Source organism: Phascolarctos cinereus, unplaced genomic scaffold, assembly GCF_003287225.1.
Source record: "Phascolarctos cinereus isolate Bilbo 61053 unplaced genomic scaffold, phaCin_HiC Scaffold_4;HRSCAF=312, whole genome shotgun sequence".
Lineage (NCBI taxonomy): Eukaryota > Metazoa > Chordata > Mammalia > Diprotodontia > Phascolarctidae > Phascolarctos > Phascolarctos cinereus.
In genome coordinates this window covers 271,031,437-271,103,525 of record NW_027555847.1, presented here as the reverse complement: position 1 = coordinate 271,103,525, position 72,089 = coordinate 271,031,437, and the positions used below count along the sequence as shown (strand labels likewise).

The 72,089-nt window shown below is 37.7% G+C and overlaps 3 protein-coding genes and 2 pseudogenes across 3 annotated transcripts in view; 4 read left to right on the top strand and 1 right to left on the bottom strand.

Annotated features, from left to right (window-relative positions):
- Positions 1-330, bottom strand: part of LOC110199251 (interferon tau-2-like) — a 552-nt gene extending 222 nt beyond the window's left edge. The window contains exon 1 of the mRNA XM_020974010.1: positions 1-330. This exon is cut by the window's left edge and continues 222 nt beyond it. Within this exon, the coding sequence (XP_020829669.1) occupies positions 1-330 (330 nt within the window).
- Positions 331-17,839: 17,509 nt separating this feature from the next.
- LOC110199248 (interferon tau-2-like) lies at positions 17,840-18,390 on the top strand (annotated as a pseudogene).
- Positions 18,391-45,277: 26,887 nt separating this feature from the next.
- LOC110199218 (interferon beta-like) lies at positions 45,278-46,173 on the top strand. The gene has a single exon (XM_020973955.2). The coding sequence runs from the start codon at positions 45,607-45,609 to the stop codon at positions 46,171-46,173; it is 567 nt and encodes a 188-aa protein (XP_020829614.1). The 5' UTR covers positions 45,278-45,606.
- Positions 46,174-53,817: 7,644 nt separating this feature from the next.
- LOC110199250 (interferon tau-2-like) lies at positions 53,818-54,369 on the top strand. Its single transcript, XM_020974009.1, has one exon. The coding sequence runs from the start codon at positions 53,818-53,820 to the stop codon at positions 54,367-54,369; it is 552 nt and encodes a 183-aa protein (XP_020829668.1).
- A 16,895-nt stretch (positions 54,370-71,264) lies between these two features.
- On the top strand, positions 71,265-71,826 carry LOC110199215 (interferon beta-like; annotated as a pseudogene).
- The last annotated feature ends 263 nt before the right edge of the window (positions 71,827-72,089 follow it).

Genomic DNA, 72,089 nt, shown 5'->3' with positions numbered 1-72,089 from the left:
CTGATCCAGTCCACTGAGCAGCTGTGTGAGCTGGGTCTGATTCCAAGTGGCAGGAGCGGCGTTCAGACTGAAGATGGTGAAGATCTGCTGGAGCATCTCATGAACGATGACTGTGGCATTTTCCCTCTGGAGCTGGCTGCCTTTCATGGCTTCTTTTGGGAAGTTGAAGTTGGTCGCATCCTTCCAACATGGCACCAGGGGAAATGTGCTCATTTGGTGCAGAAGTGAGAAGTCTTCCAGAAGGCCCTGAGTCAGGTCACAGCCCAGGGAGCAGAGGGTGCTGGAGCAGAGCAGCACCAGGGCAACTGGCAAAAAGGTCCTGGAGGTCATGGTGATGCTGAGGATGGTTTGGGTTTGGCTGAGCTGGGAGACCAGTGAGCCTTTGTCTCAGCTTCTTGGGTTATGTGGCCTCTAAGCCACTCTCTCTTAAATAGTGCTGAGAGTCATTTTCATTTCTTAGCATGGGATTTCCTTTCACTTTCTGCTTTCTTTTAGAACATGTCATTGCAATCCTTCCTTTGGAATACTTGCAGAAAGGTAACTAAATTTACCATTAGGAAGAATTGAAAGTTCTTTGTGTTTAGGGGCCCTGTTTTGTTGGTCTTTTTATCTCACTCAACACTTACGATCTTGTGTTGTATGTAAGTTATATGGATATTTGCTTTTTCTCCATACACTCCATCTCCTGTCTTTTGCATAGGCTGTCTCCTATGTCTGGCATGCTCTCCCTTCTCACCTCTGTCCCTTTGGATCCTTATCTCTCTTGCCTAGGATCAACACAGTTAGTAAGATCAGATTTGAACTCAGGTCTTCCTGACTCCAAGCTTGTGCTATATCTACTGTACCACCGAAGTGCCTCTGGGTTTAAATCCTGCCCCAGACATTTACAAGTTGTACAACCCTGGGAAAGCCTCAGTTTCTTCATCTGTAAGATGGGGATAATAAAAGCATGTATCTCACAGGATTGTTGCAAACATCAAATGAGATAATAATTGTAAAATGCTTTGCAAACCATAAAGAAGTACTATATAAATTCTAGCTACTGATGAAAAAAAAAAGATTCAAACAAGCTGTTATCAGGATTCAAAGGAGACAACTCTAACCAAGTCTGTGCTGTAAGGGAGGAAAGCAAAGCAAGGAAGACATCATAAGGGAAATGGAACTTGAGCGAGGCCTTGAAAGATGGGTAAGATCTCAACAAGCCATAAATCTCTTGAATCTGATTTTTGTTGAATTTAACTTAAGAATATTGTAAGATAGGAAATGAGAAGAGATTTCTAATGTGTCTTTAAGTTCATTGATTTTATAATGCTGTGATTCAAGCCCGTTACCTAAAAGAAAACCAAGTTTGCCCCTAAATCAGGAATACGTGAATGCACCTTTACTGAGTCCCAAACAGCATCTAATGAGAAGAGACTGGGCTCCAGGCTTTCTTTTCTTCTCTAGGCATATTAAGTCAGCCCCATAGATTTCCTCTTGAAACTCACTAACATTTGGGTCCCCTCATGCTGTTGGACACAATGAAGCACCCTAGCACAGTACTATGCTGTCTTAGGGTAGTTAGGCAGTACGGTGAATAGAGTGCTGTAAAGGAGTCAGAAAAACTTGCTCTTAAACCTGGGTGTGTGATCTTGGGCACATCATTTAATCTTTGTTTGCCTCAGTTTCCTCATCTGTAAAATGGAAGTAATAATAACACCTACCTCACAGGACTGTTATGAGGATCAAAAGAGATAATATTTATAAAGGGTTTAAATGCAGTACCTGGCACATAGCAGGTGCTATATACATGCTAGCTATTTATTATTTATTATTCTTATTTTGAAGTGTTCTTAGGTTGTGGCTAAGCCTGGATGTTTTCTTTTCAATTGGCTCTCTGCTGCTTGTGCAGGCTCACAGACTTGACATCACGCTCTGAAATCTTGGCTTCAGTCAGCAGTCTCAGCTGTGAGCTCACTGTTCTGAGCCACACTCAGCTGCATTTCCTTCACTTGGCAAAAAGGGAAACCACTTCCTCCATTTCCGTTTTCATCATGTTGAATACACAGTTTCCTTTTCTTTTATTACATCACTTTTTACACTCAAAGAATTCTGGTATCTTGGAAACTTCAAACTGAAACTTGACTTCTTAAATGTTTCAAAATTATTCATGTGGAAAACCTCAAGAGCAGACAGAAATTTCATCTTTGAGTAGCAGACACAGTTTATTGAAGGCCACACATTAAATGAATTTCTTTAATATAAAATCATTGCTTACATTTCAATTCTATTAGCTATTTTTTTAACTGTGAAAGAATTACTAATTTTGTCTAATTGTTTTGCCTTGGATATGATATCGTTGTGAGTACTCTCTAGCTTCCACTTTCCCAGAGGAAATCAGACAAATTGACCGCTCAGGGTTCTAGGGGTGGCTCTGAGAGGTTGAAATGTGTCTGTCCTCTAATGCTATCTCCTTAAGCCCCCATCCTACTGTGTTCCCCACAGTGTTATCTGCAAATGATTAGCAGCTCCGGTTCTTTTTACCCAATTAACATCAGTTAACATTTACAAATGGCTATATACTGCCCCTAAACAATATTTTCTTCAATTTTTTGCAGTCCTTACCTGAACTCAACGTTGCATTAAAATCATTGAGTTGTGAATCATATGTTGGCTTAATTTGGAGAATCTTGTCAATATCTTCATAGAACTTGCATAATTCTTTAATCTTTACAATAAACATTGGTGGACAGGCTGTGATAATCTTCATGGAATGTTCTTTGCTTGTGTTTTTCAGAAGCATTGTAAGGGAAGCCAAGTTACTCAGTGGCACAGTGGATAAAGAGCTGGTTTTGGAATCAGAAAGAACTGATTTCAAATCCAGATTCACACACTTTCTAGCCATGTGACCCTGAGTAAGTCACTTCACCTTTGTCTACTTCAGTTTCCTCAACTGTAAAATGAGGGTAATAATAGCACCCACCTCAGAATTGTTGTGAGGATCAAAGTGGATAATAATTTGTAAAGTGCTTATCACAGTACTTGGCACATAGTAGGCACTTAATAAATGCTTATTCCCTTCCATGACTTGAGGTTTAGGTTCAGGTGCATGGATTAAAAATAAATCCTTTATTTGTTCTTTGGAGAAGAGCCTGAGAACCATTATTTCATTGGACTGCAATTTCTTTGTCTCTTGAATTTATTTGTGGCAATGTCAGTAGTGAAACATTTTAGTCTCTCCTGGAGTGTACCAACTAATTAGTCTTTGGAAAGACATCCCATATGTAGAATGGAAGCCATTAAATTAATGTTTATAGATTACACAGAAAATGGTAGGAAACTTACCACCTTTGTGCCGTTTTACATCACTCTACGACCTGGACTAGGGAAACAGGTGGGGACTGGACAAGGCTGAGAGCCAACTGGTATTTTAATCTGTTTCATAGGTTGCCATGGGCAAGAATATTCATCATCTATTTGATAGTCTGCTGATGACAAGCTTTTCCATGCTAAACTGGATAGGTCCTTGGGCAATAGATGTATCTGTCACTAAAAGTTCTTCTAGTCTGATCAAACTTGGACTCTGGTCATGTAGACTTCAGGCACCCTTGGTCACCCTTACACCACAATTATACATTCAAGTAGGACTTTTGTAAATATCTAGGTAATAATATTTTCATGCAAAATAGCATAAAATAAAAGAAATTGTCATTCTGTAACAACTAGACAAATATGCAAACCAAATTGAAGCTATCAGCTATGCCAATTCCATTTTATAATTTCTTTATAAATGTAAATGACAATAAATATCCTTGTCTTAAGCCTGTCTCCACTCCAGTCCTTACACCACAAATCTGCCAAAGAGATATTTCTAAAGTACAAGTCTATCTGTGTTACTCCTCTGCTTAAAAAGCTGCAGGGATCCACTATCCCCTCTCAGACCAAATGCCTCCGTTTGGCATTTTAAAGCCCTTCATAATTTGACTCCAGCCTACATTTCTGGGCTCATCACACATTACTCACATTCAAGCACTCCTCATACATGGCATTCCATCTCCTTTTCCCATGTCTCTATACAGGCCGTGGCTGCTCAAGCCTCTTCCTGCCCAACAATTACTTTGCATGTAGCTTTTACTTTTAGGTGTATATTGTGTTTCTCTTGATAAACTCCTTCAAAGCATTGGCTATTTTATAATTGTCTTTGTGCCCTCCCTCAACCTAACATAACACGTGCCATATAAGTATAGATTGATTAATTCAGACTTGTATTCACTCTATTAAGGATGACTAGATGTGAATGCTACATCTGTTACCACAGACAGATTACTTATCTCTTTGAGCTTTAGTTTCTTCATGTGTGTAATGGGAATAATAATCATAGTGACTACCTCTCAGTAAGGATCAAATGATATAATGCATATAAAGTGCTTTGCAAACTTTAAAACACCATACAAGGGGGCAGTTAGGTGGCACAGTGGATAGAGCACTGGCCCTGGATTCCGGAGGACCTGAGTTCAAATCCGGGCTCAGACACATAACATTTACTAGCTGTGTGACCCTGGGCAAGTCTCTTAACCCCCATTGCCCAACCAAAAAAAGAGAGAGAGAGAGAGAGAGATTAAGAAAAAATAAAACACTACACAAATTTTATCATCACCATCATCATCATCATCATCATCATCTTATGTTCAATGGAGTTAATATAGAAACAGCTCCAGAACAAGTTATTCTCCTGTTGTTCTTTAATGTGTAATTTTTGGTAGAGTCATATGCAGGTAGATAAAATGATTAATAAGTAATCTTAGTCTTAGAGGAGAAATGATAAAATATTTGTTTAACTGTTTGTTCATTTTGGGACAAAGGGAGAGTCAATGTGGAAGGTTTGGGAAGTGGCATATATCGGAAAGGGACTGTGATGTAAAGAACAAAAGCCATGAATTAAATTTTAAAAGCTGCTTATTGAATTGAATGTAGTTCAGGTAAGCTTAATGACTAATGAGTCCTTTTCAGCAGCATTGTTTTATACTATAGGAAGTAAAGAATTTTCCAGCTGGATAGAACTTCAATATCATTGGCCATTCTCCTTATAGCACAGATGAGGAAACTGAAGTCTAGAGGAGCAAAATGGCATTTGAAGTCACATAAGTAATTAGTGGCAGAGTTAAGATTAGAACCTTGATTTCTTAATTCCTACTTCAGTGCTATTTTCATCAGAGCCAGAACTATAGCAGGACCATCAGAGCTTTGTCCCAGAGGAGAACATTTAGAGGGAACTACATCACCACCCAAATTCACTGGCCACCTTCTTCAATCTCTTGCTTAGCTCTACTACCAGCAGTGGTCTCCCTCATACACACTGCATCTCCCTATGACCAGTAAACTGAGAAAGCTCAGACAGCTCCATCTAAAGCTTCCTCCCACTCCCATGCTGAGTTCCTTCCCCATTCACTTTTTCCCTTTACAGAGTGCACTGACCTTGTTCAGGTTTGTGGTTCTTCCCGCTAGGGCAGGGACATTTGCAAGATGCCAACAACTTCATCTGGAGCTTTCTTTTGCCTCTCCTGGCCCCACCACAACCCATTTCCTATGAAGAGAAGGTAGGAAAGGTTATAGAATCCCTAGACCATATCACCTTGACTTCTGGATCATACAAGGAGAATAGTAACAACAGGCAGCCACCAAAGAAGTCACTTCCCTAGGAAGAAGCTGATATCAGCATCATTGTCACCATCCATTATCATCTTGCAAGTTGAAGACAGTATTGGCAACAGTTGAAAGATATGCTGTTAACAGTGCTGGATTTCAGATTTAGAGTCAAGACTTCAGTTTGAATTCCTGCTTTTACACTTATGTCTCAGAAACTATTGACAGCTCACTTCACCTCTCTAAACTATGTTTTCATTAACTAGCATATTCATTTCATTCATTTTCATTAACTACCACAATCTCTTAACTCATAAAGTGTTGCTTTATAAAACATCCCTGATAGGTTTGTTTAAATACTTTTTCTCCCTCTGGGCAGGGAAGAGGACACATTAACTACTTCCTTTGGGGACAGCTTAGCATTGTCAATTAAATTGTGAGAAAACTTTCAGATCAATATTGAACCGGTCTCCCTCTAACTTATACCTAGTAGACCCAATTCTTCTCTCTGAAGCTAAGCAGAATAAGTCTAAACCTTCCAACTACAGCCTTCAAAATTTTAAGATGATAGTCATGGCATCCATTATCTTCTCCAAGAGAAAGAACCCCAGTGCCTCCAATCTTTCCTCAAGAAATTGAATTTCATTTCTTTATCCAGGTCACCCCTCCATTAGACACATCTCAAAGTCATTGTGATCTTCAGAGTGATGCCCCAGAAAATGTCAAATAATCCAGATCCCATCTGCATTAAGTGCCTACTATGTGCAAGGCACTGAGCTAGGTACTGGGGTTACAAATACAAAGGCATCACAGTGCCTTCCCTCAAGGAGCTTACATTCTGCTGAAGGGGTAGAGAGAATAAAACACAATCACTGATAAGTGAATACAAGATACCTACAGGTGTAATCTATGTCTGTGGGTGAATTTTAAGGTGCTTATATACCCTGGTTCATCCTGGGGACCTCTCACCCCAAAGACAAGGATCAAGTTTTCTCTCTCTCTAGCTCTGTTCCACCCTAGAATAACTCACAAGGAAATCTCTAAAACAAAGCTCAAATCTCCCTAAAACGTGGTGAATAGCATCCTTCTAGAAAATATGTTCAGTGTATGATATATCTATCATGTATAAGACAAATGTTTATTTTTCTGCAGCCAAAAATGTACAGTAAGATACTAAAAACTCAAAATTTAGGCATGAACAAATACGGCATCGAAAATATTTCAAAGAACCCATTTCACTCAGTATATTTTACCTGAAGGGTAAAGAGAATCTTGAGGGACTGCTGAATAGGTATTATGCATTCACTTCTGAGTCATATAGTCTAAGCAATTTATAAGGTTCTGATCTCCTAACTAGCTAGAGAAAGGCTTTCTTGAATCTTTTGGTTATCTTTCAGATGACTCTACTAGTGATCGTTTCTTCCAGGAAGTGTGCAACTGATAAAATCTTCCTCCCTCTGATTAGCAGAGATGAGAATCTTGAACTCAAGAACCCTTCACCCATAATATAGCTGCCAAGGCTAGAAATGTCCAATTCTCAAGATCACTAATCACCGACCTATACTCGAGTTCGAAAACAGCAAGGTGGCCAAGGACTAAGTCTCACCACGCAAGCATATCTCCCACTGCCTTGTGCACATGTAGCAAGCTTCTGTTTTGCAGCGCAAGGGCTGGGATCAAGGAGAAAAGAAATCTCCTCTTCCTTTGCTAGAAGTCCAAGAAAAAGTACCAGAAGAGTCCCAAAAAATAAAGGCGGATTATTTCTCCTCAGTTACTTTTCTAAACTTCAGAGAGGTGTAGTTTTTTTCACAAGAGTCTATGCTCGCTGACACTTGGTCACTGTACTTTGAGACAGGCTCTCCCCTCCCCTCCAGCAACTGGGGACTAATCAGAAGCTCCATTTATGCCAGTAAGGGATCAGATATCATTTTTTTTTTGCCACATTGGAGGGGCCCCACTTTAGCAAATCAGTAGTTTCTCCTGATGATCTCTGGTATAGGAAATTAATAAAAAATGGTGAGGTTGAGGGAAAGGGTGGCACTAACAACTGAGGGAGGGGAGCAAATCAACAGAAGGGACAGAGCACAGTAGGTCTACAACCATACTTTTCCTGGATGCTCTATTTCTATTAATGCAGATTTATGATACATTTCTTAATTTTATAGCCATCTTGCACTATTGATGAATATTCATGTTCCTGATGATTATAATATTTAGAGCCGGAGGAAACCTCAAAGATCACCTACTCAGCCTGCCTCATCTTATTAATGAGGAAACAAGAATCAGAGAGGTAGAGTGACCTGCTCCAAGTAAGAGACAAGATTTGAACTGAAGTCCTCAAATTTGTGACTTATTCTACTAACATGTCATGCTGCTGGTCAGCTTCAATTTTTTTCATAAGTATGGCCATTAAACCAGGTTTCCTGTGCTTGTGACTGGTTTTGTGAATCTCAAATAAGGATTTTAAATTCATCTCTATTAAGTTTCATATTGTTAGCTTGGGGTCATTGCTCCAACCAACTGATATTTTTGTGGATACTGATTGCATTTTCCAACTTAACAGCTATCTCTTCTAGCCATGTATTGATAAGGATTTGAAGTAGAGGGCTAGAGTAGATTACTCCTTCTACCTTAGTAGACATGAAATTGTCAACAAAGCAAGTTAAGAATTTTTCAGATGCTCTATTCTTAACAGAGACTTCCAGCAGGTTGATACAATAGTTGAAGATGGACATTGCTACTATATCTTGCCTCTGTGCTCATTTTGTGTTTTGTATTATGAAAGCATTATCTATATCCTCCATCTGTTTTATTAGTCTATGGTGTTAAGCCTCAGTGTCTCCATTAGGGCATGCTTCTCTCTTACATATGGGGCTTTTAAAGATACACTCAGGGTGTTGGAATAGAATTTCAGAATTATCAGCACAGATAGACTTAACTCTAAACCTCACAAACCACCAATGGGGTTGGTATAAAATACTGTCACAACATGTGAACTACCAAAGGAAGGCAAATACAGACAAAATAAAATCCTCTCCTTATTGTCTGCTTGCTGGTCAGAGGACCAGAAAATAATCACAGAGATACACCTAAATCAGAACTTTTCTCTAAAAAGGCAGGTCATCAAATTTTTCCTCCTGAGCCCTAGAGGCTTGACTCTTACTCTGCTAACAACTATAATTATCTAGTTGTGCTTGGTTACAACAAAGTAACTGCAGCATAATTATCCACCAGGAACCACTCTCTCTTTTCTAAACACCTGTGTTGCCATAGTCATCACAGTCGAGTCAAATAATAGCATGAATATTAACAGTATATTTCATCTAGTCCCCACAGACTGGGCTTCTCCAGTTACAGTGTGAATACCTAGGGACAGAGGACCAGCCAGCCCATTTAGATAGGCATCTCTAAGCTGAACTCTATACTGAGATTATCACCATCAAGTTCCCCTCAGTGGGGAGTTCTGGGTCTGGATTCCTGCACAGCACAATAACAAAGGCACAGATAACCCAAGGGACCAAGACACCATTTCTGTACTGAGCCATTCCTCCCAGAGGAATGGTAACCAGCTAACATACATGCAGAAACAAGAGAAGGAAGTACTCAGGCACCCCAGACCACACCACTTCACCTCTCTCACACACATCCTCTCGCTTCTACTCATTCTCATTCTAAAGCTCTTTCTGCAATAGCAACAAGGAATGGGTCAATTTTAATTTACTGTCAGTGAAATTACATATTCATCAAACTATGTGTTGGCTCTAGGTAGCCCCAGCAAGACAGAGAGGCTAGAATGGGCTTCAAGGGTATTGAGGGCAGCTGATGTCTTTCTACTCCCCACTGCCCGGGTCTCCCAATGCTAACTTCCTAAATAAAAAAAATTTAAAAACTCCTTCTATTTCTCTTTCTTTTTATCCTCTCCCAAACTCTCTCCACCATGCCTCAGTATCTTCCCCTTCCTCTTCTTCCTCTTCTTCTTCCTCTTCTTCTTCCTCTTCTTCTTCCTCTTCTTCTTCCTCTTCTTCTTCCTCTTCTTCTTCCTCTTCTTCTTCCTCTTCTTCTTCTCTTCTTCTTCTTCTTCTTCTTCTTCGAAATTGGAGTTAAGTGACTTGCCCAGGATCACACAGCTAGTAAGTGTTGTGTCTGAGGCCAAATTTGAAGTCAGGTCCTCCTGACTTCAGGGCCGGTGCTCTATCCACTGTGCCACCCAGCTGCCCCAAATAGACCTTTTTTGTTTGTTTGTTTTATGGTGCATATCTTCTTAACCTACAGTGATAACTGTTCATCTCTTTAATCAGATATTTCTTCTGTAAAAGATATGCCTTTCCATTGTCATGTTTTAGTCATTATCCCATCCCACTAAGTCTTAGTAATACCTTTGAGGTCATGTGTTTATCTTTGTGGTAAATTATGAAGATTAGTTTGGTTTTTATTACTCAGACTCAGTATTTTATATATAGCTATCTGATATCATAAGTAATGTTGTTCCCAGCCTTCTCTGTTATTTTCTCCTGTGAATTGGTAGGTAGCTCCTTCACCATCATCCTTCTGTGTCATGCTTATTACCTTCCACTTTTAAATTTTATGTACACATTTTTTTCCTTCTTCATAAATTTTGAGTTTAAAATCTTATAGTTTAGGGGCAGCTAGGTGGCACAGTGGATAGAGTACCAGCCCTGGAGTCAGGAGGGCCTGAGTTCAAATCTGGCCTCAGACACTTGGCACTTACTAGCTGTGTGACCCTAGGCAAGTCACTTAACCCCATTGCCAAACCAAAAAAAAAAAACTTACAGTTTTAGATTTTATGTATTTTTCTCTTTCCATCAAACTTCAGTTTAAAATATTCCACAATAACACCTAATTCAGCCAACAGAGTAAGTCAGCCCCCTAAAAATGCCGATTTTTTTTCCTGTTGCCTTTCTCTGTTTTTCAAAGTCACCAACTACTAAGTTCTCAAAGTTTGCATTTCCATATTTACCTTCTAATGAGTTATTTCCCTATTGTGTTTGCATGTGCACATAGAAAGGTTCATTAGTAATTTAATATGCCAAGAAACCTTTGGTTCTTGCAAATTATACCTGAGTGCTGTGATGCGATATAAAGAGAAGCAAAATCTTGTGCAGTGGGAACAGCATTGAATTTACAGAGAGAGGACCTTGGCTAGAGATTCAGATTTTCTGTTTACTAATCATGTGACCTCAGGTAAGTGACTTGCTTTCTCTTATATTGTTTGCTGCTTTATAAAATGAGAACTAAGTATAAAATTATATAATCATAACATAATGTAACTTTTGCAATATAAATTACAAATGAGGACTAAATATAAAAAAGACTTAATAAACTTTAATTTCTCTTCTAACATTGTATGAGCCTTTGTTTATATGACTTTATGTAGAATTAACTCTACAGGTAGTCACAGGGTTTGATGTTTTTCTCTTCAAGGCTGTGTCTGCAATCTAGAGAAGGTGCTACAATAGGCACCATTGCTTCAAACTAGAGCACTTGTCTCACTGTAATATCAGAGTTGTCTTCAATAGGAGGATTATGCAACCAAGTTCTCTGCTCTTAGATATGTATAGTATGGTTCTGGAGTCCACCACATTCATCTGAACACTATACAGCCTGCTGCTTGACTCTTTACATTTATCCTCACCATCTTGAGTCCTAGGGAAATCCAGGGGAGGATGTTTGAATTTTTTTTTATTAACTATTAAAATTATAACCCTCATACATTTATCAATTAGCTTAGAGAACCCACTCCAGTTTTTTAAAAAATGTTTGAGAGAAACCTCTTTCCCCATAAGATATGTATGTAGATGATATATTTACATATATATCACATATATATATATATATGCATATATATATATATATATATGATATGTACATAAGATGTGTCTATTTCCAAACCCAATCTCCTAGGTTTAAATAAACATCAAAGTTATGGGCTCTAAAATTTATTAACAATGTAACAAATTATAACAAAATTAATTTACAATGTTTTAGCTGTAAAAAAGCTCATAGTGAGAACCATTCCAGACTATCACTGTAATAGCAGATGACTTCTGATGACTTCCAAGAACATAGTCCCACCATTTAATTCACTTAAGATATCAATTAAAGCCTCTTCTCAAGAATTCACTTCATCCTCTTCAAGAGATGCTATTGTAGTTGCATCAGGAAAGATCTCTTCATCCTCTTTCTCTTTGTCCTCTGCAGCTTCTCTCAAGCCGTAACTCACCAGTTTCTCCAAAATGACGGATAAATTACCAATAACTGAAGATTCCATCTGGTTCTTAAAGTTACGACAACTCTAGCCTCTCCAGACTCCCTCCCCCATCCTTCATCATGTCAGTCAGAGCTGGTGGTCACTACCATTTTTTTTTAATCAACAGAAATAAGTTTATAAGCAGGGAAATGTGAAGAACTGATCAGAGAGGCCATTCATTTGGACCACTGGCTTGGGCTGTCAGTGATAGGGACAGTGATAGGCCCTTTCTTCCACCTGAAGAGTTTGGAGCGATAATGGTGATTGGCTTCCCCCAACTCTTTGGACACAGAGGGGAAAAAAGATGCTGTGGCTTGGCTTTTGTGTCTCACCCACCTCACCCATTATCACGTCTGCCTTCCTGTTCTGGCTATGTGTTCTACTTATGTCTGACCTGCATCAGGAAACTATTCCATCTTTCCTAAGAATCATTAGCAAAAAGAGCTGGAAGGCCCACACACTACCTGGGCCTGTCCTGGTGTCCTGCTCTGTCTCCGCGTTAACATCATGGGCATTGGGGAACTCTGGGTTACAGTGCCAATTCAGTGCCATTCATGTGCTTTGTGAACCTTGTATTTCTAAGGTAATGCCATGAAAATTATGAGCTGAGGGTTATAGTTATTATCCTCTTTCTACTTAAATTCAACCCAATTTAACCAACCGTGCCCTGAATCTGTGAGTTGTTTGCTTCCCAAAGCCAGCTGATTTCTTTTTCTTCTTAAAAAAAAGAAAAGAAATAATTTTATGGGGAAAACAAAACAAAATGATACATTTAATTCTATTTGTAGTTTTCCTGAGATGCTTATCTAGCCCTCATGTAAGATGAAAAGCATTACTCCAATTTTTAGAAGAATTGACTCTTTGTAGGAAAGTCTGTACTTCAGAATGTCTTGCTAAAAGTTTCAACCAGGGGGCAGCTAGGTGGTGCAGTGGATAGAATACCAGCCCTGAAGACAAGAGGACCTGAGCTCAAATCTGGCCTCAGACCAAATACTTGACACTTACTAGTTGTGTGACCCTGGGCAAGTCACTAACCCCCAATTGCCTATGAATAAAATAAAATAAAATAAAAGTTTCAACCAGTCACTGTCTTAATGGAAGTTCAATATGAGGGAAATAGATCCTGAGAATATAAGAAGAAATGAGAGATAGTAACTTAGAATTATCCTTAAAAGCTTAAATTTTAATGATGTTTTGCCTTTGGTGTCCCCTCCCCCCCAAAAAACCAACCCTCTAAAATCCATTGAGGTGAGCCATTCTTAAGTGACTTCCAAAAATGAGATCTTTTGCATTAAAAGATGAATGTTGTTTACTCAGGAAATTTACTCCCTGGAACTGACTTAAGGTCCTTAGATCTGTATTGAAGGCCCAAGCACATTTGTGTAGTCATCTCTAAGCAACACATGACAACTTGAACCAGTAGATGGCAGCATCATTTAAATCAACTAATGACTGATTTTTTAGAACACTGGCTTCATGTGGAATAAGTAACTTTAGGTGGGACCTGGCTTGAACAGCAAGAAACTTGTGATCAATTGAAGGGTGGGAAAATTATTTGACTCCTATCCAATTCTCCTTGTGGCCTTGTCTCCGACAAAATGACACCATAGCCTTAAACATTCCCCCATGCTACCCCTTCTCAGCTTTGACTTTTATCAATAAGCTTCTCAGAGCTTATTGATATGACCAAGACACCCACTACAGGTATGAAAGCTTTCTCAACCATGTCTCCCCTACTTCCATCACTTCCTGGCTACAGCAGACACTCCTCAGTGTCCAGAGCAATGATCATTGAGTAAGCCCACATACACAATTTTCTTTTCTCTTCTTTTTGGTGAGAAAGAGTGGACACCCATGGATGGATTGTGATTGTGATTACATTATCTCCTCCTGCAAACATAACCCTCTTTCAAACTTCCCTACCAGGCTCAAAATTATGACATTAATCTTTGACTCCAATGCCTCGCTTTCCCCCATGCCACCTGTCCAATAAGTTGCCAAACCACATCATTTCTAGCATCATAATTATCTCTCATACATATGTTTCCTCTCTACTTATCTAGATACTTCCAGTCCAAACTACTGCAATAGACTTCAGATTGGTTTCTCTGTTTCTAGTCTTGCCCCAAACTAATCCATCCCTTTTCCTCAAGCACAGGTCTGACCATGTCACTATCCTTCTCGATAAACTCCAGTGTCTCCCTAATGTCTCTAGGATGAAATGTTATTTCATCTTTATTTTATCTTCTTTTATTTGTATTTTTTCTGTTATGAAATCTATAATCATCAGTATAGCAGTTCATGTATACAATTTATGAACAAATAAATACACACATTATATGGGTATGTGCACAAAAATATTTACTTATAGGAGTACACAATAAAACAATGTATAGGCCATTACTGTAGAAGAAATGCTAAAAGCTATCATGACTCAGCAGCTCACAGCAATTCTCCCTTCTCACTTGAAAGAAACCAGGGTAAGAGAACATTTTCCCATTCATTTGAATTTCACTTATTCACACTGAATTCTAACTCAGTAGCCAGTTAAAAGATTTTATATCATTGCATAATAAATCAAAAGGAAACAATTATTGAATATCTGAGCAGCCTCTAATTCTGGGAAAGTGACCTTCTACCATGCCTAGAAGTAGACTTTGAATATAATGGAACCTGGCATAACATACTATACATGCTCAAAGGTGTTGGTCCTCATGGCTCAGTCCCCCCAATATACAAATCCAGTTTATATCACAATTTTTTTCTTTTTTTAAAGGAATTTATATATTTATTTAGTATTTTGTTTTTCCTCAATTACACATAAAAACAATTTTCGATATTTGTTTTTCAAATTGAGTTCCAAATTCTTTTTCTACCTCCACACCCCTCTCATTGAGAAGGCAAGTATTTTGATGTAGGTTATACATGTGTAGTCATGCAAAAGATATTTCCACATTAGTCATGCTGTAAAAGAAACAGACCAAAACACAAACCTTAGAAAAATAAAGTTAAAAAAATGCTTCATTCTGTATTCAGATTCCATCAATTCTTTCTCTGGAGATGGATGGCATTTTTCATCAAAAGTCCTTCCGAGTTGTCTTGGATCATTGTATTGCTGAGAATAGCTAAGCTGTTCACAGTAGTATATCGTAATTTCTAAGACTCTCTCGTGAGTACCTGCATTTCATGAAAATAAATGCCTACAAAAATTAATAAAGGTGGTTAACCACCTTTTTTTTGTGGTAACAAAGAACTGGAAATAAAGTAAATGCCCATCAATTGGGAGAATTACTAAATAAATCGAAAGGCATGAATGTAATGAAATACTATTGTGATGTAAGGAGTATTTACTATAGAGAACTCAGACAAGCATAGGAAGACATATGAATAGATGCAGAATGAAGTGCACAGAATCAGGCAAACAATATACTACAGTACTACAGTATGACTACAGTATAAGTGGAAAGAATAAAATAAATAGCCAAAAAAAAAAAGAGGACAGTGAACATTGTAATTTTAAGGACCAAGGTTGGCCCCAAAGAACAGGGGAAAAAATGTAGATATACTTTCCTTCCTTCTTTGGAGAGGGGAGGAATATGAGTATGGAATACAACAAATACAATCAGATATAATCAGACTGTTAATGGGTTGGTTAACCTTTCTAAACTTTTTTTTTATCATCTATTTCTTATTTAAATAAAATAATAATAATAGCTACCATTTACATAGTATCTGCTATGTACCAGGCACTGTGCTGAGCATTTTGGACATATAACTTCATTTTGATCCTCACAACAGCTCTGGTAGGAAGATGTTATTAATATACTCATTCTACAGATGAAGAAACTTGGGCAAACAGAGGTTGAGTGACTTGCCCAAGGTAATGCAGCTTTTGAGAGTCTGAAGACAGATTTCAACTCAGGTCTTCCTGACTCCAAGTCTAGCATTCTATCAACTGTGCCACCTAGCTGCCTTTGTTACAGAGGACAGTTTACTAAGGCGAGGGAAGAAAATACTGTTTTGTTCCTTCATACAAATGTGTATATATATATATATATATATATATGTATATATATATATATATATATATATACACATATATACATATATAGATGTATATATATGTATATATATATACACGCACGCACACACATATATACATATGTATGTATGTATGTATGTATGTATGTATGTATGTATATGGTGTCTTTGAGGCCATGCAGTCCAAAACCCTCATTTTACACATGAGGAAACTGAGGCTTAGAAAAGTAAAGAGACTTGCTTATGGTCATCTACATAGGAAGTGTTAGAAGCAGGATTGGACTCAGGTCCTCCAATTCCAAAGCCAGTCTTCTTTCCACGGAAACACCATGAGGCTACCAGGATGCATATTAAACATGATGAAAATGGAAGCAGAAAAAGTGAGTTCCCCTTTGGCAAATTATTTCCCCTCCACAAAGAAAGTCCTCAAAAGCTCAAGTGATGAAAGAGATCAAAAGGAAACTGAATGCACATTAAACGTGGTGAAAATGGAAGTGGGAAAAGTGATCTCCCCACTGAACAAGTGGAAATTCAGCTTGGCAGAATACAATGTGATGGCATCATCAGCTCAGAGTGCACATTGAAGCCAAGACAAGCCACAAACCAAGAGTTTTTCCAAGGACTGGAACATACTACTGAGGGAGATTCAGTGGAATCTAAATGAAAACAGAAATTGTCAAATCTCTCTTCTACTACAATCTAAGTTACCCTAAGACAGGCCTTTAATAGGTACCCCCACAACAGCAATAACACCCTGTTTTCCATGTTAGCAAGGCTCAAAGGGAAATCCATAGGGCTGAAATTGCCCACTTTTACTTGACCATATAAAGAAAATAAAAATTGAGCCCAGTCTATTATTAAAAGTCATCCTTGATTCATTGAAGATATAGTTGTACCTATCTTATTTTTCATCTAGTTCAGTTCTGTCTTACATAACAGGAATGAAATCACAGAATACTAGAATGCTAGAAAGGGGTAAGTACATTGGAAATCATTTCAGTTCAATAGTTCAGTTCCAAAACTTTATATTCAATCATAGTATGTTCTTTGGTTCAAATATACACAGAGATATACAATACACATATATGTGAATGTATACAGCAGCCTATTACAGGCAAGGTACAATGGAAGGAAGGAGACAGAGAGGGTCACACCTGGCCACTGAACAAGTAAGATGCCAGCAGATGGAGGAAAGCATTGTAGACACACAACTACAAGGAAGTAGGAGATAGCAGGATGGGACTAAAGCAGTCAGATTTGGACCAAAAATAAGCTAGAATACTTATCACCTCTGCATTTTTAGGCAAGTCACTTAAATATCTGAGAGCATTAGGTTTTCCTCAATAAAATCAAAATAATATTAGTTTATTGTGTGTTCACAAGAGTTTGCAAGAAGCATTTTGTAAACCTTAAATTTTTGCATAAATGTAAGTTATTATTATTATTGCAATCATTACACTGCTATAGGCAAAAGTAGATGAGGACAGGAATTTTGGTGGTTACAATGGGATTGGAAAGGATGGGCAGGTGGAAAGAGCTATTTCATAGGTAACTGATGAGATATGATGATTGATTAGATTTGCACTATCATGTGCTAGATGCTGGAGAGATACAAGATTGCAGGAGGAATCCCTTTTACACACAAAACTTAATTCAGAATATATCTAATTTAGTTGCCTTTTTAACAAATAAATCAAATGAAGATTTTTTAATGGTATTTTCTAAAACTAATGTGGAAACTAAGAATAAGAAAGGAGAAAGTGAAGGGAAATCCCATACTAAGAAGTGAAAACCACACTCAGCACTATTTAAGAGAGAGTGGCTTAGAGGCCACATAACCCAAGAAGCTGAGACAAAGGCTCACTGGTCTCCCAGCTCAGCCAAACCCAAACCATCCTCAGTGTCATCATGACCTCCTGGACCTTTTTGCCAGTTGCCCTGGTGCTGCTCTGCTCCAGCACCCTCTGCTCCCTGGGCTGTGACCTGACTCAGGGCCTTCTGGAAACTTCTCACTCCTGGACCAAATGAGTACATTTTCCCTAGTGCCATGTTGGAAGGACAGGACCAACTTCAACTTCCCAAAGGAAACCATGGAAGACAGCCAGCTCCAGAGGGAAAATGCCACAATCATCGTTCATGAGATGCTCCAGCAGGTCTTTACCATCTTTAGCCTGAATGCCACTCCTGTAGCTTGGAATCAGACCCAGCTCATACAACTACTCAGTGGCCTGGATCAGCAGCTGGAAGAGCTGGAGACGTGTGTTGGACAGGATGTGGAATGGGAAGAGCCTTCCTTGGGAAGTGAGAACCCCAGGCTGGCCCTGAATACCTACTTCCAGGGAATAAGGCAGTACTTACAAAGTAAAGAATATAGCCGCTGTGCCTGGGAAATCATGAGAGTAGAGATCAGGAAGGCCTTTCTGTTCATGAATAAAATCACAAGGAAACTCAGGAACTGAGAATGAAGAATTGGACTCTAAGAACATTTCAGCTCCTTGACTAATTTCCTATTTCCTGAAACCCAGCATTCAATAGTTAAAAAGGACTGTCATTTCTTTATCAATTGGAAAACATCTGAATTCACTCTATTATTTTTATGTTTTGGGTTTTTTTGCGAGGCAGTTGGGGTTAAGTGACTTGCCAGGGTGTCACAGCTAGTAAGTGTTGAATGTCTTAGATTTGAACTCAGGTCCTCCTGACTCCAGAGCTGGAGCTCTACCCACTGAGCCACATAGCTACCCTTGCTGGATTGTTTTAAAAATAATTTAAGGTGTCATTTGTTAAAAATGTAAGATCTAAGAATACAGAGAAGTTTCATCTGTGCTCAGTAGCTAAATAGTTGTAATGTTTTATGATTGATATTGATATTTATTTTGTTATATTTGTTATATTATTTTACCTTTATATAATATTTGATATAATATTTGAAATAATAATTGATATTTATTTATTCTGGTCATAATTATTATTCATTGAGGAAAGTATATATTTATATGATATTAATAATGTCATTTTTATATTAAATATAATTTTTAAGAAACCATTTGTCCAATTATTTTTTACTAAATTAACTCTCACTGAAAAACTAACTAGATGTTCTCAAGGGAATGGATAACAGATTCAATGGAACAATTCAATTCAAGCAACATTTATTAAGCACTTACTCTATACAAGATACTAAAGGAGATACTGGTAACAGAGAAGAAAAATTTTCCAGTTCTTTCCCTCAGAAAGCTAATAGTCTAATGTAGGGTTCTTAGCCTTGGATCCACAGGGTCTGTGGATAAATTTCAGGAGCTTTTGAATTTGGATAAGAAAAAGATTACATCTTTAATTTCTCTAAACTGTAATTGTAATTTGGCATTCTCTTCAACTGCCAAAAAAATTTATTCTGAGGAGTCCATAGGCTTCACTGTACTTTCTAACCCCCACACAAAACAAAGAAACCCTCTTCTAATGAGAGTATGCAACACGTACCCAAAAACAAATGACTCAAGAGAAGATGAAATAAAGGCAAAAAGATAGAGGGCCAAAAACAAGTGGTCCAATAGAATTTTATGAGGGAGAGAACACCTTTAGCTGACAGAGTGAAGGTCAGCTTCCTGGAGGAGGAGGCATTGGAACTGAACCTTGAAGGAAAAAGAACATTCCAGAACTATTCTTTGTGAGCTCCAGCAGATCTTGTTGGTCAAAAACAACCCCAAAAAACTAAAAAAAAAAAAGGTTTTTAGAAAGAATTTTATGTTGGTTCAGCAGAGCAGGAAGCCAGAAAACATATAACTCCCTCCCCTTAATCTCTGTTAAATTTCATATTATATAGAGTTCAAACGAGGGTGCAGGATGAGTAGCCTGCACATAAGTAGGTTGCTTGAGATGTGTATCAGCACATAAGTATAAGCATTCAATAAAATTTGGATGAAGCCAAAACTCAAGCTACTGGGGAGCCCAAAATACAAACTTTTTGGGTAGACCCAAAGACCCAGGTGAGCAGACCCAAAACAAGCATGCTGGCGTCCCTGGACAGTCTCAGAGGTCAGGTTGACTCATGGTTTGGGATTACACAGTTTCTAGTCACATAAAGCTAGATTCAAACAATATTAATAAATAATCAAGAATTTTCCCAACAATCTTTAAGCACTTCAACCAGAATGCCTCTCCTGCTGCTTGGAATAACTCAGCAGATTGGATCAGCAGCTGGAATGGCCACCAAGGTGTTTTAAGCAGATGAAATGGGAAGAGCCTTCCTTGCAAAATTAGAACACCAACTTGGCCCTGAAGAGCTATTTCCAAGGATTAAGTCAATATCTTAAGATTAAAAAGGACAGTTACTCCTCATGGGAATCAGGGGAGGCACTTTCTGTTATGAGGAAACTAAGGAAGAAAAAATTAGCTTTCTAAACATTTCAGCTTTTTAGCTAAGTTAATGTTTCTTAAAACCATGCAGCTAATCATTGGGATAGAGTGTGTTGTTTTTTTTTTTTTTTATCAAGTGAGGTGCATCTTAATTAGCTGAAGTATTTAACACCATGTAAGCTGTCATTTGGATACTGAAAAGGGGTTAGAACACAGAGCTACCTCAGTAGCTAAACAACTTCAATTTTTGCAATTTACATTTCTTTATTTCTACTATTCATGCTTGTTTAATACTTATTGTTTGTTGAGGAACAAGTCTGTACAGTATCTGAAATGATATTCACAATGAGCCTACAATGAGTCTATTGATATGTTTTCCCACATTATTTGAAGTTTTAAAAAAATACTTTATGTGCCCTTAGTTATGAACTGTTTTACTAATGACTCTCATCCTGCAATAAAAATAGTTATTTGTTTATTTATTTTGGGGATGAGGACTTTGAAGTTTCTTTTTTTTTCATTTTTTAATTAATTTATTTTAATTTATTAACAATCACTTCCATAAGCTTTTCTGTTTTAAGTTTTTCTCCCCCTCTTTCCCTGCCCACCTCCCCAAGACAGTGCACAATCTGATATAGACTATACAGATACATTCCTATTAAACATATTTTCACATTAGTGATGTCATAAGGAAGAATTAAAACCAATAAGAGGAACCACAAGAAAGAAAACAAAGCAAAACAGAAGAAAAAAATAGCAAATAACATTATTTGATCTGCATTCAATCTCCATAGTTCTTTCTTTAGATGTGGATAGTATTTTCCATCATGAGACCTTTGGAGATGTCTTAGATCCTTGCATTGATGAGAAGGGCTAAGTCTATTAATGTTAGTCATCGCACAACTTGGCTGTTACTATGTACAACGTTCTCACTTCACTCAGCATCAGTCCATACAAGTCTTTCCACATTTTTCTGAAGTCAGCCTGTTCATCATTTCTTATAGCACAATAGTATTCCATTACATTCATATACCACAACTTGCTCAGCCATTCCCCAATGGATGGGAATCCTCTCAATTTCCAATTCTTTGCCACCACAAAAAGAGCTGCTATCAACATTTTTGTACATGTGGGTTCTTTTCCCATTTTTATGATCTCTTTGGGATACAGCCCTAGAAGTACTATTGCTGCATCAAGGGATATGCACATTTTCATAGCCCTTTGGGCATAGTTCCAAATTGTTGTCTAAAATGGTTAGATCATTTCGCAACTCCACCAACAATGCATTAGTGTTCCAATTTTCCCACACCTTCTCCAACATTTATCATTTTCCTGTTTTGTCATGTTGGCCAATCTGATAGGTGTGATGTTCAAATACAAATGGTTATTAAAGTCTTACTAAAGGAGGTAGCTTGGAATAATGGGTAGAGAGCTCAATTCAAAGCCAGGCTTTAAACCCTCCCTTTGACACATACTGACTGAATGATCCTGGTAAGTGGCTTCACTCATCAGTTCTCCAGGCAACTTTCTAAGATTACCAATTGCATACAAGGTGCTAGTCTGCATTGGTAGAGAGAGTTTCCTCACTTGTTTAGTTCCCTCTAACAATAATATCAGAGATCCAGTCCCTATCCCTATATGCAGACAACTGTGTCAGATGCTAGAAATACAGAAATGAAAAATGGTATGGTCACTGCCCTTGGAAAGCTTTCTTTTAAGTACCATTTACTAGGGCATATAGGGCACCTACACAGAAAATTATGGTAAGGATCATATTATGGGGAAAAGATGAGATCCAAAGAAAATATTCAAGAAAAATAAATCTCTCTCTCTCTCTCTCTTTTTTTTTTAAACCAGATAATGACAGGGAGGAGACTGGGGAAAGCTTCACAGAGGAGACAACACTGAAGCTGGTCCTTGAAGGAAGAGAAGGACTCAGGAGGAGAAGCTGTGGAGGAAGGATTCAGAGCACCACAGAGATGAGAGAGTAGAGTAGAGGATGGGTGATTAGTGTGGACTAGAATCCTTGAAAGGTAACAGTGTGAAAAAGGCAGATTTTTGGAACCAGACTGTTAAAATCTTGTAAATGCAAGCACAATAAGTTTATATTCTATCCTAATGGCAATAGGGAGCCATTGAAGGTTTGGGACGATAGGAAGAATGACATAGTGGATAGAAAGCTGGCCACAGAGTCAGAAACTCATGAGTTCAACTTCTGCTTCAGATTCATTCTGTATTTGTGACCTTGAACAAGTCATGATTTCTCAGTGCTCTATGCAATTCTCTGAGTCTATAAGCTATACGAGTAGGTGCTGAAGTGAACTAATAGAAGGAATTTCTCCACTGGGAATCCCATATCTCATTGAAATCTCAGGCCCATTCGAAAATATCCTGTATTATGGTTCATGGTTTTGAAAATCCTTCATATCTTATGCATTTGCTGTGATAGAATAATTTTTTTAAATGTCACAAACAGATACCTAAATTGTACACTGAGTATCTTTATGGAAATTCATCCCGTTATCCACATTTAGGGGGAACCTAGAGATGAGCTATATTAAACTTTGTTTTAGAGTTGTTGTTTCCTGGAGAAAAAAATGGAATTATTTTAGATCAGATGTGGGGAACCTGAGGCCTTGAGGCCACATGTGTGGGCTTCTATCTGAGTCCAAGTTTTACAGAACAAATTCTTTTAGTAAGGCGATTTGTTCTACAAAGTTTGGATTCAGTCAAAGGGCCTCACTTGAGGACCAGAGGGCCACATGTGGCTTTGAAGCCACAGTTTCTCCACAACATATCTAGGTCTTTTCTTCCTCCAAATGAATTTTGTTACTTTTTTTTTTCTTTAAGCCAAAGACAAGGTTTATTAGAACATCTGTTATATTGGGCAGACTTTTAAGGAGTCTGAACATTTATAAACTGTTGGCTAGATTATAAGAATCTGAGCACCTTAATGGAGACAAGATAGACCTTATATACAGAAAGACTATGGGAGGAATCTAGGAGTGGCCAAGTAGTTTGGGGTGACTGGAGGAGAGGTCTAAGGAGATCTGGATGGGAGTGGCCAGTAAGCTGGGGTGAACTCTGAACTCCTGGGACCTGGACCAGGTGGTCAAGGGAGAATGGAGCCTAGTTAGGATTCAGGGTGGGAAATGGCCAGGGAGGTAAAACAATGAGGGCCAGGCTAGGTTAAGGGTAACAGAGAATTGAGAGACTGAATGTAGCCACAATGAAAGGCCAGTTGATAGGATCATAGCTTCAGGTGAATATCAGAGATTTGACTATGTGGGAAAGTCCAAGATTTTTCCTTTTTGGGGTCTAGCTCCCATCCTCATCATTACCCCTTCAAACAAATGGGACTCAAATTCTTTTGGGGTAAGAGGCGAAGGTCTTGGCTTCTGAAACTGCTTCCTGCTGGCAAGGGGCTTAGAGCCGTCCCTGACTCAAGAGGGTCCCAATGAGGAGGTTGACTGGGACTGAGCACAGGCTGCATCCAAGGAATGATGGGGGAACATTGGCTGGTACTTGCTGTTTGCTATAAACGATAGGTGAATGGCCGCTAGTCTAGAAGACGCAAATCTGACAGAAAAGATTGCAGGGCTCAGATATGACAGGATAAAACATCCTTAGCTCTGTTTGGATTCAGATAACTCGGTTTTCCAACCATGCAGTATCAAATCCACCTCATAGCCAGACTCAGGAATAGCCAGGTGGGTAACATTCCTTTTCAAAAAAACATAATGGGGAAACTGAGCCAGGAAGAGCTATTCTTAGATTGAGGCTAAAAGTGTCCTCTCAGCTTTGCCAGATGCTGACTTTCCACCAGTATTACATTCTCTCTGTGGCATTCCTCTTGGATGGTTGATTATTGATTATTGATGGATTATTATGATCCATCAGACAACTCAAAATAAATCCCACCAACTTTTATCTCAAACAACAAATTTCACTAATCACAGTTTAGTAAAAACTTTTCCAGCATTTACATCTCAAACTTAAATTTGTCCTGGTGTAAAAAGCCAATTGTTAGAGATTATTTCTATATACTTGCAAATTCTCAGCAAGCCATAATCCAAATAAGCTTTTTGACTAGTTTACACATTAAAACAATAACCAACAATAGCCAAATTATTTTAGCGGTAACCAAATTATGAAAAGTTGTTTAACATAACTGATACAAAAAGTTCACCAATTTGAAACTTGAAATAAACCCATTACCAGTCAGGTTACTTTAGTTTTGTCAAATGCGTTTCCAAATTACTTTACACAGAGAATTAACATCTCATCATTAACAGTCAAAACTACAACTTTAAAAGTTGGAGGCCAGCTTCTTTACATTGAGGGAGATATGCTGAACCTGGGAGATCTTCCAGGCAAAGATTGCCCCAGGACCCAGGCCATTGCCAGTGGGGCCCAAGCTGTAGCTGCTGACCCCCCCCCCTTTCCCAGGCGGGGGAGGGTGAAATAAAGGTGAGAGGTAAAGGGTGAAACTCTCTTCTCTTATGAGAGGGGTTAACAGATACCCTCTTGACTCAAGGGAAGGAAGTAACCAGGTTATTCAGAGGTGTTTCAAAACTCCTTAATGATCAATCATAAAACCTCCAGAATCTGCCAAGATATTTTTAGTTGTTCTAATTTTTCCCTGTAACCTCCATGAAGGAGGATTCAGGGGTGTAGAAGGAGGGAGTAAGTAAGCCTCAGGGAACCAAAAAGCAACTGCAGTTTTCCTCAATTCCCCAGCACCTAGAGAATTGACAGAATTGGGCATACACTTCCAGATAGGGCGTCTGTCTTTGTCCTCTGTGCTGTAGAAGGTGTACCCAGGTCCATGGCCTTGAACTGACCCAGTGGACCAAGAGCCTGAGAGTGTCAGGCCAAGTGAGAGATAGCTTTGTAACTGTCTGCCTGAAAAGCACCTCCAAGCCTTGGTGCTTGGAGAGTGACCCCAACTGCAGGGCAAGAGGTGGGGGGGAGGCTTACATACCTTCCTGTCTTGGCTGGATAAGAACTTGGGCTTAGGCAGTTTCCCCATATGGGCCACCAAAATGTTGAGGTTTAATAGTTTAAGGGTGCTGGGACCCCAATATCACAACATGTGGATCCTGTCTGAAAGAATTAAACCCAAGCCTTCTTTCAGCCAAAAACAAGGTTTATAGAACATTCATCATATTGGGCAGACTCTTAAGGAGTCTGAACATTAGTAAGCTACTGGCTAGATTTTAAAAATCTGAGCTGTGACTAGATTATAAGAATCTGAGTGAATTTTGTTACTTTTACTTTGCTCTGAAATGTGTCTATCCCTTTGGTAGTTTGATAAGCATGGCATTCAATCTGCAAATTAACTTTGGTCATATTGCCATTTTTTATAATATTGACACAGCCCAGTCATGAGCAGTCATGAGCATTCCTTCATCCACTTAAGTTGTTCTTTGTTTCCCTGAGGAACAATTTGTAAATGAATCTATACACACAATGAGTTTGCTTTGGTAGATTGTCTCCCAAATATTTTATGCATTTTGATGCTATCTAGAATGAGAACAATCTTCTCTACTAAAACTTCCTAGAATGCGTTAATATTGTATAATGTAATATAATAATATATACAACATAACATAATATAATAATATTGTATAATTTTTGTGGGGTTATTTTGTATACTAAAAATTTGCTAAATTTATTTAGTTTGGTCAGTTACTTTACTGATTCTCCAGGATTTTCTAAGTAAACTATCATATCATCAGGAAATAGCATTAGTGTTGCTTACTCTTTGCCCATCTTTATGCCTTTAACTTCTATCTCATATTGTACTATTACTGCTAGAAGTTCTAAAACTATATAAAAAACGAGTAAAGGGGGCATCCCTTCTTTACTCCTACATTTATTGGGAAATCTTCTAGTGGAGGAAAACAAAGGGAAAGAATTATACTGAAATATAATTATCAAAGAACTTTTTAAGCTTTTACTTAGTGTTTTATTTTTCCCTAGTTACACCTAAAACATTTTTAACATTTGTTTTTAAAACTTTGAGTTCCAAATTCTCTCCCTTCCTCCTCACCCCCTCCCATTGAGAAGACAAGCAATTCCCTGTAGGTTATACATGTGTAGTCATGCAAAACATATTCATAATAGTCAGGTTGTGCAAAAAAAAAAAAAACCAGACATGAAAAAACTAAAGATAAATAAAGAAAGTAAAAACTGTTTCTTTTTGGCTGCTTACAATATTTTCTCCTTGACCTGGGAACTCTAAAATTTGGCTATAATATTCCTGGGAGTTTTCCTTTTGGAATCTATTTCAGGAGGTGCTCAGTGGATTTTAAAAATTTCTATTTTACCTGCTGGTTCTACAATATTAGGGCAGTTTTCCTTGATAATTTTTTGAAAGATGATGTCTAGGCCTTTTTTTAAATCATGGCTTTCAGGTAGTCCAATTATTTTAAAATTCTCCTGGATCTGTTTTCCAGGTCAATCATTTTTCCAATGAGATATTTCACATTGTCTTCTATTTCTTCATTCTTTTGGTTTTATTGTATTGTTTCTTGGTTTCTCATAAAGTCATTACCTTCCATGTGCTCCATTCTAATTTTCAAGGAATTATTTTCTTCAATATGCTTTTGGACCTCCTTTTCCATTTGGCCAGTTCTGCTTTTTAAGTCCTTTTTCTCTTCATTGGCTTTTTGGACCTCTTTTGTCATTTGGTCTAGTCTCTTTTCTTAAGGTATTCTTTTCTTCAGTATTTTTTTTCTGTGTATCCTTTACTGTTGACTCATTTTCCATGATTTTTAAAAAATTTATTTTATTTTTAATTTATGGAATAAAGCAAGCATTTCCATAACATAGTATAAAAGATGGTTTACACTGCAAATCTCTTATGTACGACTTGCTATTCCTTTTAAATATATAAAAGTTATCATGTAAATTTGTTTCTTTTTTTTCCTCCACTTTCCCACATTGGCTCCCATTAGATACAAATAGGTATATGTATGTAAAATTATTCTATACATATTTTCAGTTATCAGTTCTTACTTTGGATGCAGATAGCGACTGTCTTTCTTCATATGTCCTTTGTAATTAATTTGGGTATTTATAATAGTCAAAATGACTTATTCACTCAAAGTCATTCTTACAATATTGCTGTTATTCTATACAGTGTTCTCTTGGTTCTGCTCATTTTGCTCTTCATTATTTCATGCAAGTTTTTCCATATTTTTCTAAGATCATTGAGTTCATTGTTTCTTATATCACAGTAATATTCCATGCACCACAAATTTTCCAGCCATTTCCCAATTGATTGGCATCTCTGCAATTTCCAGTTCTTTGCTACCACAAAGAGAGCTGCTACAAGCATTTTAGAATATATAAGTTCTTTTCCTTTTTCCCTAATCATCTTTGGAAATAGACCTCGAAGTGGTATTGCTGGGTCAAAAGGTATAGGCAGTTTAATAAATAACTCTTTGGACATAATTCCAGATTGCTTTCCAGAATGGTTGGATCAGTTCACAATTCTACTAACAATGAATTAGTGTCTCAATTTTTCCACATCCCCTCCAACATTTGTCAGTTTTCCCTTCAATCATTTTAGCCAATCTGGTAGGTGTAAGATGATACTTCTAGGTTGTTTCAAATTTGAATTTTCTGGTCAATAATGATTTAGAGCATTTTTTTCATATGACTATAAATTGCTCTGATTTCTTCATTGGAAAACTGCCTTTTCATATCCTTTGAGCATTCATCAATTGGGGAATGACACATATTATTACAGATTTCACAAAATTCTTTACATATTTGAGTTGAGACCTCTGAGAAACTATCTATAAAACTTTTTCCCCAATTTTCTGCTTTCCTTCTGATCCTGGCTACATTTGTTTTATATGTACAAAAACTCCTTTACGTAATGCACTAGAAATTATTCACTTTATACCTAACTTTGATCTCTATCTCTTATTCTTTCATAAATTCTTTGTCTATCCATAAGCCTGATAAGTAATACATTCTGTGTTCTTCTAATTTTCCTGTAATCTCTCTTTATATTTATGTTATGTAACCCTTTTGACCTTATCTTGGTAAATGGTATAAGATATTGCTCTATGCACAGTTTCTGCCACACTGCTTTCCAGTTTTTCTAGTGGTGTTGATCTAATTAGTAGGGTCTTATTAAGTTCATTCTCTGAACCAAATGTCAGTGCATAATGGACAATTATTTTCACAATGGTCTTGCTCAATGGCAAAAGCTTATCACATTCACTGATAGCACAATCTTTCCTTTACAAGCTGTCTGTTCTTTAGTTTTGGAATCTACACATCGTCTTTCACCTCCATTTCTAATCTGCACTTCCAGTTTCTACAGTTCTTGTGTATAGGCCATAATTCAAGCATTGCAGACCATCAGATTTTTAACTGCCTGCAGGTCTTCTTGAGTACTCAGTGAAAGGGGTTTGCATATTCCCTCTTGCAACCAGGTTTCAAAATCCAGTTTTTCTTGAATGCTGCTGTCTGGCTGCTGTGTGGGGCCCCGTGCTAGACAATGCAGAGCTCACACGACCCACTGCTGCTCCATGGCTCTGGCCCCCACGCACCCATGTTGGTGCTCCATGCTCTACACCAGCCCACGGTGCCCTGCAGTCCACTTGGGTCTGCTTGGTCCTCTTGGTCAGGAGTCTGTCTGTGATCCCCTCATGATTTTCTTGTATCACTCTTTCCCCAATTTTTCCTCTACTTCTCTTACTTGATTTTCAAAATCCTTTTTGAGCTCTTTCATGCCTTGAGACCAATTCATATTTTTCTTGGAGGCTTTGGATGTAGGAGCTTTGACTTTGTTGTCTTCTTCTGAGTATAGGTGTTGATCTTCTTTGTCAACAAAATAAGATTCTGTAGTCTAAGTTTTTTCTGCTGTTTGCTCATTTCCCAGCCAATTACTTGACTTTTTAACTCTTTGTTAAGGTAGGGTTCTGCTTCCAGTGTGGGGGTGTATTGTCCCAAGCTTTAGGGGTTTTGCGCAGCTGTTTTCAGAGACATTTCTAGGGACCTGTAAGTCTTCAGTTCCTCCAAGGTGGTATGACCTAAGAAGAGATATCAGAGGATAGCTAGAAGGTGTGGTAGCATCAAAGATGAGGAGAGATATGACATTTGTAGTCAACAGGGAAGGAGTCAGCAGAAGGGGAGAAACTGAAGATTAGAAAGGGAGTAGGAATGATAGAGAGGCCTTTTGGACAAGTCAGGAAGGAATGGGACCCAGGGTATGTGCAAAGGGCTTTGCCTTGCCAAATAAAAGAGCTACTTCTTCATGTGAGACAGGAATAAAGGAAGAGATAGTGAGCAAAGCTATCATATAGGTGATATGGGAGAAGGAGGAAAAAAAGGGGAATTTCCATCAAGTGATTTAAATTTTTTTTTTCAGTAAAACAAGAGGCAAGGTACTGAGCTAAGAAACTGAATGGAAGAAAGCTTGAGGAAGGATGAAAAGTTTTGCAATAGTTGCTGGGATGAATGGGAAAACAAATTCCATTAGCAATTTTCTCCATTTAAGTCTGTTACTTTTGTTTGCTTTCTGAATTACTATTTTTATTCATTTTGTTCTGCAAAGAATATGTGCAGAATTTCTGTCTTTTAACATTTATTTGAAACAATTTCTCTATGCCCTAACACTTGGTCAACTAATATTAAAATGTTAATTCATTTGTAACTCCATTTAAAAGCTACCGAAAGTTAACTCTAAATTCTCCAACAATTTGTTCAATTCTATACTTTTCCTTCTATTTATCTTTCTGTTAGATTTGTTCAACTCTGACAGATATATACTGAAGTCTCTTAATATTATGTTTCATATATATGTGTAATGTGCATATATATGTTTGCAATTCAAATATTATTCCTTTATATATTTGGATGCTTTGCCATTTGGAACATATAACGTTTAATATAGATATGGTTTCATTGTCAATTAGGGTTAGGGTCAGGGTTAGAATTAGGGTTAGGGTTAGGGTTAGGGTTGGGGTTAGGGTTCCTTTAAGCCCAATGTAATTTTCTTATTTATTTTTGCTCATATTTTAAATTTCTATTTATTCATTTTTTAATAGCATGACTGCAAAGCCTAGTCTTTTGTATTCATCTGATGGATAGTAAAATCTGTCTGAGTCCCTCATTTTTATTCTACTATGATGTCTTTTGTTTCTAATAAGCAACAGATTGTAGAAAATTCTTTTCTTATCTAATCCATCATTCTTTTAAAATATATTGGATTGTTTAATTCCTTAATATACAAAGTTATGATTTATGTTGCTCTTTCCCCCTAGTATTATCTCTAGTATTAGGGTTTTTGTTAATTAGGAGTTTATTGGGGGGAGGTTTGCCCCTTCTTTAAGTTCGTACTTTGTCCTTACAATTTGTTTTACTTAATCTATTCTGATGCCATCTGATTTCCATATGTTCTTTTCTTTATCTTTCTGCTTTTCTTTTTTTTTTTGTCAACCTTTTCCTTGGTTTTAGAGTTTTGCCCAACTTGCTCATGTTTTTCTTTCCTACTCTCTTTTCCTTCTTTTTTTCCCTCTTTCTGTAAAATGACTAATTCAATTTCCCTCCATTCCTTTCTCCCTCTCTAATGCCTTTTGTTTTCCAACCTTTTTTTTTCTTTCTCAGGGTTTCTTTACCTTGATTTCTTCATTAATTCATTTCCCTTTCTATCTATACTAAAGTTTTATTCTTTGATTTATAGTCTTTATAATGTTCTTCCCCTTTTCTAACCTTTTTGTGTTCACCATAGAATTAAATAAAGCTTCTGAAATACCAACTTTGAGCTCCCTCTTCTAATCAATTTTTATGCAATTGGCCTTATAGATTTTGACCCACCAAAAGTTCTTGGCAATTTTCTTATATCATTTCCTGATTTGTATTGTTCAGATTTTAAAAAATTTTTAAGTTCTTCTGAGAGACCTGTGATCCTGAAGTTGTCTGCATGCATCCTGGGGGTTAGAGGGGGAAGATGGATAGGAGAGCAGAGAGAGGAAAACACATTTAAATGACAGGAGGAAGAAGGCAACCAGTACAGCAGACAGGGGAGTCAGAAAGATAGGCAACAGATTAGGAGAGTATAATATTGTATAATCAAAAAAGAAAAAAAAAGGAAAACTACATAGGATGAGAAGATAATCAGCCTTAAATACTAGAAGGCTGAGGGCTGAGAAAAAGGCCATTGGATATGGCAATTAAGAGATCATTAGCTATGGGAAACACCATAGCAGTAAAGTCATTGAGATGAAAGCAGATTTTAGGAGTGTGAAGAGTAATAGATATATAGGAGGTTCCAGGAAGTCCAAGAAAACAGCAACTCATTCCAGTGGGTAAATGGGGTTGAGCAAACAGGGAGAGGCACAGTCACTCATAAAGAACAGTCTATTAGTCTTATTCTTCAAAATATATTCTTTTTCTATTTCATTTATTTACAGAAATGCCTTCCAATCTTGGTAGAGTTAATATTCAAAGAATGGTGATAATAATAATAGTGGAGAGGAAGTGTGGCATAGTAGAAAGACCAGAGGCCCTTGGGACTGGAAATCTGGATTCAAGTTCTGCCTTTTTCTTTTTCTTTTTTCTTTTTTTTCAGTGAAACACCAGGTTTATTAGAATATCCGTCCTATTGGGCAGATTCTTAAGGAGTCTGAACATTAGTGAGCTACTGGCCAGATGTTCTGCCTTTTTCAAATTTAGCTTTGTAAGTATGAGTAATTCACTTAAGAATTTTTTATAAGGTAGCCAAGATGGCAGAGTAGAGGACACATTTAAGCAGAACTCTCCCAACATTCCCCTACAAACAACTTTAAAATAACATTTCAATTCTAGAGCAGCACAGAAAATGAAAGTGTAGGGTGAGATGTTTTTTTAACCTAAGACAACTTTCTGACTATTTGTCCAGCTTCCTTACTGTTTCTGGGCTGAGGTCTCCCAAAGCTGCTGCTGCTGCTGTCAGTCACACTTCCAAAGCCTGCTACTGGTGTTGCTGTTGCATGCACTGTGCTCTGGGCTGGCTCTCACTCCAGTGTCACAGACCTCTCTTGCTGACACCCTAACTTGTCTTGGGCTGGAAAAATGTCTCATGCTGACTTTTTGTTGGCTCTGCTACTCAATAATTCAATTTGAGGCATTATTTTAAAATCCTTAGGAGAATACAGCTGAGTAGCTGCCTATATTCCACCATCTTGACTCCACTTCTCCTCCAGCTTACTTCTTGACTTTGAACATTATGTTTTAGTTGGGCTCTGTTTATCCTGGAGGAAGACAATAATCCCAAGCTTCAGGCTGTTGGCATGCTGGTGTTTTCACAGCTAGTTCTGGGGGTCTGTATGTTTCGGGTCCTTTCAAGGTGATGTAATCCAGGGAGAGGTTTGGTCACTGATATCCTGGTTTATCTGGAAAGGCACCTGTTCTCTTGAAACCGTGTTACTCTTTGGCCTGGAACTATGACCAGGGCCTTGCTTCCTTGCAACTGCAATCACTCCTCTCTATCCTGGAACTGTAGTAATGAGCTGGGTAATGAGCAACAGAGTTGCTGAACATTTCCTGTTCCTGTGCCCATTGCTAGCACAGGGGTTCCTGGTTACTTTTCCTGAACAGCTGTACAATCCCCTTACTGTCTCTGGGATGAGAGCTCCTGAAGTTGCTGCTATTGCTGCTGTTGCTATCACTGCTGCTGCCAAGGCCTACAGCTAGTGTTATTGCCATGCTTCACCTCTGGCCAGTTCCCACCCAAGTATCATAAACACATTTGGTTTTTTCTTGGTAAAGATATTGGAGTGGTTTGCCATTTCCTTCTCCATCTCATTGTATACTTAATAATTAAAGATAAGGAAACTGAGTCAGCTAGGGTTAAGTGACTTGCATAGGTTCCTATAGCTAGTAAGTGTCTGAGGCCAGATTTGAACTCAACTCCTCTTGACTCCAGGACTGGCACTCTATATATTGTGCTACCTATCTGCCCCCAATTCTGACTGTGGCTCCACAATATTTGAATTCATTCTGGCAGTTTGAAATGCTGTCTCTTTGATCTGAGAGCTCTGGAATTTGGTTATAATTTAATTCAGAAATTTCATTGTGAGATCTCTTTCAGGAGGCGATGGGTGAATTCAATCAATTTCTATTTTACCCTCTTGAGCAAAGAGATTTGGGAAGTTTTCCTTTATAATTTTTTCAAATTTGATGTATAAGTTCTTTTTTCTGATTATGGCTTCCAAGTAATCCAAAAAGATTAGGTACACAAATACTTAGTAGTAAATGATCATAGTCACTAGATAGTATTTGACAAACCCAAAGATCCAAGCTTCTGGGAAAAGAATTCACTATTTGACAAAATTCTGACCGAAATTGCTGGGAAAACTGGAAAGCAGTCTGGCAGAAAATATGTATAGAGCAACATTTCTCACTGTATACCAGGATAAGGTCAAAATGGGTACATGATTTAGAAATAAAGGGTGATGCCATAAGAAAATTACAGGAGCATGGAATACTTTAACTGTGAGACCTATAGACAATGGAAGGGTTTGTGACCAAACAAGTGATAGAGAGAATCATGAGAAGTAAAATAGATAATTTTGATTAAATGAAATTTAAAAGCTTTTGAACAAACAAAACCAATGGAGCTACTATTAGAAAGAAAATTGGAAACTGGGTGTGAAGGAGGATTTACTACAAGTTTCTCTGATTAAAAATCTCATTTCTCAAACATATAGAGGCTGAACCAAATTTATAAGTCAAAGGATATGAACAAGCAGTTTTCAGAAGAAGAAATCAAAGCAATCAATTGTCAAAAGAAAAAATACTCTAAATCACTATTGATAAAAGTGCTGCAAAAAACAATACAACTGTGAGGTATCATCTCAGATCTATTAGATTGGCAAACATGACAAGAAAAGAAAAATGAGAAATTCTGGAGGGGATATGGAAAAATAAGTAAACTCACACACTGTTGGTAGAGTTGTGAACTGGTCATACTATTCTGGAGAACAATTTGGAACTATGCCCAAAGAACTATTAAACTGTGCTTGACCCAGCAATACCCCTGCTTGGTCTGTATCCCAAAGAGATCAAAGAAAAAGGAAAAGGGCCTACATGTACAAAAGTAGTTATAGCAGCTCTTTTCAGGGTGGCAATGAATTGGAAATCAAGAGGATGACCATCAGTGGAGGAATGGCTAAACAAGTTATGGTATATCGACAAGGGGGAGGGTTGTTATTTCAGAAAAATTTGCGAAGACCTATAATGAACTGATGCAATGTGAAGCGAACAGAACCAGGAAAACATTGTACAGAGTAACAGCAATATTGTAATGATGATCAACCATGAAAAACATAGCTACTCTGCTCAATACAACGATCCAAGACAATTCCAAAGGACTCAAGATGAAAAAATGTTATCACCTTCATAGAGAGAACTGATAAATTCTGAGTGGAGACTGAAACATATTGTTTTCACTTTCTTTATTTTTCTTGCTTTTTTTGCATCATAGAAAATATAGAAATATTTTGCACATCTTCAAAATTATAATAGGTATCATATTGTTTGCCTTCTTGATAGGTAGGAAGGGAAAGAATTTGGAACTCAAATTTTTAAAAATGAATGTTAAAAAAAATTTGCTCATAGAGTATCAATCAAGAGAATTTCCATACCAGTGACGAAACCACAGGACCTGATAAAAATTAAATGAAGACAACAAAAATTACACTGTCACTAAAGAGACAGTGTCCTTCAAAACAATATATTGAGTTTAGATTCAGAAAACTGTATTGTGTCCTTATTCTGTCTCAGTGTTCCTTGAAACACCCTCATCAGGGGCCCAGAAGGTCCTTGGTGGAATTTCCAATATGAAAGTTTGAAAACCTCTTCTCTGGAATATTCTGTACTAAATTCTGTATTTAATTTTTATTTATTTAATTTTTAATTTATGGAATAAAATAAGCACTTCCATAACACAATATTGATTGCACATGAAACTGCACATCCATTATGTACAACTTCATATCCCTTTTAAATATATATTAAAGTTATTATGTAACTTTCTTTTTTTTCTTTTTTCCTTTTATGCCCACCCTAGAGATGGCTACTATTCGACACAAATACACACATGCATATGTAAAATCATTCCACACATGCTTCTATTTTTCAGCTCTTTCTGTGCATGCAGATAGCCTTTTCTTCACATGTCCTTTGGATGTTTATAGTAGTCAAAATGACTTAGTGACTCAAAGTTGTTTTTAAAACAATATTGCTACTACTGTATGCAGTTTTCTCTTGGTTCTGCTCATTTTGCTCTTCCTTATTTTGTGCAAGTCTATCCATATTTTTCTAAGATCATCAAGCTCATCATTTCTTTTCTTTTTCTTTCTTTTTTTTTTTTTTGGAGAGACAACTGGGGTTAAGTGACTTGCCAGAGTCACATAGCTAGTGTTACGCGTCTGAGGTCAGACCCAAACTCAGGTTCTCCTAACTCCAGGGCCAATGCTCTATCCACTGTGCCACCTAACTGCCCCCAGCTCACCATTTCTTATAGCACAGTGGTATTACATCATAATCATATAGCACAAATTGTTCAGCCATTCCCTCATTGACAGGCATCCCCATAATTTCCAGTTCTTTGCCACCATAAAAAGATCTGCTATAAATATTTTAGAACATATGGATTCTTTTCCTTTTTTTCCCTAATCATCTTAGTAAACAGACCTAGATCAGAAAGCAAAAAGTGTATGTGCAACTATTTTGCCTTTTTTCAATTAAATCTGCTCTAGAGTTGCTCCCCATGCCAAACATTCCCACGACGTAATATGAAGACAGAACCAAGAGAAAAGGCCGCTGATGCAAGGGAACTCAAAAGTGAAAGTGAATTCAGTTATGGGGATGAGATAAAGCAAAGATGTAATTCTGGCTCAGAAAGAGTGTCCCACTAGTTTTAGGGAAGGAAATGCAGCATTCTGAACATAATTTAAAGCAACATGTTTCTGAGATTACGGAATCAACATGACTTGGCAATAGATTGTATATGCAAGGTGAAAAAGAAAGTGAGGTGTTCAGGATAACATGAAGATTATGGCTGTATGAATTTTCTCTGTCATGCCATGGATGCCTCCTCATTCTGGTGGTTTGCTCTACTCTTGCATTTTTCACACCTGCAGCCTATTTCTCAGGCTGGCCAATCCTGCCACTTCCTCTATTTTAAGGAAAAAAACCTCAAGCCTGTCATGTCTTTATTCCTCTCCTCTCTCTCCAGACTTTTCCTACCATACCTTCCCCAATTTCAGGTTTCTTTACAATGTAAGCTGAGAGGAACTGTCTTTATTTTTGCTTGTACCTGTATTCCCAGCACTTTGCATAGTGCCTAGCACATAGTAATTGTTTAGGAAATGCTTGTTGACTTGGTGACCTCAACAGAAATGGGGAAGTTTGGGAAAGGGGTACAGGAGGCAACGAGCTATGTTTTTAAAATAGTGAGTCTGAGATGACAATGGAACATCCAATACAAAATGTCCAATAGAGTGTAGTATAACTCAGGAAAGAGCCTAGGGTTGGATATGTATACAAGCTGAGAGTCATCAGCACAGAAAGGATAATTAAATTCATGGGAACCAGCAAGATCTCCAAGTGATAGAACAGAGAGAGAAAAAAGGAGGGCCAAGGACAGGGTGTTTGGAGGCACCCACAGCGACAGGGAATGACATCGCTGATGATCCAGCAGAGGAGACAGAATAGGAGCAGTCAAGAATTTAGTGTGGAACCAAGAGAGATCAGTGTGACAACAATGCAGAGGGGCGAGAGTGCCTGGGAGGAAAGGTTGGTCAGCAGCATCAAATGCTGCAGAAAAGTCAAGAAGGCTCAGAATTGAGAAGTGACCATCAAATTGAGAATTAGGAGAGACTTCTAAGCCACATGGCCAGCAAGGTGGTAGACTATAAACATTCTCTCTGATCCTTATGACCTCTCAAACTCTTCCAAAATAACAGTTATTCATAAAAGACAAAAGTAATTGCAGCTCTCTTTACAGACTAAGATACCCAATGCCCCGAAGGAAGTATGGACTTGATCGGCTGAATGAACAATGATCCTGTCTATTACATAGTTCAGGACCTTACCTTTTAGTTGTGTCCAACCCTTTGTGACCCCATTTTCTTTTTGCAAAGGTACTAGAGTGGTTTATACCATTTCTCTCTCTCTCTCTCTCTCTCTCTCTCTCTCTCTCTCTCTCTCTCTCTCTCTCTCTCTCTCTCTCTCTCTCTCTCTCTCTCTCTCTCTCTCTCTTTCTTTTTGGCTAGGCAATGGGGTTAATGACTTGCCCAGGGTCACACAGCTAGTGTCAAGTGTCTGAGGCTGGATCTGAGCTCAGGTTCTCCTGACTCCAGGGCTGGTGCTCTATCCACTGTACCACCTAGCTGCCCCCTACCATTTCCTTCTCCAGCCCATTTTGCAGAAGAAGAAACTAAGAAAAAGAAGGTCAAGTGACTTGCCCAGGGTCACACAGCTAATCAGTGTCTGAGGCCAAATTTGAACTCAGGTCTTCCTGATGCAGTTCTAGCTACTGCACCACCTAGATGCCCTAATAATGATAACTACCTCAGCTGGTTAAGGAGGAAATCTATAAGCAGTGAGTGCTGTATAATGTGAGTTACCAACATTACCACCATCATTACAGAAATACCTGAAGGACCCATGATCCTGCCTATTACTCAGTAGATAGTTACTTGAGCTACAGATAGGCTTCATGACTTATCCATTAACCTAATTCAGGACCTTAACACCTCTCACCTGAACTAGTGCAATGGCATACTAGATGATCTCGCCAACTCAAATCTGAAATACCACATCAGCATTCCTTTAAAACTCATTTAATACTGAGTCTCAGTTTCCTTAAAAATAAATAAATGCCTTCCTGACAAATATCCTGTAAGAAAGGCAGTGAAGGAATTATTATCTTCACTTTCTAGAGAAGAAAACTGAGGTTTTAAAAGCTAATAGGAGTTCCCCTGTCACATCTGAGCCAAATTAAGGGCGTAGAATAGACCAGGTTTCATTATAGTTATGTGGTTACTTCCTTGAGAACTTAAAAACAGCTCTGAAAGGTCAGTTTTCAATTCATTTGGTTGTGCTCAGCAGTCTTAGCACTGGGCCAGCAAGTAAGGACTTGCCATTCTGTGTCTGTGCAGTTTCCTCCCATCTGATTTTGTTTTCTTTTCATTTATTGCATCACCTCATTGTTATCCTCAGCTTCCGTCTTATACTGAGAGTGGCTGATTATATAAACCCACATTTTTCTTTTTACTGATTCTTTACAACCCTAGAGAGAACTTCCATCTTATGTTATATTTTACCTTTGGTTGCTTTACTTTTAGGTAATGGCCAGAAACTACTAAAGAGTCTAGAGAAAACTGCACACACATTCAAAAGCTAGGGGATGGAAAACAAGAAAATGAGAAGTAGATCACTTCCAAGAGCAGAAGTAATGAAACTATAAATAGTTAAAGACATAATGTAAAATGAAAAGCTCAAGGAATCTGTTATTATTGGACAGAAATCCACTCTCACTCTGTCCTTTCTCTCACATTCCCCACAGTCAATCAGTTGAAAAGTCCAGTCCATTCTACTTCATTTTAGAGATGTGAAAATTCAGAGAGGTCTATGGCTTCCTTCAAGGTCATACAAATAGGTCTAATAATAGGAACCACATTTGAGCCCAAGAAGATGAGCCACTGCAGCCAATCTCTTTCAGTGATAGGACCCATCTGCTCTGGACCCACACATGTTCTGGGTCGTGTTAAGTTCTGGGAAGTCTGGCCTCTGATTAGAGAGGTTAAACTCTCTTCCCTCACACTATTAAGTGAATTACACACCTATCCTGGGGAAAAATTGTTTAAGGCTTAGATTTTCTATTATTCCTAAGGCCTCCCCAAAGAGAGAAGTAGAAAGGTGCTTGTATACTTAGTACAGGACAAGTATTTATTTACTACACACAAAAGAAAATCAATAACACTCAAAATTCCTGAAAAAGTTAAAGAATATTCAGTAACAATTGATAGCTATAATTATACACCCCCCTGGAAATTGACGTTTAACCTTATTAGGTTATGGAGCAATTTGTGGGACTGCCAAATAAGCATTGTTACATTTCACCTAGACTCTGGACTGTCTCCTTAAAGTCCATGTCTACTGTCCAACCAGTATTCCTCCTCTTCTTGTCTGTGGTCATCTTTTCATCAGAGATGTTTATGCATCAGCATGAACTTCCCCTGATCCATCAGATGGACCCAGGAGCTCTGGACCTCTCTAACTCACAAAGTTGCCTCCTAATGTGAATATGTCTGTCTCAAGATCAATATTTGATCATGTATTCAGGAAAGGAATCACCAGAAAGAAAAAGCAGACAGGAACCCTAGCTCAATTAAGCCTAGTTGATTCCCATTGTTCTAGCAAGTCATGTGGAAGTGATAGTCAGGGTGAGGGAAAGGAATCATCTTTCTACAGCTTCTCATGGGAAATCTATTGAAAGAGAATTATTTGCCCCATGGTATAGTTGAAAGAAGACAGTGACAGGGGTGGAGTCATTCCCTTTTTAAATATCTGCTAAAACCACTATACATTGAGGGTAGCTCTGCATATTGTCCCCATTACATAATGAAATAATCTGCCTAGGAGAGACTTCAGCAAAGTAGCAAAGTCCAGGGGAACAGAAAGACAAACCCATTGTAACGCAAAGGGAAAGGCCTTTAGACACTACATTAATCTTTCATATCTTAGAAAGGGTCTGAGGTTTGAATAGCAAAAGAAGAAATCATCCAAGTGAACTTTCCTCTATACCTTTGTCTGCAATCTTACATTTGTCCTTAGCCGCATATCTGTATATGACCCCAAAAAGAATCTGGGAAGAATCTTACTGAAAAGAGCAGAAGCTTCCCACTTCTTGGCTGGAGGCAACAAACCTTAGTCCTGAGGCTCTAAGAGTCAAAGAGAAAAAGCTTCCTGTGATTCTAGGCTAAGTGTTATTGCCCAAGCTGAAGAAAGCATTGTAACACTTGGCCAAGGTGGTGACTGAATGTGGTGAAAGAGTGCAGCTTTCCATCTAAGAGTGAGCCCATGGATTCTGAGAAGAGCCCAGTGTCTGAGTGACCTCACTGACCATCAAGCGACATGCCTGATTTAGTTAGGCCTCAGGTTGGTGACAAATCAGCCTGCCAAGTCCAGTCCAGTAGCAACTAAACCTGGTGAGAAGCCAGCTCAGTAGCTAGTGACCTGTTTGACCCAACCCCATAGAAAATAGACCTATCTAGCCAAGATAAGAAGATAATAGCGCAGCTGAGCTGCCTGTCCAATGGAGATGGTATGCCCTGGGAGGAGACATCCCAGCTGAGCTTCAGAGCAACATGTTCATCACTAATGCCATATAAATTGAATCGCTAAAGTTCCTGAATTGTGCATTGCCTTAGATGAATGTTTTCCTTCCATACCTCATTTCCTCAATACAGTGCCTTACTACCGTTTTATTTCCATGGCTGTACCTACTCCCTCTAACATGAATTTCATGTGTCCTGGTGGGAGAACCCACCAACCAAATCCCTGATTAGATAAGAAGAGAGAATACTTTGTAACCTCTCTCCTTCCTGTGCCATCTGAGGAAAGCCTTTAGCAAATCTAAAGAACTAACTAGTCATTTGGTTCTTTGTTAATGCGAAATATCAATGCAAGCTCATAAGCTAGTCTTATGAGGACAGCTTTCTATACAGACGTAGCCCTACTAATCTGTAAGTGGTATCACCTACACTCTGAACACCTAACTTACCAGCCAATGTGAGTAGGGCAAGTGGAAAAAGGAAAAGGAAAATAGCAGGAGTGGGAAACAAAGTTTGATAAATCTTGGGAGGCTTATCACCTCACCACAGACCTCTTTATGGCTTCATGATAAGTAATATATAGCTGCCTTAATGCATTTCAGCAGAGAGTCACCAACCTCTACAACTTCTACATCCACCAATTCCTTATTATTAGAGACTTGGGCCTTTTTTTCTAATTAAAATGAATGCTGCTAAATTTTAAAATAGATAATTATAAAAATGTTTCTAAAAAATCGATTAATAGGTTATTCTCCCTGCCCTCCACTACTGTAGATCTCAGCTACTATCTAGGCCCATTTGGCAAAGGGAGAAAAGTTTTGCTAAAGTTTTCTAAATGTCTAGAAAGAAACTACTTTCAACTTCTGCTTTCAAAATACGGCTTCTCTTTTCTGAAAACCTCAAAAATTGGCGGAAACTACTTCAGGGACAGAAAGCAAATCTATGGCAATGAGACACAGTGGAATTAAAAATATTTGCCGCAAAAAAATCGCAGAATACACACACATACATACAAGTTTTGAAAAAGAAAGTGATAAATAAAATAAAAAATATCTTAAATTGCAATTATGTATAGCATTATATAGCCAAATTAAATTATTTACCTTAGTCATTGTATTAAAAATGAAACTAAATGCCTGAGAGACACAATCAGATGTAGGACATCTAATTTGAAATATCCAATAGGCAGCTGGAGATGCACAACTCAGAAAGGCAAGATTGATGGATTTAGGAGTCATCTGCACAGAAATGACAATTTAACCCATGGCTGCTGCTGAACTCACTAAAAGTAAGAGAATGTGCAAAGGATAAAAGAGGGCCCTGGACAGAATCTCAGGGAATACCCTTTTCAGAAGGGATGACGTGCATGATGACCTGGGAAAGAAGACTGAGAAGAAGTCAGACAAGAAGAAGAAAGGGCATTGTCACAGAGACAGAGAAGAGAGAGTCGTCTGAAAGGTGAAAGTGTCAACAACAGAAAGTGCTGAAGAGAGAAGGATGACTGAGAAAAGAATCCATTCAATTTGGCAATTAAGAGATCACCTGAACCCACTCCTACACAAATATTTATAGCAGTTTTTCTGTGTTGGAAAAGAACTAGAAATTCACTTGGGGAATTGCAGAACAAATATTGGTATATGAATGTAACAGAATACTATTGTGTGATGATGAGGAAAGGGATGGTTTCAGAGAAAACTGAGAAGTGAGCAGAGCTAGAAAGACAATTTATACAATTGTAACAAAATTATAAAGAACAATAACTTCGAAAGACTTCAGAACTCTGATCAATGTAATGACTGACCCTGGTTCCAGAGGACAAGTGATGAAACATGCTACCCACCTCCTGACAAAGAAATGAGAGACTTAGGGTATAGATTGAGACAGACACAGTGCTTCCCCCTAAAAAGGCTCAGTGCAGTTTTAAGCATTAATGCTCTGGAGGACCTTCTGTGGGTAACGTGGGAATTTTCTTTGTTTAACTATACATATTTGATACAATGTTTTTTCTTTTCTTTTCTTTCCCCAGGGTGGGGAGAAGTAGGAGAGAAAGAAAATAGATGTTTGTTAATAAAAAAATCAAATTAAGATCTCCCAAAACTTCGGAGAGCACATTTTTAAATGAGTTGAGGTCAGAAGTCATATTTCAAAGAGCTGAAAATTAAACAGACCATGAATATAATATATATCATATTCCTTGCCTTTTCAGTGAGGATAGAGGGGCTGAGAGAAGAGAGAAAATTTGGAATTGAAAATTGTAAATTAAATGTAATTTTTTTTTAATGAATGAGAGAAAAGGAAATGGAGGCATTAGGCACAGACAAGTGTTTCTAGGAGTTTAACTGCAAAAGGGAGAAGAAATATCAGATGTTAGAGTGAGGGGAGGGTAAGGACTAGCAAAGGGCTTTTTGGTGGGGTGAGTATGCCAGAAACTTGAAAGTGTTTGAATACAGCAGGGAAGGAGCCAATAGATGGGAAGAGATTGAAGATTAGAGAGGAGGATATGTGTGGAGGCAATCTGCTGGGGAAGTGTGGAGGAGATGGAATCAGTGGTCTATACAGAAGGCTTGGCCTTGCAAAATAGAAGGGTCACCTCACAGACTTCATAGGTACACAGGCTCCTTCACGTAACTTCTTGTGGCCGCATAGAGACTCCTCCCCAAAAAACAAATTAAAATAAAAACTCCTAGAAGACTAGCATCTGTGATAGGATTTGATGGATCTACCTATCTCCTTGAGGAAATAGTTTAATAAGTAAGAAAAAAACCAGTGCCCTGGACCTAGTTGCAATTTGTACAAGACAAATATAAAAAAAGTATTAAAAGCTAACTAACAAGACAAAAGGCGGGTAGAGGGCTGGGGAACCAACAGAAGGCCCACACTGCCTTTAGAGCCAAGTTCTGAGGGGATTTAAAGGCCTACTTCCCTCCCTTCAAGGATCAGCTCAGATTCAGGCTCTCATAAGATGCCTTTCCTAATTCCTCCAGTTGGGGGTGAATCCTCAACTTCCCCCCTACAAAAAATAAAAATAAGTGAATAAATATTTTTGCAATATTTTGCATTTATTTTTATTTGTTAAATCTGTGAACATGTTGTATCATTCACACATAAATATGCCCAATAGAATGTTTCTTGTTTCATTTTCATCTTTGTATCTCCAGCATCTGTGCAGTGTCATGCACATACTACATGCTTAATAAATGCATGTTGAGTTGAATCAAAGTACGTTGTCCCATCCCCTAAATCACTTTCTGCATTTTTCCTGTGCCTAAATATTTTTTTTTTGGTGAGGCAATCAGGGTTAAGTGACTTGCCCAGGGTCACACAACTAGTGAGTATCATGTGTCTGAGGCCAGATTTGAACTCCTGACTTCGGGCCAGTGCTGTATCTACTGTGCCACATAGGTGGCCCATCCCCAAATACTTTTAAGGAAATATTCTCCATACCATCCTATAATTTTAGATCTGTTGCTCTGTGTTATACTAACAAATACTATAGAAGCCTTACTTTAGTGACTTTCAATCAATCAGTACTTGTCTTTGTGCATTTACTACATACACAAAATTCACTCCATAAATTAATTCAACAAACAGGCATTAAGTGCTGCTCAGAAAGGGGATTGGGAACCACACTGAGGCAGTGAATGTTCTTTAATGGAAAGTCAGTTGTAGCTGACCCTAATTCCTTTTTCCCAAGTTACTGGACTGGAAGGAAAGAGGTGTGTGTGTATTTCCAAAAGGCATTTAGTGATTTTCCCACATAGGATAGTCTTGTGAATACTACAGAGACATGGCATTACTTCAATCACAAATAGTGGGCAGCTGATGTGTAGGTCAAGAAGGATATGATAGCTGATAGCCTTAATGAAGTGACCAGCCTCTCTGCAAGTGAGGATAGTTATAGGTAAAAAGATGACTTGTGCCAAGCTAGTGAAGAGCCCCCTTGACCTTGTAGGTCAAGAAAAGACCACACATACTTATTCAAGGCTTTGGCAACCCGATAAGACTGAAATAGAGCTTGAGACCTACTTAACATAATCTTCAGCAACCAAGGTCTGCTCCACACCCCATGATACCAGGATGAGGTTTTGGGATAGAACTTTAATGAATTTCATAGCCAGGTAAGGAGGATCTTTCATGGTAGTTATATGCAAGACAAATTACAAGGACTAGTCATGTGCCAAGATCCACAGTTTTCTTAACACAAACAATATCTATTATTACTAATAAAATAGCTAGCACTTATCTAGTCCTTTCAGGATTTCAAGGAGCTTTACAAATATTATCTCTTTTTATCCTCACAACAATCCAGGCAGGTGGATGTTACTATTATCCCCATTTTGCACATGAGAAATCTTGAGGCAGATAGAGGCTTAGTGAATTGCTCACCTCAATAGAAAGTATCTAAGGCCAAATTTGAACTCAAGTTTTTCTGACTCCAGGTCCAGTGCTCAATCCTCTAGCTGCCTCTTTAATGAAATGGTTTTGAAATAAAAGGGTTAGTTGGAAATTAATTATTAATAAAAATGAAGATTGTTATAAACCAATAATGTTACGGAAGAAGCCAAAACAAAAAGTGAACTTTGCTATACTAAAAGAACTACTCTTTATTATAGACAGTCTCTCTGTCATACATGCTTTCACTGAGGATAGTTGATTCTGATAATTAGTTCCTTCTCTGCTACTAAATGCTCACTGAAAACCTGCAAAACTATTGTAGTTTTGGGGTATAGTCATGTATAAAGCAGCACAACCACATAAATTTCTAAGCACCTAAGAGAAAACAGCAAAACAGTAGGAAAAAATGTAGATGACATAACAAAAGTGAAAATGAGAACTGAAAAGTGGGAAATTCTTGTGATCAAGAAAAATAGGGATGGCATCTCTCAATAAATAGCTGACACCCATGGAGGAAAGCCATTCGCCCTGCAGACCTTGGAAGTGTCTACACAGCCAGCTCCTTACAAGTTCGCTATGGCCAACAGCAGCATCTTACAACTGGCCCTTCTTCTGCTCCTCTCTGCTGCTGTCTCTTCTAAAGGCTATGACTCGCTTCGCTTCCATCAAAGAAGAACCAATCACAGGAGTTTGGGTGTCTTGAATGAAATGATTGGGAAACTTCATTCAGAATGTCTACAGGAGGAAATGGACTTCAAGACCCCCCGGGAGATTGCAAAGCCTAAGCAATGCCAGAAGGAGAATGCCACCATGGTCATCCATGAGGTGCTCCAGCAAATCTTCCTCCTGTTCAGTGGCAAAAATGCCAGCCCTGGTGTGGATAAGACCATCATTGAGACATTCCTCAGTGGAATCCATCAGCAAATGGTGCATCTGGAAATGGCTTTGGAGGAAGAGATGGACCAGGCCAATAGCACCTGGGGGAGTGAAGAGAGCATCTCGCATCTCAACATTTATTATCAAGGAATAACGAACTATCTGAAAAGCAAAGAGTACTCCAGCTGTGCCTGGAAGAGAGTCCAGGTGGAAATCAGAAAGAATTTTTTCTTCCTTTTGAAATTGACAGAATGTCTAAAGAACTGATGGACTTGGAGTTGTACTTCAGAAACTAGACAGCATGGACAAATGTTACAAGTGTTGCTGAAACCATCTCTTTTTTGTTTGGAATAGGTGGCATCCAACATATTGGATTTGAAATTTAAACTAGACAGTTTTGCAGTTTTATTTATTTTTAAAATTATTTATTTATTTAACATATCTATTTAAAGTATTCTTTTTTACATTTGGACAATAAATTATTTTGGAATCTTAATTTGTTCAGTTGCTTTTTCAATTCAATTCATTTATTCATTAAGTTTATAAATATTAGTTTAGCCACTATTGTGTACTAGGTATAATGCCTCTGTATCTTTTCTCTAATTCAGAAATTTCTTATTCATTAAGTTTCTTTTTTTTCCCCTAGAGTTTTCTGGAGCTCTTCATTTTATCTTTATGTTCTCCGAAAAAGAAAGAGGAGCCATGAATTTAGAAAGCAAAGTCAGAGGAATTCCTCTCTGAACTTCCCATGCCATGTTCAGGCTTAGAGAGCTCTAAAATGCATATCTATAGTTTTAAAATATGACATATTCCTTGTCCTTAAGGAACTTACAGTCAAGGGAAACCCTCTCCCCTCCCCAAGCACCTCTCCCCCTTCCCACACATGCTTTTTACTAGCTGAAAATAGGGCACAACTATTAAGGACCTATAATGTGTACAATATGCCATGAGAAGACAGGGTTATTATAGTAAAGGGGAGGCTTTAGATAGGTAGCTCCTTCACCGTCATTCTTGCCTCTGTGTCATGCTTACTATCTTCCATGGCATCCAGTTTTAAATTTTATGTAGTCATTTTTTTCCCCTTCCTCATACATTTTAAGTTTAAAATCTTCTACTTTTAGATTTTATGTATTTTTCTCTTTCATCATCAAATTTCAGTTTAAAGTATTCCACACTAACACCTACTTCAGCTAACAGATTAAGTCATTCCCTTAAAAATGCCGATTTTTATTTTATTTTAATTTTTATTTTAGTTTTAGTTTTTTATGTTTTATGTTTTATTTATTTTTTAATATTTTTTTGTTTTTTTTCCATTTTATTTATTTTTATTTTTCAATATTCACTTCCACAAGATTTTGAGTTCCAAATTTTCTCCCCATTGTCCCTCCCCCCACCCCTTCCCCTAATCTGCCCTCCTTTCTATCTCCCCCCACCCTTCTCTTATCCCCTTTCCCTTCAATTTTGCTGTAGGGCAGGATAGATTTCTATACCCCATTGCCTGTGAGATATACAGGCAATTCCATTTGCACGTGAAAACAAATTTTTAACATTTGTTTTTAAAACTTTAAGTTCTAAATTTCTCCCTTCCTCCCTCCCCATCCACCCTCATTGAGAAGGCAAGCCACTTGATACAGCTTATACATGTGTAGTCATGGAAAGCACTTCCATAGTAGTCATGTTGTAAAAACTAAGTATATTTCCCTTAATCCTACCCTGCCCCTCATTTATTCTACTCTCTCTTTTGACCCTGTCTCTCCTTGGAAATGTTTGCTTCTGATTATCCCCTCCCCTAACCTGTCCTCCCTTCTATCGTCCTCCTGCTCTCTTGTCCTTCCCTCCCTCCCCCCCATTTTCCTGTAGGGTAAGATAGCCGTTGCCCTGGGGCTGTGCTCTGTGACTGGAGCTGAGATCAAGCTTCTTTCTCACCTTGGTCACAGACTTTTCCTACTGACCTTCTAAGTTGTCTTTGCTATTTGTCTTGGGCTGGAAATTTGTTTCACTCTTTCTTTTTGTGGGTTCTGCTGCTTTAGAATTTGTTTAGAGCCATTTTTTACATGTATTTGGAGAGGTTTGAGGGAGAGCTCAAGCAAATCACTACTTTTACTCCGCCATCTTCAAAAATGCTGATTTTTTCTGTTGCCTTTCTCAATTTTTCAAAGTAATCGACTTCTCACTTCTCAAAATCTGCATTTCCACATTTACCTTCTAATGAACTATTTCCCTGCTGTGTTTGTAGGTACACATAAAAGGTTCATTAGTAATTCAATGTGTTAAGAAACCTTTGGTTCTTGCAAGTTATACCTGAGTGCTGTGCTGTGGTACAAGAAAAAGCAAAATCTTGTCCAGCTGACCCAGCATTGAATTAGGAGAGAGAGGATCTGGGTTAGAGATCCAGACAACAATACAGCCAGCTGCTTGACTCATTACATTTATACTCATCATAATGAAACCTAGGATATTTCAAGGGGGATGCTTGAATATTTTCTTATTAATTATTAAAATTATAACCTTCATAAATTTATGAATTAGCTTAAAGAGCCCACTCAAGTTTTTAAGTGTTTATTAAACTAGAGAAACTTCTTTTCCCATAAGATATATGTACATAAATGTATCTTACATACGTAGAAGATGGACATAGGATATGTGTCTGTGTGTATTTCCAAATTTAATTTCCAAAATTATTTTTATTGGGAAAACAAAACAAAATAATTCATCCAATTCTATTTGTAGTCTTCCAGGGATACTTACCTAGCTTTCATATAAAATGAAAAGCATTACTTCAATTTTTAAAATTGACTTCTTGTAGGAAAGTCCCAAGTTTAGACTGTCTTGCTAAAAGTTTCAACCAGTCACCATCTTAAAGGAAGTTCGATGTGAGGGGGCTGGACCCTGAGAATGTGAGAAGGAATGAGAGATAATAAGTTGAAATTATCCTTAAAAGCTTAAATTTTAATAATGTTTCTTCTTTGGGGTTACAACCCCCCCCCCCAAACAAACTTCTAAGATCCATTGAGGTGAGCTGTGCTTAAGTGACTTCCATAAATGAGATCGTTTGTATTAAAAGATGAATGTCATTGACTTAGGAAATTTATTCCCTGAAGCTGACTTAGGGTTCTTAGGTTTGTGTTGAAGGCCCAAGCGCATTTGACCACTGTCTAAGCAACGTATGACAACTTGAACCAGTAGATGGCAGCATCATTTAAATCAGCTAAGTAGTGATTTTCTTAGAACTTTGGCCTCAAGTGGAATAAGTAACGTTAGGTGGGACCTGGCTTGAACAGCAAGGAATATGTGATCAATCGAAGGGTGAGACGATTGTTTTGAGTCCCACACTATTCTTCTTGTGGCCTTGTCTCCAACAAAATGACACCATAGCCTTAAACATTCTTCCATGCTATTCTTTCTCACCTCTGGCCTTCCTGGGATGCATAGGGCATTGGCTTCTCAGGGCTTACTGATGTGACCAAGACAACCACTGCAGCTAGGAAAGCATCCTCCACCTCTGTCTCTCCTCATTTGCATCACCTCCTGGCCACAGCTGACACTCCTCGGTGTCTAAAACAATGACCAGTGTGTAAGCCCACACACACAATTTTCTTTTTTGGGCAGAGTGTGAAAAAGAGTGGACAGCCATGGATGGACTGTGAGGTGATTACACTATCTCCTCCTTCCTCAAATCCTGGAAACCCATCCTCTTCTAAACTTCCACACAAGCTCAAAATTTTGATATTAATTCTTTACTCCAATGCCTCACTTTCCCCCATGCCACATGTCCAATCAGTTGTCAAACCATGTCATTTCTAGCATCACAATATCTCTCATATATGTCTCCACTCTACTCATCCAGTTACTTCTAGCCCAATCTATTGCAATAGACTCTTAATTGGTTTCTCTGCTTCCAGTCTTGCCCCCATCTGATCCATCCCATACAAGGCTGTCAAAATGATTTTCCTTAAGCACAAGTCTGACCATGTCGCTATCATGTTCGATAAACTCCAGTGACTATTGTCTCTAGCATGAAATACTATTTCATCTTTATTTTATCCTTTTTCATTTCACTTTTGTCTGTTCTAAAAATCTGTAATTATCAGTATCGTAGTTTGTGTATCTAATTTATGAAGAAATAAACCCACGTGATGTTTGTAATAATGTGCATGTGTGCTCAAAAAATGTTTACTGATAGCAGTGCACAATAAAACGATGTATAGATCATTACTGTAGAAGAAATGCTAAAACCTCTCATGACCCAGCAGCTCACAGAAATTCTCCTTCTCACTTGAAAGATACCAGGGAAAGAGAACATTTTTCCATTCATGTGAATTTTTTGTATTCACACTTAATTCTAACTTGGTGGTTAATTAAAGGCTTTTCATCATTGTCTAGTAAATCAATGGGAAATAGTTATTGTATATCTGAGCAGCCTCTGACTCTGAGAAAGTGACCCTCTGTCTATCTAGAGCAGACTCTGAATGTAATGGCACATAGCATAACATATTACACCTGCTCAAAGGTCTTGGCTCTCATTCCCCAGTCCCTCCATTATACAAATCCAGTTTATATTGCAATTTTTTTGAAATTTATATATTTAGCATTTTATTTTTCCTCAATTACATGTAAAAACAATTTTCAACATTCATTTTTCAAATTGAAATCCAAATTCTATCCCTCTCCTTTTACTTTTTCCCCTCATTGAGAAACCATGCAATTTAATATAGGTTATACATGTGTTGTCATACAAAATATATATCCATGTTAGTAATGTTGTAAAATAAAATGTGGAGGAAAATAAAGTTTAAAAAAAGCTTTGATATATATTCAGACTGCATCAATTCTTTCTCTGGGGATGGATGGCATTTTTCATTATAAATCCTTCAGAGTTGTCTTGGATCACTGTATTGCTGAGAATAGCTAAGTCGTATACAGCTTTTTATCATAATTTCTAAGACTCTCTAGTGAGCACCTGCATTTCATGAAAATAAATGCCTACAAGAATTAATAAAGGTGGTTGATCATTTCTTTGTGGTAACAAAGAACTGGAAACAAAGGAAATGGCTGTCAATTGGGGAATGGCTAAATAAATTGAGAGACATGAGTGTAATGAAATGTTATTGTGATGTAAGGAGTGTTTGCAATAGAGAATTCAGACAAGCATGGAAAGATATATGAACAGATGCAGAATCAAGTGCATAGAATCAGGCAAACAATTTACACATTAACTACAATATAAGTGGGAAGAACAAAATAAATAGGAAAAAAAGGGAGCATCGTAATTTTATATACTTTCCTTCCTCCTTGGAGAGAGGAGGAATATGAGTATGGAATAATACATATACAGTTTGACTCAGTTAATGTGTTGATTAGCCTTGGTAAGCTTTTTTTCTGTTTCTTATTTATAATAAAATAATGATAATAGCTAGCATTTACATAGAATCTACTATGTACCAGGCACTGTGGTAAGCGTTTTGGACACATAACTTCATTTTGATCCTCACAACAACCCTGGGAGGAAGATGCTATTATTATACTCATTTTACAGAAGAAGAAACTCAGGCAAACAGAGGTTAAGTGACTTACCCAAGGTAACGCAGCTTCCAAGACTCTGAGGCAAGATTTGAACTCAGGTCTTCCTGACTCCAGGCCCAGCATTCTATCCACTGTGCCACCTAGCTGCCTTTGTTACAGAGAATAGCTCACTAAGTGAGGGAACTACTTTTAGCTGAGGGAAGCTCCTTTTTTCCCTGCAGAAATATATATATATATGATGTGTGTGTGTATGTCTATACATATATACATACATATATATATATACACAGAATTCAATACAAATATTCAGAAATATACATGTGCATATATATGTAAGTATAATACATATTTTCAGAAATAAAGATAATGAAAACATATCAACAAATGTTTTTAATAGTTACTTAGTTGTAAAGATGGGCCCCATTTTGAAAGGTTAAATACTAAAACTTTAAAGGTTCTAGGTTTGGGCCAGTTCTCTGCATCCTCATTATCTAGAACCCCTTTTCCTGCTCCTAGTTTCTGTCTCTTCTCCTCCATGTCACCCCCTAGGCTTCCGTAACATCAAAAGATCATATAATCAATGCTAGGGAGACATTGTGTAAAGATGCCTTAGAGGGCCATCTAGCCCAGCATCCTCATTTTGCAGATGAGGTAACTGTGGCTTAGAAAGGTAAAGGGACTTGCCCATGGTCACCTAAGGAGGAAGTGATAGAGGCAGAACTGGACATAAGTCCTCCGACTCCGAAGCCAGTCTTCTTTCCACTGAAACTCAATGAGGCTACAGGGATGCACATTAAACATGATAAAAATGGAAGAAGGAAAAGTGATTTCCCCTCCGGCCAATTGTTCTTCCTCCACAAAGAAACTCCTCAAAAGCTCAAGTGATGAAAAAGATCAAAAGGAAACTGAATGCACATTAAATGTGGTGAAAATGGAAGTAGAAAAAATGTTCTCACCACAGAACAAGTGGAAATTCAGCTTGGCAGAATACAGTGTGATGACATCATCAGCTCAGAGTGCAGATTAAAGCCAAGACAAGCCACAAGCCAAGAGTTTTTCCAAGGACTGGAACATTCTACCAAGGGAGATTCAGTGAATTCCAAATGAAAACAGAATTTGTCAAATTTGTGCTCTATCACAATCTAAGCAACCCCAAGACAGACCTTTAGCAGGTACCTCACAACAACAACACCTTACACAGTTTTCCATGTTAGCAAGTCTTAAAGGGAAACTGCCTATTCTTACTACTCCATATAAAAAAAAATAAAAATTGAGCCCAGTATCTTATGAAAAGTCATCCTTGATTTAAATGAATAAATTATTATATTATATTATATTATATTATATTATATTATATTATATTATATTATATTATATTATATTATATTATATTATATTATATTATATTATATTATATTATATTATATTATAATGTTATGTTATGTTATGTTATGTTATGTTATGTTATGTTATGTTATGTTATGTTATGTTATATTATATTATATTATATTATATTATATTATATTATATTATATTATATTATATTATATTATATTATATTATATTATATTATATTATTTGTAAGGTGTAACAGAAGGAAGGAGACAGAGAATGTGTCATAGAGGAGGTCACACTTAGGCACTGAACAAGTAAGACGCCAACAAATGAAGGAAAGCATTATAGAGACACAACTACAAGGAAGTAGGAAATAGCAGGACGGGACTAAAGTAGTCAGATTTGGACCAAAAGTAAGCTAGGATAATTATCACTTGAGTATTTTGGGGCAAGTCACTTAAATCTCTGAGAATCTTAGGCTTTCCTCAATAAAATCAAAATAATGTTAGTTTACTGAGTGGTGACAAGAGTTTGCAGGAAGCATTTGGAAAACCTTAAATTTCTGCATAAATGTAAGTTTTTATTATTAATGCAATTATTACAGTGCTATAAGCAAAAGTAGATGAGGAAAGGAACTTTGGTGGGTACCATGGGGAAGGAAAGGATGGGCAGGTGGAAAGAGTTATTTCATAGGTAACTGATGAGATATGATGATTGATTAGATTTGCACTATCATGTGCTAGATGCTGGAGAGATACAAGATTGCAGGAGGAATCCCTTTTACACACAAAACTTAATTCAGAATATATCTAATTTAGTTGCCTTTTTAACCAATAAATCAAATGAAATTTTTTTAATGGTATTTTCTAAAACTAATGTGGAAACTAAGAATAAGAAAGGAGAAAGTGAAGGGAAATCCCATGCTAAGAAGTGAAAACCACACTCAGCACTATTTAAGAGAGAGTGGCTTAGAGGCCACATAACCCAAGAAGCTGAGACAAAGGCTCACTGGTCTCCCAGCTCAGCCAAACCCAAACCATCCTCAGTGTCATCATGACCTCCGGGACCTTTTTGCCAGTTGCCCTGGTGCTGCTCTGCTCCAGCACCCTCTGCTCCCTGGGCTGTGACCTGACTCAGGGCCTTCTGGAAGACTTCTCACTCCTGGACCAAATGAGTACATTTTCCCTAGTGCCATGTTGGAAGGACAGGACCAACTTCAACTTCCCAAAGGAAACCATGGAAGGCAGCCAGCTCCAGAGGGAAAATGCCACAGTCATCGTTCATGAGATGCTCCAGCAGGTCTTTACCATCTTTAGCCTGAATGCCACTCCTGTAGCTTGGAATCAGACCCAGCTCATACAACTACTCAGTGGACTGGATCAGCAGCTGGAAGAGCTGGAGACGTGTGTTGGACAGGATGTGGAATGGGAAGAGCTTTCTTTGGGAAGTGAGAACCCCAGGCTGGCCTTGAAGAGCTACTTCCAAGGAATAAGCCAGTACCTGCAAGGTAAAGAATATAGACGCTGTGCTTGGGAAATTGTGAGAGTAGAGATCAGGAAGATCTTTCTGTTCATGAGCAAAATCACAAGAAAACTCAGGGACTGAGGATGAAGAATTGGACTCTAAGAATGCTTTAGCTCTTTCACCAATTTCCTATTTCCTAAAACTCAGCATTCAATAGTTTAAAAAGGACTGTCATTTCCATATCAACTGGAAAGCATCTGAATTCACTCTATTATTTTTATGTTTTGGGGTTAAGTGACTTGCCAGGGTGTCACAGCTAGTAAGTGTTGAATGTCTTAGATTTGAACTCAGGTCCTCCTGACTCCAGGGCTGGAGCTCTACCCACTGAACCACATAGCTACCCTTGCTGGATTGTTTTTAAAATAATTTAAGGTGTCATTTGTTAAAAATGTAAGATCTAAGAATACAGAGAAGTTTCATCTGTGCTCAGTAGCTAAATAATTGTAATGTTTTATGATTGATATTGATATTTATTATATTATTATTTTATCTTTATATAATATTTATAATTGATATTTATGTATGCTTGTCTATTATTTTTTCAGGAAAGTATATATTTGTATGGTATCAATAATGTTATTTTTTATATTAAATGTAATTTTTAAAAAACCTTTTGCCCCATTATTTATACTTAATAAACTCTCATTGAAAAGTTAACTAGGTGTTCCTAATGGAATGGATAACAGATTCAGTGAAATATCAAATTCAAGTAGCATTTATTAAGCAGTTACTATATACAAGACAGAGAAGGAGATGTTGGTAACACTGTCATAGACTTACTTCCCTCAGAAAGCTAATAGTCTAATGTAGGGTCTCAACTTTGGATCCACAGGGTTTGTGGATAAATTTCAGGAGGTTCTTAAATTTGGATAAGAAAAAGATTGCATCTTTACTTTCTCTAACCTCTAATCATAATTGGGTATTCTCCTTAACTATCAAAAAAATTTATTGTGAGGAGTCCATAGGCTTCACTGTACTCTCTACCCAAACACACACAAAAACAAAGAATCCCTCTTCTAATGGGAGTATGCAGCATGCGCCCAAAAGCAAGTGATCCAAGAGAAGATGAAATCAAGGCAAAAAGATAAAGGGCCAAAAACAAGTGGTCCAATAGAATTTTATGAGGGAGAGAACACCTTTAGCTGAGAGAGTGAAGGGCATCTTCCTGGAGGAGGAGGCATTGGAACTGGACCTTGAAGGAAAAAGAACATTCCAGAACTATTTTTTGTGATGTGCTCCAGCAGATCTTGTTGGTCAAAAACAAACCCCAAAAACTAAAAAAAAAAAAGGCATATTAGAAAGAATTTTATTAAGTTGGTTCAGCAAAGGAGGGAGCCAGCAATGGTGTGACTCCTTCCCCTGAAGGTGAAGGGCCTGCATACATGTAGGTTGTTTGTATATCAACATGCAAGTATAAACATTCAACACAATTTGGATGAAGCCAAAATACAAACTATTGGGGAGCCCCAAAACATAAGCTTTTTGGGTGGACCAAAAGATCTGGGTGGGCAGACCCAAAACAAGTATGCTGCCATCCCTGGACGGTCTCTGAGGCAAGCATGACCTATGGTTTGGGGTTAGAAAATTTCTAGTCACATAAAGCTAGGTTCAAACAATATTAATAAGTAATCAAGTATTTTCCCAACAATCTTAATGCCTCTCCTGCTCTTGGAATACCTTAGCAGATTGGATCATCAACTGGAATAGCCACAGAGGTGTTTTGAGCAGGAGATGAAGTAGAAAGAGCCTTCCTTGCAAGCTTGGCCCTGAAGAGCTATTTGCAAGGATTAAGTCAGTATTTTAAAATTAAAGTATTTAAGTATTTTAAGCATTTAAATTCAGATATTTTAAGATTAAAAAGAACAGTTACTATATGTGGGAATTTATCTGAGTTAAAATCAAGGGAGGCACTTTCTGCTATGAGGAAACTAAGGAAGAAGAAACTAGCTTTCTAAACATTTCAGCTCCTTACATAAGTTAACGTTTCCTAAAACCAAGCAGCCAATCATTATTATAGTGTGGTTTCTTCAACAAATGGAGTGTATCTTAATGAAGTGAAGTATTTAACACCATATAAGCTGTGATTTGAATACTGAAAAGGGGTTAGAATGGAGAGCTACCTCAGTAGTTACACAACTTCAATTTTTTTTAGGCAATTGGGGTTAATGACTTGCCCAGGGTCACACAGCTAGTAAGTGTCGAGTGTTTGGTCTGAGGCCAGATTTGAACTTAGGTCCTCCTGACTTCGCAGCCGGTGCTCTATCCACTGCGCCACCTAGCTGCCCCTAACGACTTCAATTTTTGTAATTCACATTTCTCTATTTCTACTATTCATGTTTGTTTAATAATTATTGTTCACTGAGGCACAAGTTTGTATAGTATCTGAAATGATATTCACAATGAACCTATAATGAGTCCATTGATATATTTTCCAAATTAAGTGAAATTTAAAAAAAATGTTTTATGTTCCCTGAGTTACAAACTGTTTCACTAATGACTTATCCCAGAGGATTAAAGAATTTATTTAATGAAATAAAGCAAGTCAAATATTTATTAAAGTCTCACTAAAAGAGGCAGCTTGAAATAGTGGGTAGAGAGCTCAACTCAAAGCCAGGGTTTTAATCCCCTCTTTGACACATATAGACTGTGTGATCCTGGAAAGTGGCTTCACTCATCAGCTCTGCAGGCAACTGTTCAAGACTACCAATTGCATACAAGGTGCCAGTCTGCATTGGTAGAGAGAGTTTCCTTACTTGTTTAGTTCCCTCTAACAACAAAATCAGAGATCCAGTCCCTGTTCCCATATGCAGAGAACTGTGTCAGATGCTAGAAATACAGAAATGAAAAGTGATATAGTCACTGCCCTTGGAAAGCTTTCTTTTAAATACCATTTACTAGGGCATATAGGGCATCTACAAAATTATTATGGTAAGAATCATGTTATAGGGAAAAGATGAGATCCAAAAAAAATTCAAGAAAAATCTGAAGAAAGAAAACATTTTTTTTACTTGATAATGGCAAGGAGGAGACTGGGGAAAGCTACACAGAGGAGACAACACTAAAGCTGGTCCTTGAAGGAAGAGAAGGAGTCAGTAGGAGAAGCTGTGGAGGAGGGATTCAGAGCACCACAGAGATGAGAGAGTAGAGTAGAGGATGGGTGATTAGTGTGGACTAGAATCCTTGAAAGGCAACAATGTGAAAGAGGCAGATTTTTGGAGCTAGATTGTTAAAGGCAGTAAATGCAAGCACAATAAGTTTATATTCTATCCTAATGACAACAGGGAGCCACTGAAGGTTTGGGACCATAAAGTGGATAGAGAGCTGGCCACAGAGTCAGAAGTACTCGAGTTCAACTCCTATTTCTGACTCATTCTGAATTTCTGACCTTGAAGAAGTCACAACTTCTCAGTGCTCTATGCAGTTCTTGGAGTCCATAAGCTATAGAATTGGTGCTGATCTGCACTGGTAGAGGGAGTTTATCCGCTGGGAATCCCATTTTCCAACGAAATCTCAGTCCCATTCCAAAATACATCCTGTATTAATTATAGTTCACGTTGGCTTGAAAATCCTTTATATTTTATGCATTTTCTGTGATCAAAGAAATTTTTAAAACATTGCAAACCGATACTCAAATTATACATTGAATATTTTTATGGAAATTGATCATGTTGTCCAAAAGTAGGGAGAACCTAGATATGAGCTATACTTAAGCTTTGTTTTAGAGGTGTTTTCTGGAGAAAAAATGGTATTATTTTCTTATTTCCCTTGATATTCTAGATCTTTTGTTCCTCCAAATGAATTTTGTTACCTATATCTAGCTATGAAAAGCATCCCTTTGGTTGTGGTTTATCGTTCATTCTCAAAGAGGACCATGACAGCAGGAAGATGATGCCATGACTTGCAAGGGAATTGGTTTTAAGTGAGGGAAGATTGTGCAAAGTCACTTGCCTCGCTTTCTTCTATGGAGCCATCTGGGTCCAATAGCCAGATAGAGATCAGGACAACTGGAGATGGCCCAGGATGCAGTGGGAGACTTTAGCTTTTAAAGTAAGATCTTTCTGAGCTCTCACTTTGACAAAGGCAATGCTCATTCGGTGATGAAGGGTGTTTGAAAAGTGAGTCAAGGGGTGGTCCCTTTAACAAAAAACAAAAATCAAAATGGGAGGGAAAGTTTGATAAGCATGGCATTCTATCTATAAATCAACTTTTGTAATATTGTCATTTTTTATAATATTGCCACAGCCCAGTCATGAGCAATCATAAGCATTTCTTCATTCATTTAAATTTTTTTTTGTTTCCCTAAGGAATATTTTGTAAATGAATCTATGCAAACACTCATTTTGCTTCTATAAATTGTCTCCCAAGTATTTTATGTATTTTGACATTTAAAAAAAATTTTTTTAAATAAGTTTAACGTTTATAAATTATTAATAAAATATAATGTGATATTATTATTAATAGTAATTGTTCACATAGACATAGCACTTCAAGGTTAACAGAACTCATTCTTTACAGCAGTCTCAAGGAAATAACTTAACCTCTCTGTTCCTCAGTTTCCCCCTGCAAGAGAAGAGGCTTGGACGAGCAGTCCTGTTCTGGCACCTGAGGCCCAGGGGGAGGCACACGGACTTTGGAGTCCAAGGGCTCAGGTGAGCCCCTGCTCTGCCTAAGTGGCCTTTTGGGCCCTCAGGAGATAAGGCGACCCCTTGGTCCCCATCCTTGGAAGGGAAGCCCCCCTTAGAATGGAAGGTTTTTGAGGTCAGGGACTGACTCACTTTGGTATTGAGATCCATGGTGATGAAGACTTGGAAGGACTCACTCACTTCATTCATTCAATGACAACTCACATTTCTGGACAGCTGCATATCACTTTACTTGCACCGACTCACTGGCGCCTCCCGTATTTAAAGAGGGGCGTCAACCATTCAATAGAATTTCTGAGAGAGCATAGCTGGTGCGCCAGGGGTAGAAGAGAGTCCTGTCTTACAGAGGTTACTTCATGTATAAACATTGTTAAAAACACACAGCTAGGTAGTGCAGTGATTAGAGCACCAGGCTGGCATCAGGAAGATGTGAGTCCAAATCCAGCCTCAGACAGATTACACTGTGCTTGGCATCAAGTGAGAGGAGAGGAAATGAAAATAATAACTGTATATGGCTTTCTCAAGGAGTTTACTCAAGTACAGGCAGAGAGCAATAGGAAGATAGCTAGAAGATGTGGTAGCATTAAAGATGGGGAGAGACACAGACTTAATTGTAGTGAACAGGGAAGGATTCAACATAAAGGGAGAGACTGAAGATAAGAAAGGGAGTAGAAATGATAGAAAGGAAGGTCTTCTGGACAAGCCAGGAAGAAATGGGACCAAGAGTGTTATAGAGGGCTTTGTCTTGGTAAGTAAAAGGGCTACTTCTTCATTTGAGACAGGGCTAAAGGAAGACATAGTAAGCAAAGATATCACCAGGTGATACGGAAGAACAAGGAATGAAGAAAAGGAAATTCTCATCAAGGATTTCAATTTTTTTTTCCAGTAGATTAGGTGGCAAGTTTCTGAGCTGAGAAACTGAAGGGAAGGGTGCTACAGGAAGCTTGAGGAGGTATGAAAAGTTTTGGAATAGTTGCTGGGATGAGTAAGAAAGCAAAAGTTATTCTGTCCATTTAAGTCTATCACTTCTTAAATTACAATCTTTATTACATTCTGTTCTACAAAGGACATGTGCAGAATTTCTACCTTTTTACATTTGTTTAAAACAATTTCTTTATGCCCTAACACTTGGTCAATTAATATTAAAATGTGTATTCATTTCTTGTTCCATTTAAAAGGTACCGGAAGTTGTTTAACTCTAAATTCTCCAACAATTTGTTCATTTCTATACTTTTCCTTCTACTTATCTTTCTGTTAGATTTGTTCAACTCTGAGAGGGATATAATTAAGTCTTCTATTGTTATGTTTCATATAAATATACATAAATATTTTGGGGTACATGTATATTTTTGTATATGTATACCTCTCTCTCTCTCTCTCTCTCTCTCTCTCTCTCTCTCTCTCTCTCTCTCTCTATATATATATATATATATATATATATATATATTTTGCAATCTTTTAAAAAGTGCTTTATAAATCCAAATGTTCAGTGATTTGGAACACATGATGTTTAATACAGACATAGTTCCTTTAAACATAATGTAATTTCCTTGTTTATTTCTGTACATATTGTGAGTTTTTACTTTTCCTTTTTTTGATACAATGATTGCAAACCTACTCTTTTAGATTTATCTGATGCATAGTAAATTCTGTTCAAGTCTCTCATTTTTACTCTACCTGTGATGTCTTTGCTTAAGCAATAGATTGTGAAATTTTCTTTTCTTATCTAAATCTAAATAGAAGAAAAATTGGGAAAAGAAATGAGAGGCATGCAAGAGAGAGTCAATAGCTTGGAAAAGGAAGGACAAAAGTTAACTGTAGAAAACAAGTCCTTAAAAAGTACAATTAGCCAAATGGAAAAAAGTACACTGAAGAAAAGAACTCCTTAAAATATAGAATTGGCCAAATGGGAAAGGAGGAACAAAAACTCACTGAAGAGAAGAATCCTTAAAAAGTAAAACAGGCCAAATGGAAAAGGAGGTACAAAATCTAAAAGAAGAAAACAATTTGTCAAAAATTTGAATTGGGCAAATGGAAGTTAATGATTCTATGAGAGATTAAGAATCACTTAAACAGAAACAAAAGAATAAGAAAAAATATAAGAAAATGTAAAATACCTCATTGGTAAAACAACTGACCTGGAAAATAGTAGAGACAATTTAAAAATCATTGGTTTACTTGAAAAACATGATGAAAAAAAGAGTCTGGACAGCATCTTTCAAAAAGTTATCAAGGAAAACTTATCTGATATTCTAGAACCAGAGGTTAAAAATAGAAATTGAAAGAATCCACTGATCACCTCCTAAAAGAGATCCCAAATTGGAAATGCCAAGGAATATTATAGCCAAATTCGAAAATTTCCACATCAAAGAGAAAATACTGTGAGCAGCAAGAATGAAACAATTTAAATATCATGGAACCACAGTCAGGATTATGCAGGACCTTGCAGCTTCTACATTAAAAGACTGTAGGGCATGGAGTACAATATTGCATAAAGCAAATGAGCTTGGATTACAAACCAAGGATCAACTACTCGGAGAAAATGAGCATAATCTTTCAGGGTAGATGGATATTCAATGAAATAGGGGACTTCTAAACCTTCCAGATGAAAAGACCAGAGCTCAACAGAAAATATGATCAAATACAAGACTCAAGAGAGGCATAAAAAGGTAAACAGGAAAGAAAAAAAACAATAACATGTTATTAATAAGAGCAAACAGTTTACATCCCTACAAGGGAAGATGACACTTGTAACTCCTGAGAATTATTATTGTGACATTTAAAAGAAACATAAAGAGATAGAGATAGAGAGAGAGAGAGAGAGAGAGAGAGAGAGAGAGAGAGAGAGAGAGAGAGAGAGAAGGAGAGGGAGAGAGAGAATGCTTGGGTATAAGCTGACTTTGATGTGACGATAAAAAAATCTAATTAAGAGATGAAAAGGGATTGCACTGGGAGAAGAGGAAAAGAGGAGGCAGACAAGAGTAATTACACCACATGAAAAGGCACAAAAACCTATTAGAGCAGAGGGAAAGAAGGGAGGGAGATGAACATTGTTGGAACCTTGATCTCATCAGGTTTGGTTCAAAAAGAAATTACGTCCTCAGTTAGGTATATAAATCTAACTACTCCTATAGGAAGTAGGAGGGTGAAGGGAAAAGAAAAGGGAGGGAGTGAATAGAAGGGAGGGAAGAAGCAATAAGAGTAAAGGGGAAGAAAATGGAGGGGGCTAATAGAAAGGAGGGCCGACTGAGGGAGGCAATGATTGAAAGCAAAACTCTAGTGAGGAAGGAAAGGGAGAAAGGAGGGAGAAAAGCTTAAAAGGGAGGAGGATAGGTTTGAGGCAAAGACACAGATAGTAATCCTAACTGTGAATGTGAATGGGATGAACTCTCCCCTAAAACAGAAGGGAATAGCAGAGTGGATTAAGAATCATAATCTTACAATACATTGTTTACAAGAAATACATTTGAAGCAGAGGAATACACACAGAGTAAAGGTAAAAGCCTGGAGTAGAATATATTATGCTTCAGCTGAAGTGAAAAAAGCAGGGATTGCAATTCTGATCTCAGACAAAGCAAAAGCAAAAATAGATCTAAATAAAAGAGATAAGGAAGGAAACTGCATCCTGCTAGAAGGTAACATAGACAATGAAGTAATATCGTTACTGAACATATATTCACTGAGTGGTATAGCATCCAAATTCATAGAGAAGTTAAGGGAGTTGCAGGAAGAAATAGATGACAAAACTATACTAATGTGGGACCTCAACCTCCCCCTCTCTGAACTAGATAAATCTAATGACAAAATAAACAAGAAAGAAGTTAAGGAGATGAATAGCATTTTAGAAAAGTTAGATATGGTTAACCCCTGGAGAAAATTGAATGAGGATAGAAAGTCTTCCTTAAAATGATAGCTAGCATCATCTAAAACCATCAGCTAGCATCATATGTAATGGGGATAAGCTAGAAGCATTTCCAATGAGATTGGGGGTGAAACAAGGATGTCCATTATCACCACTGTTATTCAATAATTGTACTGGAAATGTTAGCTTTAGCAATAAGAGAAGAAAAAGAAATTGAAGGAATTAGAATAGGCAAAGAAGAAACAAAGCTATCACTCTTTGCAGATGATATGATGGCATACTTAGAGAATCCTAGAGGATTAAATAAGAAAATACTTGAAATAATAAACAACTTTAGCAAAGTTGCAGGATATAAAATAAACCCACATAAATCATTGGCACTTCTATATATTACTACAAAACCCAACAGCAAAAGACAGAACAAGAAATTCCATTTAAAGTTATTGTAGACATTATAAAATATTTGGGAGTCTACCTACCAAAACAAACTCAGAAACTATGTGAACACAATTATAAATTCTTTTTACACAAATAAAGCCAGATCAAATTAACCGGAAAAAAATCAGTTGCTCATAAATAGGCCAAGCTAATATAATGAGAATGACAATTCTACCTAAATTAATTTGCTTATTCAGTGCCATACCAACCAAACTACCAAAAATATTTTTTGGAGCTAGAAAAAACACTAACAAAATTCATCTGGAAGAACAAAAGTTCCAGAATATCAAGGGAACTAATGAAAAGAAATTTAAGGGAAGGTGGCCTAGCTTTACCAGATCTTACATTTTATTATAAAGCAACCATCATCAAAACTACTTGTTAATGGCTAAGAAATATAGTGGTGAATCAGTGGAATAGGTTAGTTATGCAAGACGCAACAGTCAATGACTATAGTAATCTGCTATTTGATAAATCCAAAGACTCCAGCTTTGGGGATAAGAATTCACTATTTAACAAAAACTACTGGGAAAACTGGAAAATAATATGGCAGAAACCAGGCATAGATCAAGGTCTTACACCCTATACCAAGATAAAGTCAAAATAGGTATGTGATGTAGATATAAAGATTGATACTATAAGCAAAGTAGGAGAGCAAAGAATAGTTTACCTATCAGATCTATGGAGAAGGGAAGAATTTATGACAAAACAAGAGAAAGAGAACATTATGAAATGCAAAATGGATGACTTTGATTGTGCTAAATTAAAAAGTTTTTGCACAAACAAAGCCAATGCAACCAAGAATAGAAAGGAAGAAGAAAGCTGGGTAACAATTTTTACAGCCAGTGTCTCCGATAAAGGCCTCACTTCTAAAATATATAGAGAACTGAGTCAAATGTATAAGAATATAAGTCATTCTCCAATTGATAAATTGTCAAAGGATATGTATGAACAGGCAGTTTCCAGATGAAGAAATTAAAGCTATGTATAGGTACATAAAAAATGCTCTGAATCACTATTGTTAGAGAAATGCAAATCAAAACAACTTTGAGGTACCACATCATACCAGGCAGGTTGGCTAATATGACAAAACAGGAAAATGATAAATACTGGAGATGTGGGAAAATTGGAACATTAATGCATTGTTGGTAGAATTGTGAACCAATCCAAACCTTTTGGAGAGCAATTTGGAACTATGCCCAAAGGACTATAAAAATGTGCATGCCTTTTGATCTAGTGAAACCAATTCCAAGTCTGTATCCCAAAGAAATTATAAAGATAGAAAAAGTACCCACATGTACAAACATATTCATAGTAGTTCTTTTTGTGGTGGCAAAGAATTGGAAACTGAGGGGATGCCCATCAATTGGGGAATGGCTTGAACAAGTTGTAGTATTTGAATGTAATGGTATCCTATTGTGCTATAAGAAATGGTGAGCAGACGGACTTCAGAAAAACCTAGAAAGATTTATATGGACTGATGCTGAGTGAAATGAGTAGAACCAGGAGAACATTGTGCAGAGTAAGAGCCACATTATTCAATGACTGACTTTAATAGACTTAGCTCTTCTCATCAATGCAAGGATCTAAGACAACTCTAAAAGACACACAGTGGAAAATTCTATCCACGTCCAGAGAAAGAACTATGGAATCTGAATGCAGATGGAAGCATAGTATTTGCTCTCCTTTTCTTTTGTTGTTCTCTTTTGATTCTTCTTTCTCATGGCTCCTCCCATTGGTTCTAATTCTTCTTTACATCATGACTAATGTGAAAATATGTTTAATATGCATGTATAAGGTAGAGCTTATATCAGTTTGCACACCATCTTTGGGAGGGGCGAGGAGAGGGAGAATGAGAAAATTTAAAACTCGTATTCTTATGGAAATGAATATTGAAAACTAAACATAAATAAATTATTTAATAAAAAATTTTAAAAAATAAAATTCAAAGACAATAAATGGGCTGGGAAAATGAAAAAACAACAACACTTAAAAAGAACCTGACTATAAAAAGCTACTATGGTGACAGAGAAATTTAAAACACAAACTCAAAAGAAGACCATGATGTCAAAGGAGCTACAAGCATATCCTCTAAAAAAAAAAAATGTGAATTGGACAGAAGCCAAACAAGAATTCCTGAAAGAGCTCAGGAAGGTTTTAAAAAATCAAATAAGAGCGGTAGAAGAAAAACTGTCAAAAGAGAGTCATCAACTTGGTAAAAGAAGCACACCAAAAATTGTAAAGAAAATAACAGCCTAAAAAACCAAAATTGTCTGAATGCTAAAACAGGCAAAAAAAAATGCACTAAAGAGAAGAATTCTGTAAAAAGCGCAGTTGGTCAAATTTAAAAAGAGGTACAAAAATTTACTGAAGAAAAGAGCTCCTTTAAAATTGGAATTGGACAAGTGGAAGCTAATGTTTCCATGAGACATCAGGAAACAATTAACAAAACTTAAAAAATGAATAAATAGAAGAAAATATGAAATATTTCACTGTGGAAACAACTGACTTTGAAATCAGATCAAAGAAAAATAATTTTGAAATTTTTATACTACCCAAAAGCCGTAACAAAAAATCATATTTCAAGAAATTATAAAGGAAGACTTTTCTAATATCTTAACTCCAGAGGGTAAAACAGAAATTGAATAAATTCACCAATCACTTACTAAAAGAGATCCCACAATTGAAATACAGAACTCAAGAGAAGCATGACATGTGTGGGAAGGGAGGAAGGGAGATAATTTGGAACTCAAAGTTTTAAAAAGGAATGTTAAAAATTGTTTCTACATGTGACTGGGAAATAGAATACAAAGGTAATGGGGTATAGAAATCTATTTTACCCTACAGGAAAATAGAAAAGGAAGGGAACAAGAAGAAGGAAGTGACAGAAGGAGTGCAGACTAGGGGAAGGAGTAATCAGAATGCATGCCATCTTGGGGTGGGGAGAAGGGAGAGATGAGGAGAAAATTGGGAACACAAAGTCTCGTGGAAGTGCATATTGAAAACTAACTAAATAAACAAACATTAAAAAAAAAAGAAAATTTGAAAAAAGAAAAATCGAATAGGCGTTCCCCTGTCACATCTGATCCAAACTAAGGGTACCTGTCCTTGTGATTCCCAGGCCAGTGCACAGAAAAGACCAGGTTTTATTATGCTTATGTGGTTACTTCCTTGAGAACTAAAAGCAGCTCTGGAATGTGAGTTTTTAATTCATTTAGTTCTACTCAGCATTCTTAGCACTGGGCCAGCGAGTAAGAACTTGCCATTGTCTGTGTGTGTGTGTGTGTGTGTGTGTGTGTGTGTGTGTGTGTGTTCCTCCCATTCTGATTCTGCTTCCTTTTCATTTATTGCATCACCTCTTTGGTTATCCTCAGCTTCTGTCTTATATTGAGAGTGGCTGATTATGTAAACCCACATTTTTCTTTTTACTGATTCTATAAAACCCCAGACAGAATTTCCATCTGATGTTCCATTTTACCTTTGGTTGCTTTACTTTTAGGTAATGGCCAGAACCTACTAGAGAGCCGAGAGAAAACTGCACACACATTCAAAAGCTGGGGGATGGGAAACAAGCAAATGACAAGCAGATCACTTCAAAGGGCAGAAGTAATGAAACTATAAAAAGCTAAAGACAACACGTAGAATGAAAAGCTTGAGGAGTCTATTATTATTGGACAGAAATCAACTCTGACTCTGTCCTTCCTCTCATATTTCCTTGAGTCAATCAGTTGAAAAGTCCAGTCCATTCGACTTCATTTTAGAGATGAGAAAATTCAGAGAGGTCTATGGCTTCACTCAAGGTCATACAAATAGGTCTAACAATAGGAAGCACATTTGAGCCCAAGAAGATGAGCCACTGCAGCCAATCTCTTTCTATGATGGGACCCACCTGCTCTGGACCCACACATGTTCTGGGTCGAGTTAAGTCCTGGGAAAGTCTGGCCTCTGATTAGAGAGGTTAAATTCTCTTCCCTCACACTATTAAGTGAATTACACCCTGTTCCTGGGGGTAAATTGTTTAAGGCTTAGATTTTCTATTATTCCTAAGGCCTCCCCAAAGAGAGAAGTAGAAAGGTGCTTAGCATACAACATACACCAAATATGGGACAGGTATTCATTTCCTACACACAAAAGAAATGTTACACCAAAAACACTCAAGTTTTCCAAAATGACTTAAACCCTATTCAGTAACAATTGATAGCTCTGATTACACACTCCCCTGGAAACTGAGGCTTAAACCTTATTAGGAGGTTGTAGAATAAATTGTGGAACTGCCAAATAAGCACTGTCACATTTCACCTAGGCTCTGGACTGTCTCCTTAAAGTCCATGTCTGCTGTCCAGCCAGTACTCCTCCTCTTCTTGTCTGTGGTCATCTTTTTCATCAGCGATGTTTATGCACCAGCAGAAATTCCCCTGACCCATCAGATGGACCCAGCACCTCTGGACCTCTCTAACTGTCAAAGTTGCCTCCCAATGTGGATACGTCTGTCTCAAGATCAATAGTTGATCACCCGTTCAGGAAAGGCATCACAAGAAAGAAAAAATACACAGGAACTCCAGCTGAAGCAAGCCTAGTTGCGTCTGCTTGTTCTAGCAAGTCATGTGGAAGTGGTCACTAGATAGTTGGGGGGGGGCGGAAATGAACCATCTCTCTAGGGATAGCTCTGGAAATTTGTTGTTGTTCAGTTATTTCAATCCTGGCCAACATGTTGTGATCCTATTTTGGGTATTCTTGGCAAAGATACTGTAGTGGTTTGCCATTTCCTTGTGTAACTCATTTTATGGATGAGGAAACTGAGTGAAAGAGGGTTAAATGACTTGCCCAAGGTAACACAGCTAATAGGTGTCTAAGATTAGATTTGAACCTGTGGCCTGGAGCTCTATCCACTGTACCATGTAGTTGCTTTGAAAGTAATACTTGTCTTGAGTGATTTAGGGGACCATGAGGAGGCAGGTGAGTGGTGACAATGTGGGCTTAGGGGATCAAATTGAACTCTCACCTTGGAAGCTTATTGGCTACATTAGAGGCTGCATGATGGCCTGAGGATGTGGGTTCAAATCTTGCCTCAAACACTTAGCAGCTGTGTGACCTTAGGCAAATCACTTAACTTCTCTGAGCCTCAGTTTCCTCATCAATAAAATGAGGGAGCTGGATTCAATGGCCTCTAAGTCCTTTCCAGTTTTAAATCTATAATCTCATTATTTTAATCAGTGGCAAATTACTTACTGGCCAGTACCTCTGTTTCCTCATCTGTAAACATGGGCTGGTTAGACTTGGGAATCTCAAAATGCATCGTATCATAGGATCATGATTTTACAACTTGAAAGATATTAATAGGCAGCATTGTTGTCGTACTTTACAAGCATTGTGCAGTGTGTTTTACCAATATTATCTCATTTAGTAATTGCAACAATTCTGGGAGGTAGGTATGCTTTTATTAATACCATTTTATAGATGAGGAAACTGAGGCAAACAAGATTATGTGACTTGACAAAGGGCACACAGCTCGTAGGTGTCTGAGACCAGACATGAATTCAGAACGATGAGTCCTCCTGACTTCAGGTTCAACGCTCTGCCCACTGGGCCACCTAGCTGGCTTCTTTTCCAGATCATAATATTTTCTGATTCTAAGTGTCTACATGAAACATGTAGTTGCATTAAAAGTGACCTACTCCATATTTAGTTCAAGTAACTAAGCTTCACTTTTTTAATACTTGTAAAATTTCCCAAAAATTTTAAAATATTGTAGAATTTAAAAAAGTTATCCAGCCATCTCATTCCCTGTTAAACTTAATATCCTTAATTTTAGGATCATTTAGAGTAGCGCTTGTTGTTGTTGTTCAGTAATGTCTGACTCATCATGACTTCATTTGGGGTTTTCTTGGCAAAGATGCTGGAGAGGTTTGCCATGTCCTTCTCCAGTTCATTTTATGGAAGAAGAAACTGAAGCAAAGTGACTTGCCCAAGATCACACAGCAGGTAAGTGTCTCAGACTGGATTTGAACTCAGGTCTTCCTCACTCCAGGTTAGGTGATCTATCCACTGGACCACCAAGCTGTCCCTAGGAGCAGCAGTAGGTCGACACACCCAGAATTTGACAACCAGTGAATCACACATCCAAACCAAATCTCCATGTACAGTTTTGCATACTGATGGATTTGAGCAATTGATGTTGCAAACTAAAATTTTCTTAAGTTAAAGTGTTAATATTCAAGTAGAGGAAACAAGATATTTTTACATATCATGTGGGGTATAATATAGATTTCTAGGCTCAAAAAGTACCTTTTAAACATGAGCGATAGAATTGTTTCTAGAGTTACTTTTATTTCATTGCTGTAGGGATTTTGTGACCTGTCGGTCAGTCAGTAAGCATTTCTTAAGCATCTGCTACATGTGCCAGACACTATGCTAGTCGCTGGGAATACAAAGACAGGCAAAAGACAGTCCCTCACCCTTGAGGCACTCTCAATCTAATGGAACAGGCAATACAGAAACAACTATGTAACAAGAAGTAGCATACAGGATAAACAGCTGATAACCAAGAGAGGGAAGGCACTAGAATTAGGAAGGATCAGGAAAGGCTTCCTGCAGAAGGTGGGATTTTAACTGGGACTTAAAGGAAGCCAGGGAAGCCAGCAGGGGGAGATGAGAAGGAACAGCATTCCAGGCATAGGGAACAGCTAGTAAAATGCCTGGAGTGGATGGACAGACTGACTTGCCTGAGGAACAGCAAGGAGGCCAGTGTCACTGACTCCCAGAGGAAATGTGGTGGGAATGGGAAGAGGGGGCAAGAAGAAGGGCAGGTGAGAAATTGAAGAAATTACAATGTAGGTCATTGTAATTAAATTCTCTCTGAATTATTAGAGTCTTAAAGACTTGACTGAGGCACTAAGAAAGTAAATGATTTGCCTAGGAACATATGCAGTAGAGGCAGGATTTGATTCCAGGTCTGCCCTCACTCTGAGATCAGTTGTCCATTCACAAAGCCACGTTTCGTTCAACACAAATGGAAGAAAAGAATAAGAAAGGGAAAAAAAAGAAAATTATATTTATTTCAGAAAGCATGTAATAATAATGGTTGTATGTGTGTGTGTTTTTATCAATTTCACACTCTCTAACCATTTACAACCCATATATTATGCACTCTGGCCTTCCTCCTCTCACAGGAACTTGGACTCTACCATTTCAGATGATCATATTATTAAAAAATAAGTCTGATATACTGAATACCATAAAGTTTTCTTGATGCAAAGGATATTTATTATGAATAGCGACATAGTTAGCATTCATCCAGCCCTTTCAGGTTTGCAAAGAGCTTCAAATTTACCTCATTTTACTCATTTTATCCTCACAACAATCCTGGCATGTAGGTGTAACTATTATCCCCATTTTACAGATGAGGAAACTGAGTCAGATAGAGACTTAGTGACTTAACCAAGGGTCACCTCAAAAGAAAGCATCTGAGGCCAAATTTGAACTCAGCTCTACCTGATCCCAAGTCCAGTGCTCAATCCTCCAGCTGTCTCTTTAATCAAATTGTTTTGAGATAAAAGCACTAACTGGAAATTAATTAGTAATGAAAGTGAGGATACTATAAACCAATAATTTCATTGAAAAAGCCAAAGCAAAAAGTGAACCTTGCTATACTAAAAGAAGTGCTCTTTATTATAGACATTCCTTCTGCCATATAGGCTTTCTGAGCAGAGATAGTTCATTGTGATAATTAGTTCCTTCTCTGTTATTAATGCTTACTGAACACCTACAAAACCCTTGTGGTTTTGTGGTATACCCATATGTAAAGCAGCAAGACCACGTAAATTTCTAAGCACCTAAGAGAAAACAGCAAAACAGTAAGAAAAAATGTAGATGACATAACAAAAGTGAAAATAAGAACTGAAAAGTGGGAAATTCCTGTGATCAAGAAAAAGATGGATGGCATCTCTCAATAAATAGCTGACACCCATGGAGGAAAGCCATTCACCCTGCAGACCTTGGAAGTGTCTACACAGCCAGCTCCTTACAAGTTCACTATGGCCAACGGCAGTGTCTTACAATTGGCTCTTCTCCTGCTCCTCTCTGCTGCTGTCTCTTCTAAAGGCTCACTTCGCTTCCATCAAAGAAGAACCAATCACAGGAGTTTGAGTCTCCTGAATAAAATGATTGGAAAACTTCATCCAGAATGTCTACCGGAGAAAATGGACTTCAAGACCCCCCAAGGAGATTGCAAAGCCTAAGCAATGCCAGAAGGAGAATGCCACCATGGTCATCCATGAGGTGCTCCAGCAAATCTTCCTCCTGTTCAGTGGCAAAAATGCCACCCCTGGTGTGGATAAGACCATCACTGAGACATTCCTCAGTGGAATCTATCAGCAAATGGTGCATCTGGAAATGGCTTTGGAGGAAGAGATGGACCAGGCCAACAACACCTGGGGGAGTGAAGACAGCATCTCGCATCTCAACATTTATTATCAAGGAATAACGAACTATCTGAAAAGCAAAGAGTACTCCAGCTGTGCCTGGAAGAGAGTCCAGGTGGAAATCAGAAAGAATTTTTTCTTCCTTTTCAAATTGACGGAATGTCTAAAGAACTGATGGACTTGGAGTTTGTACTTCAGAAACTAGACAGCATGGACAAATGTTACAAGTGTTGCTGATACCACCTCTTTTTTGTTTGGAATAGGTGGTATCCAACATATTGGATTTGAAGTGAGCACAGGACATTTTGCAGCTTTATTTATTTTTAAAGTATGTATTTATTTAATAGATCTATTTAAACTATTTTTTTACATTTGGACAATAAATTATTTTGGAATCTAAATTTGTTCACTTGCTTTTTCAACTGAATTCCTTTTTTC

Excerpts from the sequence above, each read along its gene's own strand:
- LOC110199218 (XM_020973955.2), top strand. The coding sequence starts at position 45,607 with ATGGCCAACAGCAGCATCTTACAACTGGCCCTTCTTCTGCTCCTCTCT.
- LOC110199250 (XM_020974009.1), top strand. The coding sequence starts at position 53,818 with ATGACCTCCGGGACCTTTTTGCCAGTTGCCCTGGTGCTGCTCTGCTCC.